Source organism: Phocoena phocoena, chromosome 18 (genome assembly GCF_963924675.1).
Source record: "Phocoena phocoena chromosome 18, mPhoPho1.1, whole genome shotgun sequence".
Classification (NCBI taxonomy): Eukaryota; Metazoa; Chordata; class Mammalia; order Artiodactyla; family Phocoenidae; genus Phocoena; species Phocoena phocoena.
In genome coordinates this window covers 80,479,278-80,551,366 of record NC_089236.1, presented here as the reverse complement: position 1 = coordinate 80,551,366, position 72,089 = coordinate 80,479,278, and the positions used below count along the sequence as shown (strand labels likewise).

General features: G+C 43.5%; 1 protein-coding gene across 1 annotated transcript; it reads right to left on the bottom strand.

The window, feature by feature from the left end:
• Positions 1-40,190: 40,190 nt before the first annotated feature.
• UPF3A (UPF3A regulator of nonsense mediated mRNA decay) lies at positions 40,191-65,660 on the bottom strand. The gene is made up of 12 exons (XM_065895954.1): positions 65,454-65,660; positions 64,649-64,755; positions 62,914-63,020; positions 61,644-61,742; positions 61,399-61,509; positions 58,063-58,118; positions 57,816-57,974; positions 52,718-52,878; positions 50,676-50,965; positions 42,790-42,945; positions 42,274-42,425; positions 40,191-40,343 (listed from the first exon to the last, which is right to left on the bottom strand). The coding sequence occupies exons 1-12, from the start codon at positions 65,658-65,660 to the stop codon at positions 40,191-40,193; spliced, it is 1,758 nt and encodes a 585-aa protein (XP_065752026.1).
• Between the last annotated feature and the right edge of the window lie 6,429 nt (positions 65,661-72,089).

The window sequence follows — 72,089 nt, the reverse complement described above, 5'->3', positions numbered from 1 at the left end:
CAGTTCCAGGACCCCCTGCAGATTGCATATAACCTACGCATGTCCTCCCATATGCTTTAAATCATCTCCAGATTACTCATAGCGCCTGATACAATGTAAATGCTATATAAATAGTCGCCAGCAAGTTCAAGTTTTGCTTTTTGGAACTTTCTGGAAATTGTTTTCTAATATTTCTGATCTGTGATTGGTTGAATCCACGAATGTGGAAACCAAGGATACAGAGGCCTGGCTACATTAGGCTCTCTATGAAAATTCTCATTAATCCACATTAGCCCATTAAAGGTCATTTAATCTCAGTGGTGGTCAGTCCTGAGTGCTTCATTTAAACAATGGGAAGCATTTAGTGCCATAAGGACTCTGATACATAGCCGGGGTTGAGATACTGGCTTTTATCAAGGTGTTCCCAGACACTTGAACAAGGGGCGCTTTATTCATGGCATCCAAATGCATATGCCAATTGGGAAGACAATGTTTAGATAATACTGGGAAGATCTTACAAGCTTCAGACCTGTTAACTTGTTTGGAGAGCACAGTCTGGCAGGCAAGGTACTGGTTGATGGGATTGTTGGTTTATACTGGGCACCTTGACAACAAGCTTCCAGTTCTGGAGTTTGCTTCTAGGCATGATGCCAGCAAGTAGGAGAGGTAAGATATCCTGGCTATATCCGTCTTGTATACTGACTTGATTAAAATTATGGGTAGAACAACGGGCCTCCAGTGCCCAGACCCCTTTTGAAGCCTGCAGTCAAATCAACCATGCTTGAGCATATGTAACAACATGCAACAGATTCTTAGGACTTCACACTTTTTGGTGCAGACTTCTCAGAGTCCTTCCTATATCTTTGCTCAAGGGGGAGCTAACTAGATCCTATGACTTGCCATCTCACGGTGGTTTTTTTTTTTTTTTTTTTTTTTTTTTTGCAGTACGTGGGCCTCTCACTGCTGTGGCCTCTCCCACTGCGGAGCACGGGCTCCGGGCACGCAGGCTCAGCAGCCATGGCTCGCTCCGTGGCATGTGAGATCTTCCCGGACCGGGGAACGAACCCGTGTCCCCTGCATCGGCAGGCGGACTCTCAACCACTGTGCCACCAGGGAAGCCCTCATGGTGGTTTTTTTAATAATATTTTTATAAGATAGAGGGTATTAACGCTAGGGTAAGCAGCAGTGATGCACGTGTAGTCTGGGCATTAAGGCCTTAATTTTAGACCAAAGCACGATGTTCTCGGCTCACCTCAGTTGTGGCTTCCCACTTTTTTCTCCTTTTACCTCTAAGGTCAAGGGTTAGTTAGCTGTGCCCTTACTTTAGAACCTGTTTACGTTCTTTTTAATCGTTGGTAACTTTGCCTTCTATACAATAGCATCCCTCACTAATCAATATGACCCACTCTGTATCTTTTCATTTTCTTATTTACCTATGAAATTACAACTTTCTAATGACTCCCCAGTGATTTTACATAACATGAAAGGGAATAAAAATTACCGTACCATTTTTACACAACGTTCATGGCCTTGATGCCATTATGTTCTAGGGAGCCAATGTCGTTTTCATTAATTTGACTCTGAGTACGTGAATTGTAATGTGTCTGTGTAGCAGGTGCTGCTTTTGTTTTTAATATTGGTGTAGATTCCATAGCTTTGTCTTGGATGAAGACAGACTGATGCTTAATCAAATCTATCTGCAAGCATCACAAAATGAAGGGTGCCTCTTTAAGATGAATTACACCCTTAGATTAAAAAAAAAAAACCAGAAATTGTCTCCTTTCTCAATCTAGCTCTTTCTGTTCACATGTAATTTTGATCAGTCACTTCCTGTTGCTGCTATACATTGCAGGAAATTTTGTGGCTGGAAACAATGCAGATCTGTTAAAGTTACGAAGTTCACTGGGCTGAAGTCAAGGTGAGAGCAGGGCTGCATTCTTTCCTGGAGGCTCTAAAAGGAAACTCATCCCCTTCACTTTTCCAGCTTCTAGAGGCCACCTGCACTGTCCGCATGATCCCCTTCCTGCATCTGTGAGCACTTAGCATCTCTGAGCCTGCTTCTGTTATCACATGTTCCTCTGACTCTCCCTCGTACACTTAAGGACCATGTTATTACATTGGGCCCCTAGATAATCTAGGATGGTCTGTATTTTAAAGTCAGCTAATTAGCAACCTTAAATCTCTGACATAAAGACTACCACACTCACAGATTCTGGCAATCTTGTACTTTGGGGGTCATTCTGCCTTCCACACCTGGGCTTGAAAATTGGGGTTTTGATTCCTCTGCTTAGCCTATAGCAAGCCAGGTTGGGTTTCTTTGGCAACATGTCTGTTGCTACCGCCTCACTGGTCTAGGCCCTCATCGTTGGTGCAGTAGACTGCTCCATAGTCTGGGGCCTCCAGTATCAACCCCAGCCCACCCTTTACACACCAAAATAAGGTCTCCACAATACTGATTGTGTGTTGCATTCTTTATACGAAATTACCCCTTAAGGTACAGTTACTTAAGGCCTTCCATTGGCAAACCACACCTTACTCAATAACCTTCTCAGCCCACCGCATAATACTTGGTCAGTTCTTCCTATTAAAGTCCTACCCCTAGTAAGCCTGGCACGGTTCTCTCCACCTTCATTGCAAGTCTACTATTGCAAGACTACTTTTTTCATTTTATGAATTGAGAAAAAAAAACCTATAGGACTGATTTGGACCTAATTTAGCGTTAATGCAACACGGGAATGCTATTTGTTGTTACAAATACCCCACACCGGATGCTACATTCAACCCTAAAACTGAAAATGCTGTTGGAATAAAATATGACATTTCAACCCCTTTGATCCTGATCAACTACCAGCTTAGCTGGATTGAGCATACTTTGAATTAACTTTGCTTCTAACACCCACTGATCTCTTGTAAATGTTTGCCATGGGCCACACGGAGGATTAGATGAAGTGGATGGGAAGCCTACTAAATTCTTACTAGATTTGTATAAACGGAAGAGTTCTAGGTCAAGTGAACAAAATTCCAACTTGAATCATAAAAACAGTCATGGCCCCTCAGTCATTTCCCAGACTTGAGCCAGTTTACAGACCTTGAATGAAGGGGAGGCTGGGTCCCCTTGAGCAAGGATCCCAGTACACTGCCAAAAATGTATACCGTTAACCTTTTTCCCAGCCTTCCCCAAAGGTACAGATGGCCATTTACCAGGGTGGCTGCACTGGGCAAAAGGAACTAATCAGACCCTTCAGGAATGCCTGGACACTGGTTCTGAACTGACACTGATTCCAGGAGACACCAAGCATAACTGTGGCCCTCCAGTCAGAGTAGGGGCTTATGGAGGTCAGATAATCAATGGAGTTTCAGCTCAGGTTCATCTCACAGTGGGTCCAGTATCCTCAAACCATCCTGTGGTCATTTCTCCAGTCCTAGGATGCATAATTAACAGTAGACATACTCAGGAACTGGCGGTATCCCCACGTTGGTTCCCTGACCTGTGAGGTGAGGGCTATTATTGTTGGAAAGGCCAGTAGGAAGCCTCTAAAATTGCCTCAACCTAGGAAGCATGTAAATCCAAAGCAATCGGGCAGAAAGGATTCTGGGAAGATGGTGGAGTAGGAAGCCCAAGGAATCTGTCTCCCCACCTAGACAGCAACTGTACTGGCGGAATTCATCTGATATAACTATTTTGGAACTCTGGAGTCTGTTGAAGGCTTGCAACTTCCAGGGGAAGAACTGGACAGTAAATTGTGGTTAATTTTGGTCAATTTTGGCTTTTCACAGAGTAGCAGCTACTTGTTCCCTACCCACAGCCATGCAAGCATCTTGCACACAACTTGCAGGAGCTAGTGTGGGTGAGAAGGTCCCCGTCTTGCAAATACCGAGCATCTGTGCTTTGATTTCTAGTTGCTGCTTTTGCTCACAGAGGTGCAGACAAAGAGGCAGGCAGCCATTCCTTCTGTAAATACTTCCACCTCTAGCTGAAGTGACTTTCAGGTGATTTAAAGGGCCAGCACCCACCCCCACCCGCTGCCCCTGACACACTTCATTTTTTGCTTTTCTCCTTTTGGGAGCCAGACGTTAAATACTACTGCATATACAGGGAAAATTAGAAAGTGACTGCACCTGCCCAAGGGAAGGCTCAGAAGAGACATAAAAAAAGACATTTGCACTTCAGGCTGATCCTTGGCACAGAGACAGCCTACAACAGTAAAACAAATAAGTACATAAATAATAAACATGGCAAACCCTGGGGAAGGGGAAGAATCTGATTTCCAGAGTTACACATTATTATATTCAAACGTCCAGTGTTCAAGAACAACAACAAAATCACAAGGCATACAAAGAAAAAGGAAAGTATGGCCTGTTCAAAGGGAAAAAACTCAACAGACTCTGTACCTAAAAAAGATGTAATGGCAGACATACTAGACAAAGACTTTAAAACCACAGTCTTAAAGATGCTCAAAGAACTAAGGAAGATGGGGAGAAAGTCAAGAAACTGGTGTGTGAACAAAATGTGAATATCCATAAAGAGATAGAAAACCTAAAAAGGTACCAAAAAGAAATTATGGAGCTGAAAAGTACAACTGAAATAAAATTTCACTAGAGGGATTCAAGGCAGACTAGAGCAGGAGGAAGAAGGAATCAGTGAATTGAAGACAGATCAATGGAAGTCATTGAGGCTGAGGAACAGAATGAAAAATGATCAGAGAGAAGTGAGCAGAGCCTAAGGGACTTGTGGGACATGATCAAGTTGACCAACACAAGCATTGAGGGGGAAGAGAGAAAGGGCAGCAAGAATATCTGAAGAGATAATGGCTGAAAACTCCCCAAATCTGATGAAATACATGACCATAAACCTCCAAGAAGCTCAACAAACTCCAAGTGAGATGAACTCAAAGAGAACCACACTGAGACATTATAATCAAACTTTGAAAAGATAAAGAGCAAATCTTGGAAGCAGTAAAAGAGGAGAGATTCATCACCTGCAAGGGATCCTCCATAAGATTATCTGAAGATTTATTATCAGAAGTTTTGAAGGCCAGAAGACACTGGGTTGATATATTCTCTGTGCTAAAAGAAAACTACTGTCAACCAAGAATCCTGTATTCAGCAGAACTGTCCTTCAATCGTGAAGGAGAAATGAAGACATTCCCAGTTAAGCAAAAGCTGAGGGAGTTTGTGGCCACTACACCTGCCCTGCAAGAAATGCGCAGGGAGTGTTGCGGGTGAAATGAAAGGACACTAGACAGCACCTTGAAGCCGTGTAGAGAAATAAAAATCTTAGTAAAGGTCAAATAGGGCAATTATGAAGCTAGTATTTTTATGACATTGGTTTGTAACTGTACTTTTTGTTTTCTGCATAATTTAAGAGACTAATACACTTAAAGAAAAAAGTATTAGTGTAAAACTAGTATTAATGTATATTACTATAACTTTGTAACTCCAAATTTTGTTTCCTGCATAATTTAGGAGACTAGTGCATTTAAAAGAATTATTAGTTTATGTTTGGGGCACACGATGTATAAAGATGTAATCTTGTGACATCAATAGCCTAAAGGGCTGGGGATAGAGCTGTAAAGGAGAAGAGTTTTTGTGTTATTGAAGTTAAGCTGCTGTAAATTCAAATTAGAGGAATAATTTCAGGATGTAAATCCTCATGGTACCACAAAGAAAATTGCTATAGAATATAAACAAAAGCAAATTAAGAAGGAATTTAAACATTTCATTACAGAAAAAGTCAACTAAATTCAAAAGAAGACAGAAATGCAGGAAATGAGGGACAAAAATATAGACAAACATTGTATATGCTCTACGTGCTATAGGGCATAGAGAAAACAAATAGCGCAATGTCTCACCTAGTGAATGCGGCAGATGCTTTCCACGTCAGCAAGAAAGAACTGGATGGCCAATCACGAGTCCCCTCATAGGAGGGACCAGCAGGGCGAACCTGGCCCCCAGAATCCTTTGCTCTTTCTCTGCTGCCAGGCAGAACTGGCTCTGCTGAATGACCACCTAAGGGTCACACAGCCAACCAGGGCGAGGCAGGTGCAACTGACAGGATCAACTGATTCCCCGGCGCCTGGCACATGGTAGGCGCTTAACAAATACTAATTGAATAAATGAACGAATAGGTTTTTCACACACCTGCAGATGAAAGGTTACCAGGAGCCTGACACTGGTCTGCTGAGTTCTTTTATGCATGGCCAACGAATCGTCACAGTGCAAAGCCAACCTCTTCCAAACGGTCTTCTTTGCACCAATGAAGGGAGTGGCAGAGGGTACTTTTTGATTCAAGCAGGCTACCCCAAGTGGGAAGGTCACCTCCTCTTGCTGGTGAAAAAAAAATAAATAAGGAGCAGCATAGAAACCGACCTGGCCTCGGACACTGTGCTTGTGGAGCTGCAGAAGGAGCCCATGACTTCTCTCCTGCCCAGCGTTCTGTATGAGGCTGGAAGCCGAGCTCCCACTCCAAGCAAGGACTTCCACCACCCGGCCACCACCAAAACTGAGGTAAGGCACCAGTAAAGCTAAGGAGCTGCCTTCCTGGATGTTACAGCTTCAATGCTTGCCAAGCACACGCTTCCTCTCATGCTGGGAATAAAGGGCACACTCTCTGAGACCTTGAGCTATGAAGTCAGACAAACCTATGTTTGAACCTGCCTCCACCACTCTGTGTGTGTGTGTGTGTGTGTGTGTGTGTGTGTGTGTGTGTGTGTGTGTGAACTTGGGCGACCTAGCATCTTCACACGCACAATGGGGCAGTCTTGTAAGACCTACCTCAAGGTGGTTTTGGCACAAGACAGAATGAAATGCGCAGGGCACTTGATAAATGTTAGATGCCATTGTTACTTAATGCTCTGACTGAATTATACTAACAAGAACTTGACCACTGGTAGGGAAACTGAGTTAGTATTGAAAGTTTAGGATTTTATGGCTTGCCTCTTCCTGGCACTGAGTTAGGTCCTTTGGGGATTTCATTCTATCGAACATCTGAGTTATGCGTAGCCAACTTGTCACCACCCTGAAAATGTCTACAGTGGACCCCCATCTGGTCTGGGGCTCCAGTGATCAAGAAGTTGTTTCTGACTCCCTGTGCACCCTTCCTGCTGTCACCAGAGAAGTGAGGCCTCAGGTCCTGATGAAAACAGCCCAGGCACCACTTCCTCAGCTAAGAAGGCTTTCCTGCCACCCGGGCTGGGCAAGTCACGCCTTCTCTGACTCGCAGACGCCTAGTCCTCTATTGTCACTGGCTTTTATTGGACTTTCTCCCCCACCCCGAGGGCCTTATTCCTGGAATATAGTACTTTCTCAAATAATTGTTGAAAGAGCAGAGGAGGGGGCATTCTTTGCTACCCAGCGTTTTCCCATAGATACAATATTACCTTCCCATAGATACAACATTACCTTCCCATAGATACAATATTACCTTCCCATAGATACCACATTACCTTCCCGTAGATACAATATTACCTACCAGCTGTTTTCAAATCTGGCTGCACATTTGAATCACCTGCAGAGCTTTAAGAACGACTGGTTCCTGAGTCACACCCAGACTAGTGACGTCTTTTGGGTGTGGAGCAGAGGACTGGGTGTTTTGTAGAGTCTCACATGCTTCTAAATGCAGCCAAGGTTGAGAACCACGGTTATGAGCCATGACTGTTAGGCCCACAGTCTTGCCCACACTCTGAGAAACTACTTGTGTGGGAAGAAGAAGACCAGCCTCCAAGTAAGGGGGCAACTTACATCTTTCCGCCTCGGGTTCTTTTGTCTTTAAAATGGTGATATGACATCTACCGCATGGAGCAGTTAGGAAGACAGTGATTGAGAGGAAGTGTCTGCTCGCATTGCGAGGCACGTTTGTGATGAAGCAGGAACGTCCTAGCTCACACTGTGGTTTTAGTTATAAAATACAGTATCTAAACAAGCAGAGAAGATGCCAAAGGAGTTCAGCTCTTTAACTGTGGTCTACCTTCAGGGACGGAAGGGGGTTGAAACAAAGCCAGACTGAGCCACGTGGGTGCGCAATGTGGTTAATAGGTTGGTTCCCCTTCGAGCTGATTGTTTTAAAATATCTGCTCAACATTCGTTCAGAGGAGGCTGCAGGCCAGGTGGGGAGAACACAGGTGCTCCCTGAGCAATTCAGCTCTAGCCTCAGAAGAGACCCTCAGAAGGCAGTTGAGGGCCCAATCACTGCTCCTTCAGGAAACCCATCCACAACGATCATTTCTCCTAAGTATTTCTTTCTGCCATATGGAGTTCTCTCCCTGAGAGGAGTTCTGGGGAACAGAATTTTCACCATCTGGGTGCATCTCAAGTCCAGACTGTCCTTGTCTTCATCCAGCTCTGAAAAGGGGAGGCCTGGTCTCCCTGGGGGTTACGTGGAGATTGCACGTTAAAAGATCACATGACTGTTCCCAGCAGGGAAACTCGACTGCCCACATTTCACCTGTGGAGCTTCCTATCCTCTGTGAATCCATGTTCCTTCACCGGAAGAGAAGCACCAAGGTGGGAGCAGGCCTGCCCAGGGCTCCCGGCTCGGTGGGAAGACAGCAGCGTCGCTCTCCTTCACCAGCTTCTTCCACTCCAGTGGTGGGATTCGCTCTGGACAGAGTTAAGGCAAGCAAAAAGGATCGGGAGACTACATATCTGTCCAAATGATTAATCGGAGCTTTCCTGTTATGAAGTCTAAATTTTCCTGTATTATTCCTTTAAGTAGTAGGCTGGAGGAGGGATGGCATTTAAGGCTCTGGGGTAAGTGAACAAATGGCAAAAAGAATCAGTGATTTGGTACAACAAGACCTGGGCTAAGACCTCGTTCACCCACAGGTCTGCCGATCTTTGGCACATTAAATGGCTTGTCTTTTAACACACCTGAGATGATAACGCCTGCTTCGCAAGATGAGTTCCGGGACATGATGGGATAAAAGAGTTGAAAATTTAGAAAAACAGTTAAGGGTGTGTGGGCTCGAGGTCCAAGTATGATTTCCAGAAAGTGACACCAGAATGAATACCTTTCAGGGTTTAATCAGCTTGTGAGCTTGTGAGTGTGGAATGAGCGAATGAGCTAGTTCAGAGGAGAATTTAGGGAACAGCAGTTTAAATAGTAAAGGCAGGCTAAAATAAGCTTGCTAAGTTAGAGAAAACTGGTTAACGGGACTATGTCCAAAATACATTCCATAAAGTCTATGGGTAAAATTTTATGTGATTTCTTCCTGATAAGATGTGTAGTAATCATTAAGATAGTTTAAAAAAACTCTTTTGATCAAGTATATTTACCAATTACGTTCTTCATCCAATTAAATATTTCATTATTCATGCCTCCCATTGATTAAAAAGTGAATTTATATGCTAGTTGCCAGGCAGGGTAGCTTCTAGCAGTATATTTTACTGTTTTTTAAAATGGTAAATATAAGAGGTTTGGTAGTGGTATAAAACAAAATCAAAGGATTTATATGTGAGTTTTTAAATAAATCTTATTTAAGTTTTCCCAAAAGCCCAATGCTAGAGTTTGATATATTCATGTACACATATTTACTGAAGAAATATAACTTCCATTATCACATTCTTTGCTTCATCAATAACCCATTGGTTTAGCTACACATTATTTTAAGTTAGCTAATAAGAAAGACTATTAACTCCATTTAATTTTAATCTTGACATTACTGCGTTTACTTACAAGATGTTTCTAATTTTTGTATAAATAGGTCCTCATTTTGAGACATCAATTTCATGTTTATTTGAATTGAAAAATGAAGTTTTTCTGAATAAATAAGGCTGATTTGGCTGATTGGCTTGATAGTAAGAACTAATTGGCAAAGGTTATTACATGGTGACTATTTTCCGTAAATTGGATTCATTAAATTTGCAACCCAAGGCTCTAGAAAACTCTCTATGAAAATATACTGGCAAAGATGTTCTGAAATGACTGCCTTGATTATTTTTCCCCAAGCCTTTTTGAGTAGATCAGATTAAACTGTTCACTTCCAAGAATGAAAGACTAGCAGGTACAATTAATAATTTTTTGAGATGTTGGAAAAGACTTTTGTATACTTCCCAGGAACCGAGAAACTGAACGACTCCCATCATTGAATTGCAAAGCCTTTAAAAAGTCAGATGATTTCTAATTCTTTGCTTTCAATTAAATTAGAAGAATTATCAAATGGTAGACATTAGAAGTAATTTTTGATTATAGATAACTATGAACAGTTGGTATATAACTTGAAAGAATTTTAAAGGATTAAGTGGTATTCTATAACAAAACTCCTCTGCTCCATTCAGTGTCACCAAGTTTTCTCAGCAGTTAGATCAATAAAAATGGAAACCTGGAATAGAATTGTCCAACACTGTCTTATTCTACTAGCAAAAGGTATTCATTAAATTCATCTGTCAATATATGAACCCATTGGGGAAAATATCCCCGTCTTTCTTTTTAACACTTTATTGTTGACTATTTTAAACACCCACATAAGTAGAGAGTGTAGAGAGAAAAACTGGGCCCTCACCAGTTTCGAGAATTATAAACATCCTGCTGTTTTTAATTCAAGGAAGGGTATTTCTAACCGTCAGACTTTTATGTTCATGTCTTAGTTGGTTTGGACTGCTATAGGAAACCGCCTTCGACTGGGTGGCTTATAAGCAGCAGAAGTTTATTCCTCACGGTACTTGACACGGGAAGTCCAAGATCAAGGGGCTGGCAGACTCAGTGTTCGGGGAGAGCCTGCTTCCTTGTCCAGATGTGGCCATCTTCCCACTGTGTCCTCACATGGCAGAATGCGTGGGGGACGCTCTGGGGTCTCTTCTGTAAGACCCTAATCCCATTCCTGAGGGCTCCACCCTCACGATTTAATGACCTCCCAAAGGTCCCACATTCAGATGCCGTCACCCTGGGGATTAGATTTCAACACGTGAGTTTGGGGGGAGGGGCGCAAACATTCAGGCTATAGCAGTTTATACCTCTACTTTTGTTTTGATTAGCTATGTACTACTGTAATAGAGATATTTCTTAGTACTTAAGACCTTGCGATAGGAAGTCCAGAATTTTAATTAACACGCACATTTTTATTGCAGGGAATTTTGTCCTCATTAAGATAAAAGTATGTGAAATTAAATTATGAAAATTCTTTTGGGAGGTACAGGAGCGAAAGTTTTGCGGACCACTTGTTAAGGAAATAATAGTGGGCTAAGTGTAAAGCTTTACTAGTTTCAAACTGGGCCACGTCTTCCCCAGTTCCTCAGCACGTTTTGTGATTTTCTGGTGCACGCAAAACCCTACACATTGTTTATCAGCCAGTCCTGTAGAGACTGGAGAAGGTGAAAAAGTCTGACATAGCTTATAAGTACCGCTTGGGTGTTTAATAAATGCAGACTGTGATCCAGTGGGCCTGGAGAAGGGCCCGGCAGCTTTCCTTCATGGTAAATCTCAATGAAAAGGTTTCAGTGTAGATGACACATGCACATGCATGAGCCCTTCCCACACTGGAGCTTCAGGAGCATGTCACGTCAACACTCACAGACCAGCCAAAGGAGTTGGCTAGGGGCTTCCCTGGTGGCGCAGTGGTTGACAGTCCACCTGCTGATGCAGGGGACACGGGTTCGTGCCCCGGTCCAGGAGGATCCCACAAGCCGCGGAGTGGCTGGGCCCGTGAGCCATGGTCGCTGAGCCTGCTCGTCAAAAAAACAAAACAAAAAAAAACAAAGGAGTTGGCTAGATCCTGTCTTTATTAAAAACGTTTAGGGGGATTGGTGGTGGTGGGCTGAATTGGGAGATTGGGATTGACATATATACAGTAATATGCATAAAATAGATAACTAATAAGAACCTGCTGTATAAATAAATAAAAATAAATAAATAAATAAAATTTAGGAAGTAAAAAAAGAAATTACCCAGCCCATAAAAACTAACCACCCTGTACCCTGGGGCCTCTTGACCTCTGAGATGGCCCATACTCTGTCTGTGGAGTGTGTTTCTCTGTAAATAAATCCACTTCTTACTTTAAAAAAAAAACAAAAGTTTATATTTTGTTATTCATAGATTCCTTAGCATTAATTTAGATTTTTAAAAATACCGCGTGGAAATAGTATTTACATCAACGACTGAGTTTTTGTGCCAGTGCCTCACTCACCTTGCCCATATCCAGAATGTTTTGGGAGCTCTGCTCTCTGGCCTCCGTCGTGGGCAGGGCAACTTCTGGGCCAGACTGTGTGTGTTTGCTTTTGGGGGCAGGTTATCTGGAAGTCGTGGATGGTTTCTCTCCACCTAGAAGAAGAAACAACCCTCCCTAGAGCAGCGAGGGCGCCCCCTGCAGGCTTCCTGCTGAACAAGCAGCCGCACCGCAAGTACTGGGCTTTGGCGGGTGTGGCAGTTTCAAAGTGTCCCAGGCACCCGTGGCTGTCCCTTCCTCCCTCTTTAAAGAAAGCCTTTTGTTGCTGGCCCTAGAAGCCTGTCTGGGAGCCGTGAGGGAGCCCAGGGGCAGCCCCGCTCGGCTGAACTCCCACAGGGCATCCACGGTGTGTAGCAGCCCAGGGCAGAGCTGCAGTGCCGCCCGTGTCTAGTGGCTGCCAGGACTCCTGCACGGGCCACATGGTCAGCTGCTCTTCTTATGTTCCATCCGAGGAGTGGGGACATGCGTCAGACCAGCGAAGGGTGCATTGATTTATTCACTTGGTGGGCGTTTTTGGGTGCCTACTATGTCAGATGCGAAAAGGCTGAAGCAGCCTGCTCCGAGACGGAGGGGAGGGGCCGCAGGTAACCAGCGCTGTGAGGGGCAAGCGGACACTGTAGAGTCTAGAGTGGAGAGTGAGCTTCCCGGCAAGGCCCAGGCATGCGGGAGCCGTGATTGGTCAGGAGGTCTGGGTGGGGCCTGAGATTCTGCACCTCAAGCAAGTTCCTGTGTGAGGAGGTGAGAGAGAGGCCTCCCAGCAGCTGTGGGGACGGCCAGATGAGGACGACACAAAGCCACAAAGTCGTGGAGGTCGAGGCAGCATGGTATGTTGGACACAGAGGGATGCGCGGGGGCACAAAGGAAGTGCCAGCCGTCCCTGAGGCTCACCACGTCAGGGCACCCAGGTTTGCAGCGGTGCTGTCCCCAGGCTGGCCCCATCGGGTGCACCCATGCTTGTCTCCTGCGTCCCCTACTTGAGACAGTCGACTCCACAGTTGCTCACAAGATGCCAGGAGCTGAGGTCCTGCTGGCATCCTTGCCCTGCATCTTTCCGGCAGAGGCCCTGCGAACAGAATACAGTGTGAAGCTTGTGGATTTTGGTCAATCTAAGGTAAATGCCTATAGGAAGAAGAGTCACGTAAGTTCTTGCAAGGCTCTTCAAACGTAGCCGTCTTTCCGAATAGTCGAAGGTCTCTGGGTCTGTGAACTGACTCTTATCTAGAAATTGGTTGAAGGGCCATGTCTCACTTTCATGGTGAATCAAGTCACACCTGCGCTCACAAGACCCAAAATGGGCTTTAGCTCTGCAGACCAAGCAGGAATCTAGTGGGGGGGTTCGTCCATTTCAGCCCCAGAGCGACTGGGGGCGGGGCTATTCTGATTACCGTACAGGCCCTTCTGACTGTTAGGGTCACCTTCCTGACCTTGACTCTAAAACGCCTGTACTTTCCCTTTAAGTCAGGGAGCCTGTGAGTTTCCTACTGCTGCTGTAACAATTACCAGGAGTTTCGTGGCTTCAAAGGACAGAATGTATCCTCTTACAGTTCCGGAGATCAGAGGTCTGAAATCAGTGTCAGCGGCGCCCCTCCCTCTGGAGGCTCTGGGGGAGAGTCTGTTCCCTGCCTCCTCCGGCTCCTGCCGGCATCCCTAGGCTTGCGACAGCAGCTCCCCGGTCCCCAAGGCCACATCTTCCCGTGTCTCTCCTGCTCAGCCTTCATGCCACCTTCTCTTCTGCATGTCTGCGAGGAAAATCTTTTCCTGATTCTCTCTTAAAAGGACACGATTGAATTAGGGCTCACACGGACAATCCAGGAGAATCTCCCCATCTCAAGACCCTTACCTTAGTTGCATCTGCAAAGATCCCCCCCCTTTCTCCCACATACGGCAATAGTCACAGGTTCCAGAGATGAGAATGTAGCTATCAGTCTACTACAGGGCCCACTTTAACTGCAGTCACTAAAGCCTTTTCAAAGATTCTGGCGTTTCCTCATCAGTGCATTCTCAAAGTTTTGTAGAAGAGTATTACTGGACCCTTGGGGGCCATAGTTCAGAGGAGAGGGTGGGTTGCCCATAAGCAGTTCATTCCAGCCTTACTCTCCTGGGAAATCCCTGAATTCTGACGGGAGTTTTTGGCATCTCGACTTTACTCGGCTGCCACTGAGTTTAGGCTGCTTTAATCAGCCGAGTAAACAGCTAGAGCTGGTGCGTGAACCACCACGCCATCCATAAATTCAGTCCAACCTAGTATTCTTCTCTTTCTTGTTTAGAACGCTACACTCGGAATCCGTTCCTGCATCTGTTCCCCTCACGTTTGCTGACGTGAATTAATAAAGTGTTGTTCTTTTGGTCGGAAGCTGCCTCCTCCAGACATTGACTTTGTTATTGTCTACTTCAGATCCGGAAGAGGCTGTGGCGTGGGGGGAGCTTAAGGAAGTCAGCTTCCTTGGTGGGGGGATGGCGTGGAGAATCAGCTGGGTATTTGCGGGTCTGACGTATTCTGCATCTGCTGAGGCCTGCTGCATACCTTCATTCTGAGATGTAGAGTCTCATTCTTTCCAGATTGTTGAACCAACTTTCACACAGACACTTCGTGGCTGTTTCAACCCTCTGACTGTAAGGCTTCAATTATTCTAGCATGTGCACAGCGAGTCCCAATTCTCACGTTTGACGACTTCAGACATTTTGTTTGCCATTTGACAACGTTCAGTGCTGTTAGGAATTGCTTCTCTTCCCTACAATCTTGAATCCCTCTTACCTTTCACACTGTTCTGTGGCAGCACCAATGCAGTTTCCCCAAACCTGACCCATAATGAACAGTTTATTTCAGGGGACCACAGGTAACTGGCCATCTTCCACCACAGGACATAGGCTGCCAGATTCTCATTCCTCAATATTAGTGGGATTTTTTACTCAGGGCAGTGTAACTTATTTCCCCAAATTTCCTTTCTCCAAATGTCTTTACTGTTGCCTCTAACCATCTCCCTGTTTATCAGTTTTCCTTTGAAATTCTTGGTTTTAAGCAACAGAAACCAATCCTAGCTGACTTAAGCAGAAAGAGAACTTATTGGAAGCATCTCAAACAGCTCAGAGAATCAGCTGGAAGACTGGAGAACGGGATGGGGCTCAGAAGCCAGAGGCAGGGCAGCATATGCACGAGCGCACGCCAGGCCCCTGTGGAGTCACTGCTGTCACCTGTTGGGCACCGCTAGCAACACCCCACACGCTGCTGTGAATGGCCCCAAGCCATCACCTCACCTCTGCATCACTCGTGAGGCAGGGTCATAGGCAGGAGCTCCTCACTGGTTGAGCTCTGGCGTCCTGTTGCCAGGGCAAGGGACCCCAAATTTTATTCCTCCCCAATAGATCAGTGTACCCGGGGAGAAGACGATTGATAAAATAAGAAGTATCCATATTTCCTGTCCACACCTTACTTCAGCGCATATCCCAGTGAATTATGATCATCCACTCACTTGTGTGGGTTTCCCTGCCAGCTGGAAAGACTGTTGTCAGCAAAGTCTTGTGCTTTGTGTCTTGAGGGTGTAGCAACAGTCCCTAGCACAAAGTTCACACTCAGACGAGCGTAGTTGAACTGAACGAATGATGAGTAGACCTTGGTGTAGGGCTGTCCTTGGCAAGTGGGAGCTTGTGTCTGTGGTGTGCAGAGGTGAAGAAGCAGCTGTGCCCCTTATTCCTTAGAGGGTAGAACCTGTAATTTACCTCTTAGAAGCAGCACAAGAGGTTTATTGAAATGTGTATTAAGTGGAAACGCTAGGCTCCAGGACACCTGGAAGACTTAGAATTTCTCTGAATGTTTCTTGTTTAATTAGTCAAAGTTGCAAGATGAACCACAGCTTTATTGCGATCTATCAGTCAGTTCTAGATTAGAACCTTGAGCCTTTGGGGTGTTTCTCTGTGGTTATTTTGTAAGTGGAGGTTATGGCTGAAAGCTGGTGTGGCCTCCTGGTCTTACAAGGCAGCATGGTGGAGGGAAGGGGGTCCCTAGACTATCAGTAGTTCTGAGGCAGGGCCTGAGAAGAGCTGAGCTCTGAGCACCACGGCAGCAGGGTTTTCCGCCAAGTCAAAGCTTTCTCCTACGTTCGACCCAAAGCAAAGCTGTCAGTTAAGATCAGATTTCACTGAAGTAATAGACACAGTCACTCACACTGCTTTAGTAACAAGACACGCCCCCGTCCCCCAACAAGCCCACAGGAAGGTGGGCTCCAGGGTGAGCTGGTCCAGCAGCTCCAGCACTGCGGACAGGAGCCCACCATCTTCTCACCTCTGCTCTGAGTGCACATTTCAGCTCCACGGGAAGGTTGACTCCCCTTGGGCCTCCTTGGTCACATACAGAACGACAGGGTGAGTTTGCCCTGCCGTCCCGTTGGACTCGCACGTCACTTGGCCAGCGCAGCCCCCAGGCACACGCTAGGAGAAGACCGGCGCATGTCTGGGGGCTGCCCTGATCAGACTGGCCTGAGCCACGTGGGCCTGGGGAGGGGCGGGAGGGGTGGAGAGCTGCAGTGGGGGGAGGGGCAGGTTCTGTTCAGTATAAAGAAGGTGACAGTGATGACCCCCCAACTCTTCGGTGGAGAGAACACACTTATTAAGTGTCTGTTACTTTAGATGACAGTTTCTGCCTATAATATCAAATTGCTCCATTTATGTTTGTGGCAAGAAGATTGTGAAAACAATTCAATGCTGGATTACTGACAGCCTACTGTATAAAAATTTTTACCTTTGAGGATCTGATGAAAGCTTATATAGAGCATTCTATAGAAAAATGTATGATATGCTTATTCATAATATGATACTAATTTAGGGAACCTATGGATGGCCACAAGAGTGACAATGTTACAAGAGCACCAACACGGATTTCCAGTTAAGAATTCCAGGGGCTTCCCTGGTGGCGCAGTGGTTGAGAATCTGCCTGCCAATGCAGGGGACACGGGTTCGAGCCCTGGTCTGGGAGGATCCCACACGCCGCGGAGCAACTAGGCCCGTGAGCCACAGCTACTGAGCCTGCGCGTCTGGAGCCTGTGCTCCGCAACAAGAGAGGCCGCGACAGTGAGAGGCCCGCGCACCGCGATGAAGAGGGGCCCCCGCTCGCCGCAACTGGAGAAAGCCCTCGCACAGAAACGAAGACCCAACACAACAAAAATAAATTAATTAATCAATAAACTCCTACCCCCAACATCTTCTTTAAAAAAAAAAAAAGAATTCCTGATTCAGGGGAACTGGTGAGCTTTTAGGGGTTTCCACTCCTTTTAAGTGAAAGGAAGGGTTTTGAGGCCTGTGAAGTCAGGAACTGGTCTGCTTTGCTCACCACTGAATGCCCGATGCCTAGACAAGTGCCTGCCACACAGAGGCACGCAGTCACCATTTGATGAATGAATGTGACAATAACTGTGTCTCCAAAGAGCTGTTGTCTGGATGTAAAGAACTTCATAAATGGGAGTATCTACTCCACTTAAGCTAGGACTGCGCAACGGTGACTGTCTCTTCAGCGGGACAGAACTTCATTCTAAAGACAGGTTCATCTGTGTTAACAAGCACAGGTGCTTTTAAACTCAAGTGACTTTTTTGTGAGTGGGTGGGATTCAGCTGGCCTGTCAGAATTTAGTCTGTCTCTCAGTTTCTCTTTCTCACTGATGTTTAGGGCAGATGGAGAAAGTGCCTGAGAAAGAAGTACTGGATTATCCTTTGAATGTGTGTCAGGGGCAGTTTGACTTGCTAGTTCGCAGGCCTGACAACATAATCCTTCAGATCTTCTCCTTTCCTGATTTGGATGACATTGGGCAGCTGTCAAAAACCTGCAAACAATTCCAAAAGGTAAGACCTTAAGATAATTTTTACTGGTAAATATTACACAGAATTTCAAAGAGAAAGGGAATGATTTAGAAAATTTTAACTTCATATAATGACAAACATTGGGTTTGTGCAATAATAAAACTTTTTTTTTAAACCTATAACCTAAAAAACTGGCTAAGCGACTCCGCTCAAGAGGAAACAGTAGCACAGGAAGAGAGAATGATAAAGTGGTCACGTCTGTAAAATGTAAGACAGTGAGGGTCACAAACAAAGCAATTCTAGCAAGAAGAAATATATCATGCTGCATTCCAAGGTAAGTGACATTTTTAAAAAGACAGACATTAGAGAGAATGTTGAAAATAGTACTAATATAGTTCCTACTCATGCATAAACTTAAGCAAATACCAAAAACAGGAAAAGAAATTGCATAGGAATTCCAAAGTGCAGACTTTGCCATTGTTCTTCCCCGGGAAACTCAGTAGCAGATTGGTAGAGATCCTTGGGGAAAGAATTAGTTTTCAAATTCCTCATTTCAAATTCAAATGCCTCATTTCAGGCATTTATATACGTTTGGTAAGTATAAGCTTTGAATCCATTTGGAAAGAGAAGTAAAGAAAATCTATTTTTTGTACATAATCATTGTTCAAAAATTAGAAAGAAAAGAACTAAAAATCATCTTAATCCTCCTTTCAGTTGCTATTAAATTTTGGCAGATTTCTTATCAGTATTTGTCCTAACAGCTTGAGTACTTTTAAAGCTATTTCACTGTGAGGTTAGGTGGTGTTAGACCCAAGCGGTCTGCGAGAGATTCCAACTCGCCCAAGAACCGCCAAGAGTCGAGAGCCGCTGCAACACGCAAGAGGTTTATTAGGAGCCGATGCACCGGGGTTCCCTGAACCTCACGCAGGAGGCCGATGGGGAACCCCTAAAAGCGGAATCACATACTTTTTATAGGTTTATTTACTCATAGGGCGGGTATATTCTCACAATGATTGGGTAAATGTGGTGACTTTTAAATTCATTGGCTTAGGAACTTTTGTCCCACCTTCTGGCCGTTATAGTTGTCTGTTCATTGTGGCGGTTAGGGCGTATACCTGTTACGGGCAACTGGAAAATTACCCGCTGTCTGGCAAGTCCCCGTCAACTGAAAAACTCCAAGAATTGGTTTCGATAGGGAGAAGGAGTGGCGCACGATAGGGAGAAGAATTGGTTTCGATAGGGAGAAGGAGTGGCGCACGATAGGGAGAAGAATTGGTTTACGGGAACAAGTGAGGGGGTGGAAAGTCCCTAAAGGCCCCACATTCCCCCCTTTTTTTTTTTTGTAACTAATTTCAATCATGGAATTTCAGTTTCTTTTTGCGAGTTTTGGTATTGTTGCCTTAGCATTAAAACTTGTACCGTACTAATGCGTTCTCTAATAAAGGCTATCAGGCGATTCAGAATGCATGGTCCAAAAGTTAAAAGCAACAATAAAATAATGAGGGGCCCTAACAAGGTGGAAACTAAAGTAGTAAGCCAGGGAGATTTATCAAACCACGATTGAAACCATCCTTTTTGATTTTCCCTTTCCTGTTGTCTTTTGTCCAGGCGCTCCCTAAGTTTGTCCATAGTTTTGGTAATAGCCCCAGAATGATCAATATAAAAACAGCATTCTTCTTTTAGTGCAGCACATAGTCCGCCCTCCTTAAGGAACAGCAGATCTAATCCCCTCCTGTTTTGCATTACTACTTCTGAAAGCGAGGTGAGAGATTCTTTTAACTGAGTTATGGAACTTTATAAATGAGTCTGGGGACCAGCTGAACTAACACACAAAAATCGGTTGAAGCTTTAAGGACCTCTAAAGAAATGCAGGGGGTCAATCCTGTGTTACATGCCCACCATCCATCCGGAGGAGGGAGGAGATACCCTGAGCCCTGTGGGAGGCTTAAATTGGCACAAAGATGTCGGTGGGACGAGGGGGGCGTTCCTACACATGTACCGTTTCCTAATACTGAGGCCAGGGTCAATTTACTATTTTTTTCTTGTTTCCATCGACATTGATCTGGAGTGTTAACATTATTATAATTAGAATTATATCCTATAGCATCATAATAAGGGGGAGGAGCAGCATAGTAAAGCCAACAGGATTTGGTAGCCTCCGGGTTTGTGGCATTTAAAACCTCAAAAGCCGCCTGGACCAATGAGAGCATTCGGTCCCAGGGGGGTCTTGGGCTTGATTGTCATTCTTTTTGGCTCAGAAGTTTGGTTTTTTATCTCTGGTAACGCTGTGGGAGGGGCCAAAGGTAGCGAAGAGTGCCCTATCTCAGGGTTGGGGCTTATAGGAACTGGAGTAGGGGTTTTAATTTTTAGTTTGATGGTCATTAGTAATCCATCATTATATCTTTTTTTATAAAACCTGATTCCCCATGAATGGCCATTTATCCAGTTTTTTATCTTTTTTTCCTGGTTCACTAAAAGAGATCTTAAGGGAATGGCACCATTTAGTACATTCAGGCCTATAAGTTAAGGGGTTGGTTGGGTGTGTACAATTGGCTGTCACCTTAATAAAGTCCCAGCCAGAGGTGGGCTTCCAATAGGTGTCTCCTGTGGTTTCATATCCCCAGCTTTTGCAATAAAAGTTTTCAGTTCCTCCACATTTATAATTAAGGGACCTGTGGCGATGGAACCCGGGGCATATGTAGAAAGCAGGAGCTCTGAGCCCAGTCCTCCGAATCCCGTTTTTGCAACCCTTTCCGGAGGAATCAGCTCTAGTTGATAAAAATTTTGGAACATTATGTTGATCATAATAGTCTTCTAAATCCCAACCGGGAGCCCCTATGGCCAGTTTACAAACATCAGGAAAAAGGTTTGGCCACCAGGTCCATGGGGGAGCGATATTGTTAACAGACCATATTACATCTCCAGTCTGGGAAATTACCTGCCAGGTTAAACGCTGGGGCAGGTGAGGACTAAAATTACTCACAGTCAGTAGGGGTAACAAAGTTAAAGTTATAAGTCTGATGATCGCAGAAGCTTGAGCTTGAGCGGGTTGCTGGTCTTTTGGGCTCGCCATTCCGATGTTGCAGATGCTGGTGCGGCCTTCACGTGTGAAGCGTGGATCCACGCAGCGATGCCGTCTACCTTTATAGCCGTGGGGGTGGTGAGCAGGACGATGTATGGTCCTTTCCACCGAGGCTCTAGAGTCTGGGTTCGGTGCCGACGGACGTACACGGAATCTCCGACTTGGAAGGGATGAGCCTCTGCTGGTGTTCCTGGTCGGTAAGCCTCTGCCAGCTGGGACCACACCTCCTTTTGGACCAACTGGAGTCCCAACAGCCTAGCATATAAGTCAGTGTTATTCTGGCAGTCAGGACTTAATTTTTCCCTTAGCGTAAAAAGAGGAGGTGGGGCCCCGTATAGTATTTCAAATGGAGTAAGATAATAGCGGGAGGGGGTATTTCTAGCCCGGAACAGGGCTAAGGGAAGGAGCACCGTCCAATCTGTACCGCCAGTCTCTATGGACAATTTAGTTAGGGTCTCTTTTAGAGTTCTATTCATTCTCTCTACCTGTCCTGAACTCTGGGGTCTATAGGCACAATGTAATTTCCAATCAGTCCCCAGGTATTTGGCCACACCCTGACTTACCTGGGCGACGAAGGCGGGACCATTATCTGATCCCATTACCTTTGGTGCCCCGAACCGGGGGAAAATTTCTTTTAAGATCTTTTTGGCCACCACAGTAGCTGTCTCCTTCTTCGTCGGGAAAGCTTCTACCCATCCTGAGAAGGTATCTATAAAAACTAGAAGATACCTGTTACCGTACCTTCCAGGGCGTATTTCAGTGAAGTCGACCTCCCAATAGGCTCCTGGGCGGTCTCCTCTGAGCCTTTTTCCGACCTCAAGTTTTTCTTTATGGGAGTTTACCTGTTGGCATGGAATGCACTCTCGTGCAATCTGCTCAGCTAATTTAGTTAGTCCAGGGGTATCATAACCTGTCTTGTGTAGTAGGGACACCATCTTTTTGCTTCCCAAGTGTGTCCATCTGTGAATCTGTTGTAGCATGGATTTTGCTTGTTGAGGAGATAATGTTCCTTTAGTTATGGCTGGGGTACTTGTTCCCCTATCATTTGGTTTCCCAGGACTCTCATCTGATAGTTCTAGTATGATTTCCCATAGAGCCACTTCTCGTGCCACCCTATCTGCCATGTTGTTGCCTCTTGTCACCGGGGTATTGTCCTTCTGGTGTCCGGGGCAATGAATGATGCTGACTTTAGTGGGGAGCATGAGGGCAGCTAGCAGTGCCACTATTTCTTCTTTGTTTTTAATTTCTTTGCCCGCCGAGGTGAGCAACCCTCTTTGTTGGTAAATGGCCCCATGGACATGGGCGGTAGCAAATGCGTACCTACTGTCCGTATAGATGTTTACCTTTTTGTTTTCTGCTAGTTCCAATGCTCTAGTCATGGCGATTAGTTCAGCCCGTTGGGCCGATGTCCCTTGCGGTAATGCGGCTGCCCAGATGACTTCTTTCCCGTCTACCACGGCAGCTCCCGCCCGACGCTTACCTTCCTCTAGGAAACTGCTTCCGTCAGTAAACCAGGTAACGTCGGCGTTGGGGAGGGGCTGATCCATCAAGTCTGGTCTGCTACCGTGTGCTGCAGCCAGTACTTCCTGACAATCATGGATGACGGTAGTGCTTTCCAGGTCAGGGTCGGGTAGCAAGGTGGCCGGGTTGAGTCCTGTGGCTGAGGTAAACTTAATACGATCTGAGTTTAACAGCAGGGCTTGGTAATGAGTCATCCTGGCATTTGTTAGCCATCTGTCGGGTGGCTGGCGAATTACACTTTCTAATGCATGGGGGGCTGTTATCGTTAGGTTCTGCCCCAAAGTCAGTTTGTCAGCATCTTTGACCAAAGCGGCCACCGCGGCGATTATTTTTAAACAGGCGGGCCATCCTGCTGCCACAGGATCCAATTTTTTTGATAGGTACGCAACCGGGCGATTCCAGGGGCCCAGTTTCTGAGTTAGTACTCCCTTTGCAATACCTTTATTCTCGGCCACGTACAGATGAAAAGGCTTAGTGATCCTTCCCCCGTTCCTTTTTTTAGGGCATTCTCTTGCCCAATGACCTTTTTCTTTACAGTAGGCACATTGGTCCTTGTCTAATGGCCGCCTTCTATCCGTTGTTCGCCCTTCCTGTCTATTTCTGTCTCTACTGTTTCCTCCTCTGACTACAGTGGCCAGTATCTTACTCAAATGTCTTTCTTGCCTCTTATCTCGTCTTACCTCACGAGCCTCTTGTTCCTTCTGTTTTTTTTCTTCCCTTTCTTTCTCTGTCTCCCTCTTATTATATACCTTATCTGCCTCTTTTACTAAGTCCTGAAGGGAGAAACCTTGTAGGCCATCCAGCCTTTGTAACTTCTTTCTAATATCAGGGGCCGCCTGGTCAATAAAGGCCATTGCTATGGTGGCCTTATGTTCCTCAGAGGTTGGATCATAAGGAGTGAATCGTCTAAAAGCCTCCATTAAGCGTTCTAGGAACACGGTTGGCGATTCCTGGGGCCCCTGAGTTACCTTTCTTACCTTAGCCAAATTCGTGGGGCGCCTGGCCGCTCCATGGAGACCCGCCACCAGAGCCTGGCGATACATTTTCAGGTGCTCCTTACCTTCCAGGGTATTAAAGTCCCAATTCGGCCTGACGAGTGGAAAACCGGCATCAATCTCATTAGGCAACTGGGTAGGTTGTCCATTGGCGCCTAACACATTTTTTAGCCTCCAGGAGAACCTGTTGCCTCTCCTCAGTTGTGAGGAGAGTCTGGAGGAGCTGTTGACAATCATCCCAGGTGGGTTGGTGGGAGAAGACAAGAGACTCTATTAGAGCAGTAAGAGCCTGTGGGTTTTCAGAGAAAGTAGGGTTATGCATCTTCCAATTATAAAGATCTGCAGAGGAAAAGGGCCAGTATTGAAGGGGCCTATTCCCGTGGTTATCGGGGGGGCCATATTCTCTAAGGGGTAAAGCAGTAGAATCCAGGGAAACAGCCCTCCGGCTTCTGGTGCCCGCCGAGGGACCCCCCCTTTCCGCCATAACAGGTGGCCCTACTGGTGCGGAGGGTTGTGAAGCTGGGGGTCCTAGGGGCGACATGGGATTTAGGGCCGGAGGATAAGGAGGTGGGGAATCTAGAAGAAGCAAATCAGACTGCAGGTCAGGATATATCGCCTTTGGCGGGTCCGGGGCAGCAGATGACTTTTCCGTGTCTGGGGTTTTCTTCAGGGCCAATATCTCCGATTGTGCTGGAGCGCATGCAGACGTGCCTGTTGAGGAAACAAAGGGCCGGACCCACGGAGGCGGGGAGAGAACTAGATCTTCCCAGACCAAGATATATGGTATCTGGTCTGGGTGTCCGTGGGGTCCTGTGTTAAAGACCCTAGACTTGACTAGCCCAACCTTATCTAACAAAAAAGATCCTTCGGGTGGCCACCCTGTCTGAAATGTAGGCCACTCAGAGGTACACAGCGTTTGCCATTTTCCTTTCCTTACTTCTACCGAAAGGTTGTGGGCCCTAGCCCTAACTTCAGTCCAGTGGCTTAGGGTAAGAGAAAGAGGAGTCGTCATAGTTCGTCCCATTGTCGTCCGTCAAAAGAAAGATAATAGTACAGAAAAACAATAAAATTTCAAAAGACACACATTGATATTGCCGCCGCGAACTTAAACCCGAAACCAACTCAAATTCAGATGGCAGCTTATATAACCTGCCAGAACCAGCCGCCGCGAACTTAAACCCGAAACCAACTCAAATTCAGATGGCAGCTTATATAACCTGCCAGAACCAGCCGCCGCGAACTTAAACCCGAAACCAACTCAAATTCAGATGGCAGCTTATATAACCTGCCAGAACCAGATGAAGGGGAGACAAAATTTGTTTCTCCTTCCAGATGGACCACCAGGGCGTCCCCCGGGGCCCGTGGACACCAGCTTTCGGCACGTCTGCCTAGCCAGGAGTCCAATACAGATTCCACAGCAAGCCGGTTCGCACGGCTTTTTCCTAATGGCGGCTAGCAACAAACAAACGACAAACAAACAGACAATTGGGCTCGAGCCTACCTGATACCTCCGACTCCCGATGTTCTTGTGACCCGGGGGCGAGTGGGGATCCCGGACGAGCCCCCAAATGTTAGACCCAAGCGGTCTGCGAGAGATTCCAACTCGCCCAAGAACCGCCAAGAGTCGAGAGCCGCTGCAACACGCAAGAGGTTTATTAGGAGCCGATGCACCGGGGTTCCCTGAACCTCACGCAGGAGGCCGATGGGGAACCCCTAAAAGCGGAATCACATACTTTTTATAGGTTTATTTACTCATAGGGCGGGTATATTCTCACAATGATTGGGTAAATGTGGTGACTTTTGAATTCATTGGCTTAGGAACTTTTGTCCCACCTTCTGGCCGTTATAGTTGTCTGTTCATTGTGGCGGTTAGGGCGTATACCTGTTACGGGCAACTGGAAAATTACCCGCTGTCTGGCAAGTCCCCGTCAACTGAAAAACTCCAAGAATTGGTTTCGATAGGGAGAAGGAGTGGCGCACGATAGGGAGAAGAATTGGTTTCGATAGGGAGAAGGAGTGGCGCACGATAGGGAGAAGAATTGGTTTACGGGAACAAGTGAGGGGGTGGAAAGTCCCTAAAGGCCCCACAGTGGCTTCTAGACCAAAATACATACATAAAAATATTCAGGTAGTCAGAAATTCTAGTCATAAAACAACTTGTTATTTGTAAGATAAATATTGGCTTGAAGATAAATTTTCTCATTTAAGAACGAGCAAGGTGCAGTAGAAGGTATTTTGTCTTTTTACTCATTTGAGCATTTATTCAATAAATACTGGGTTCCACCAATTTGGCATAAACAGTAGTAAACATCTCAGTCTCTGCCTTCATGGGCTTGTCATCCAGTGGGTGGGCCGTGGAGGAGTGACGGGGCCATGGGGTGGGGGGTGACGGAGTCTGCGGAGGTTTTACAAAGCAGGATTTAAAATGTGTATCAAAACATAAAAGCTCTACTTCCACAATGTAGTCTCAATTATTAGCCACTGTAAAAATGTTAGTAATTGGCACACATCTTTCCAAACATTTTCTATGCAAATGCAAACATCCCGTGAGTCTATAAAGGGTTTGAAGCACCTTCTGCACTCTGGACTTTACCCCACCCTGTGCAGAAGTTGGTGTAGTGCTTCGCATTGTGGAGCTGTCACTTAGCCACGTCCCAGGAGGAACACCTGGCTGTTCCAAAACGAAGGGCATCTAACGGCTGGTGTGTCTATGCTCTGTAGCAGCAGTTCAATCTGTAGGGTGCAGTGTTAGGAGTTCCAATGCTGGGTGTAAGGATACTTCTATTTTATGTTTTGATAGATAAGGCAATTTAGCTTGAGGAATTTTTTAATAACATGAGAACCAACAAATCTCATTTGAAAGCTGACAGAAATGATCCAAAAGAGGAAGACTTGGGGGTCCAGGAGAGAGGAGCCATTGCTGCAGGCCACCACCACTGGGTTCCTTCCCTTGCAGTCCTTGGGTCTCCTGGGACAGGCCTGTCTCAGCCTGCTCAGGCTGCCGTAACAAAATACCACAGGCTGGGCAGCATAAACTAAGACATTTATTTCTCACAGTTCTGGAGGCTGGAAGTCTAAGATCGAGGTGCTAGCTTACTGGTGCTGGTGGGGGCCTTCCCAGATGGCAGACAGCGGCCTTCTGGCTGTGTGCCCATGTGGCAGAGAGAGCTAGTGAGCTCTGGTGTCTTCTTTTATAAGGATACTACTCCTATCGGATCAGGGCCCCATCCTCATGACCTCATTTAGTTGCTTCTTTACTTCAATACGGCCACACTGGGGGCTAAGGGTTCAACGAGTGAATACTGGGGTGGAGGGGGACACAATTCAGCCCATAGCAAGGCCTGAATCCAAACGTCATGGGTTCTACCACCTATTAAGATATCCTAGAAATACCAGCAGTTTGGTGTCCAAATCGCATGTCCTACATTGGCCCTCACACCCCAAACTGGCATAAGAATCCTCTGTCCAATCAACTGCTCCATTTTTTGATTCAGAAAAGTAAGATCCTAGTGACGTAGGAAATGGCTACTCCGTGAGCATGGGACGGAGTAATTGTACGTAACCCGTAGGCACACTGCTTGCAACTTGGCACACTGATTTTTCTACCATAATAATTTAAATTATTTTACTGAAGAATACCATTCTTTCTATGGGATAGGCTGCTTATGTTTAAATTGACTAAGACTTTTTTTAAAAATCTCTTTTGTGATATAAGGCTACTTCTGTATTTATTTTTCTTTTAGATGTGTAGCAATGAAGAATTCTGGGAGAGATTTAGAACTTCACAGGATAAACATGCTTTCGATACAAAGAAGACAGGGATAACCATTTACAAGAAACCGCTAGCTTTCCACCAAAATGCAGCCTGGCAGAAATTCACACAAAGAAGACAGACAGCATTTTTCTAAACCTAGCTGAAGTGACAAAATTAAAAAATAATGATTAAAACTGAATTTTCATGTAAAAATAACTATGAGTAGACCTTGCCTATAGCTAAGATTGGGTTGATGCAATTATCTGGTAGATTTAAGTGGGAAAGTCTGTTCTTTAAAAAACCTCTTGACTCTGAATAGTGTTCTGAAAATAAACTTCTCATTTTTCTTTTTCTTTACTGCTATTAACCTATGAACAGATCAAGAGGATCAAATACCTACTTAATTCTCCACTTTAACCTAATACATGTCCTTAATTTTAAAGATAGGAAGAACAGAACAGAGAGCAAATCTGCTTATAGATGATTATATGTCCTTCCATCAGAGTTAAGACAGACACCAAAATGAGAATTCAGTGAAAGAGATGAAAGTAAATGATCCTTTCTCACAGTGTGATGTGAAAAAATCCACGCCCTTGTCCGCGTGGATCTTCCACGTGTGCAGAATTCACTCACCCCACGAGGAATGCGGTTAGGGAAGAAACAGTGGGCTGCTGGGAAGTGGCTGGAGCAGCCACTCTCCTTCCTTGGATTTGCTGGATTTGCTGCAGAAACATTCCAGGTGTTTCACTGCCTTGGGATTTATGAAATGGGAGACGATTACTCAGTAAGTACTACTATTATTTAGCAAGTAAAAACTTGTTTCCAAAGATGGTAAATGAGATCCTTCAAAGGGCCTATATTTCATGTCAGAGTTGAGGAATTACTTCAGTTGGTGTCTATGATTTCCTAGCAAGGCTGAGAGCAATGAAAATCCCAATCGGCAGCTCCTCTCCTTTGTTATGTTCATGTTTAGAATATAATTATTAAAATCACTAAGTAGTTGAATAAAACCAAGGACTGAAATCTAAAATGAGAAACAACAGAAAACATTAAAAGAAAGTTTTGCAGAGGAATTACGAAGAAGTGAAACAGGAGGCCAACCCTCACTCGGGCCCTCAGTCACACGGAGAACTCGGTCCCTCCCCACGACTGTCAGCTGTAATTCCACGCGATGTGTCCACATGAACGGTAATTCTTTCCTTAACATTTTTGCCATTTCTTGGACATATGATAAACTCAAAGTTTTTCTGTAATTGGTAATAAAATCTTCACACATATGTGAACAGCTTTTGATCTTACCAGCCACAGGTTGCTAGACATCCCCAAACCTCAGACACTGTGCGTGCCCTGCCCAGCCAATCTGAAAGCCTACGTTGGGAAGTGTGTACCAATATAAAGAGGTATTACTGTTTTAAAACAGTGGTCTCAAAATGAGTTCTGATAATCCCTGAAGAGGTATCTTAGGCACCTTTCAGAGGGTGTAACTATTCAATACTTTTGTATTTATATATTTTTCAGCTTTATTGATATATGATTGACAGATAAAAAATTGTGATATATTTAAAGTGTACAATGAGATGATTTGATATATGTACAGTATGAAAGGATTCCCACTAAGTTAATCAATATATGCTCATTGCCTCACATATTTACTTTTTTTTTTGATTAGAATACAAGTTCTACTCAGCAAATTTCAATTATAGAATACAGTATTATCAACTACAGTCACCATATTATACATTAGATCCTCAGACCTTATTCATCTGATAACTCAACGTTTGTACCCTTTTACCAACCTCTCCTTACTTTCCCCATGCCCCAGTCCCTGGTAGCCACCATTCTACTCTGTTTCTATGAGTTCAACTTTTTTTTTAGGTTCCAAATATAAGTGATACCCTGTAGTCTTTGTCTTTCTCTGTCTGGCTTATTTCACTTAGCATAATGCCCTCCAGGTTCATCCATATGGTTGAAAATGGCAGGATTTTCTTCTTCTTTAAGGCTGGATAATATTTGTTGCATATAGATAGATAGAGATATATCTATAGATATCTATATCTACGTAGATATCTCACATTTTCTTTATTCAGTCATCCATCGATGGACACTTAGGTTGTTTCCATACCTTGGCTATTGTGAATGATACTGCAGCGAACATGGGGATACAGATGTCTCTTCAATATCGGGATTGTTTCCTTTGGATACACACCCAGAAGTGGGGCTGCAGGATCATACGGCAGTTCTATTTTTAATTTCTTGAGGAACCTCTGTACTGTTTTCCATAGTATGTATCCATTTACATTCCTCCAACAGTGCACCAGGGTTCCCTTTTCTCCATACCCTCGCCAACACCCTCGCCAACACTTATCTCTTGTCTTTTTGACAAGAGCCATTCTGGCAGGCATGAGGTGATATCTCATGGTGGTTTTGATTTGTATTTCCCTGGTAACTAGTGATATTGAGCACCTTTTCACGTACCTGTTGGCCATCTGTATTTCTTCTTTGGCAGTATGTCTGTTCAGGTCCTTTGCCCATTTTTAAACTGGGTATAGCTCTTCCTTGACTTATGGTGGGGTTATATCCCAATTAAGCCATCATAAGTTGAAAATATCATTAAGTCAAAAATGCATTTAATACACCTAATCTACCAAACATCGCAGTTAGCCTAGCCTATCTTAAACATGCTCAGAACACTTACATTAACCTACGGTTGGGCAAAATCATCTAATAAAAAGCTATTTTTAATATGGTATTGAGTATCTCGTGTAATTTACTGAATACTGTACTAAAAGTCAAAGCCAGAATGGTCGTATGGGTACAGAATGGTTGTAAGTGTATAAATGGGCTGTTCAGCCTTATGACTGCCTGGCTGACTGGGAGCTGCAGCTCACTGCCACTGCCCAGCGTCATGAGAGAGTATTGTACTGCGTATTGATAGCTGGGAAAAGATCAAAATTCAAAGTTCCTACTGAATGTATATTGCTTTCACACCACTGTAAACTTAAAAAATCGCAAGTCAAACCATTTTAAGCTGGGGACAGTCTGTAAGTGGTTTGGTTTTTCTTTGCTGTTGTGTTGTATGGGTTACTTGTATATTTAGGGCACTAACCCCTTACCAGACATGTGGTTTGCAAACATTTTCTCCCATTCCATAGGTTCCTTTTTTTTAACCTCTTCTATTGTAATTTATTTTTTATTATTTACTTATTTTTCTTAATTTTTTTTGCTGCGTCGGGTCTTATTTGCGGCACACGGGGTCCTCGTTGTCGTGTGCAGGCTTCTCTCTAGTTGTGGTGCGTGGGGTCCAGAGCGCGTGGGCTCTGTAGTTTGCCATATGCAGACTCTCTCATTGAGGCACGCGGGCTCAGTAGTTGTGGCACGCAGGCTTAGTTGCCCCACGGCATGTGGGAATCTCACTTCCCCAACCAGGGATCGACCCCACGTCCCCTGCATTGGAAGGCAGATTCTTTAACACTGGACAACAAGGGAAGTCCCTGTAATTTATTTTTAAACATCACTTCCTTCACAATTATTTGAAAAGGTGTTTAGTTCAGATATTTTTTTTCAAATTAATTTTTATTGGAGTATAGTTGCTTTACATTGTTGTGTTAGTTTCTGCAGTACAACAAAGTGAATCAGCTATATGTATATATGTATCCCCTCTTTTTTGGATTTCCTTCCCATTTAGGTCACCACAGAGCATTTAGTAGAGTTCCCTGTTCTATACAGCAGGTTCTCATTAGTTATCTATTTTATACATATTAGTGTATGTATGTCAATCCCAATCTCCCAATTCCTATTTTGTTGATGGTTTCCTTTGCTGTGAAGAAGCTTTTTAGTTCCTTGTAGTAGCATTTGTTTATTTTTGCTTTTGTTGTCAAATGCAAAAAATCTTGCCAAGACCAATGTCAAGGAGCTTGCCCCCATGTTTTTTTCTAGGAGTTTTGTGGTTTCAGGTCTCATAGTCAAGTCTTTAACACATTTTCAGTTGCTTTTGTGTATGGTGTAAAAAATTGCTCCGTTTTCATTTGCATGTGGCTGTGCAGTTTTCCCAACACCACTTATTGAAGAGACTATCCTTTCCCAATTGTATTCTTGGCTCCTTTCTTGAACATTAATTGATCATATATGTATGGGTATATTTCAGAGCTCTCTATGCTGTTCCATTGCTCCATGTGTCTGTTTTTCTGCCAATACCATACTGTTTTGATTACTATAGCTTTGTAATATAATTTGAAATCAGGGAACATGATGCCTCCAGCTTTGTTCTACTTTCTCAAGATGGCTTTGGTTATTTGAAGTCCTTTTTGGTCTTCTTTTGGACTTTTTTTGCTTTTTTTTTGGATACACGGGCCTCTCACTGTTGTGGCCTCTCCCGTTGTGGAGCACAGGCTCTGGACGCACAGGCTCAGTGGCCATGGCTCACGGGCCCAGCCGCTCCGCGGCATGTGGGATCTTCCTGGACCGGGGCACGAACCTGTGTCCCCTGCATCGGCAGGCAGACTCTCAACCACTGTGCCACCAGGGAAGCCCTTCTGGACATTTTAACAATATTAATTCTTCCAACCTATGAACATGGAATGCCTTTCCACTTATTTGTGTTTAATTCTTTTATGAATTTTATAGTTTTCAGTGTATAATCTTTTACCTTCTTGGTTAAATTTATTCCTAAGTATTTAATTCTCTTTGATGCTACTTAAATGGGATTGTTTTCTTAATTTCTCTTTCTGATAGGTGCATTTCTATATACTAACAACAAACTGATTTCTGTATACAGATTTTGTATCCTGCAATTCTACTGTTTCCATTTATTATTTCTAACAGATTTTTTGTGGCATGTTTAGTGTTTTCTGTACATAGTATGTCATCTGCAAACAGAATATTTGACTTATTTTTAACTTGGATGCCTTTTATTTCTTTTTCTTGCCTATTTGCTCTGGCTAGGACTTCCAGTACTATGTTGAAAAAAAGTTATGACAGTGGGCATCCTTGCCTTGTTCCTGATCTTATGGAAAAAACTTGCAGCTTTTCACTGTTGAGTATGATGTTAGCTGTGTGTTTGCATATATGACCTTTAATATGTTTAGGGACCTTCCCTCTACACCCAGTTTCTCAAGAGTTTTTACCATGAAAGGATATTGAATTTTGTCAAATGCTTTTTCTGTATCTATTGAGATGATCATATGAGTTTTATTCCTCATTATGTTAATGTGGTGTATCACACATTTACTGATTTGTGTATATTGAGCCATCCTGATATCCCTGGATAAACCACACTTGACATAGTGTATGATCCTCTTAATGTACTGGTCAAATCAGCTTGCTAATATTTTGTTGAGGATTTTTGCATCAATGTTCATCAGGGATATTGGCTTGTGATTTTCTTTTCTTGTAGTGTCTTTGCCTGGCTTTGGTAGCAGAGTAATGCTGGTCTCATAAAATGAGTTTGGAAGCATCCTGATCTGTTCTACTTTTTAGAAGAATTTGAGAAGGACTGGTATTAATTCTTCATTAAATGTTTAGTAGATTTCACCAGTGAAGCCATCTGGTCCTGGACTTTTGTTTGTTGGGAAGTTTTTGACTACTGATTCAATCTCCTCACTAGTAATTGTTTAGATTTTCTACTTCTTCATGATTCAATCTTGGCAGGTTATAGTTTCTAGGAATTTATCCATTTCTTCTAGATTATATAATTTGTCGGTGTATAATTGTCCATAGTTGTTTCTCATGAGCCTCAGTATCTATGTTATCAGTTGTAATGTCTCCTATTTTCATTTCTAATTTTATTTGTCCTGTTTTTCCCCCCTTAGTCTAGCTAAAAGTTTATCAATTTTCTTTATTAAAAAAACCACAAAAACCCAGTTCTCAGTTTTATTTATCTTTAAAAAAATGATTTTTCTTTTTTAGTCTCTACTTCCTTTTTTTCTGGTCTGATCTTTGTGATTTCCTTCTTTCTACTAACTCTGGGCTTAGTTTGTTGTTCTTTCTCTGGTTCCTTGAAGTGTAAAGTTAGGTTGTTTATTTGAGGTCTTTCTTTTTTCTTGATGTAGGCATTTATCACTATAAACTTCCTTCGTAGAACTGCTTTTGCTGCATCTCATAAGTTTTGATGTGTCATGTTCCCATTTTCAATTGTCTCAGATATTTTTTGATTTATCTGACCCATTGGTTTTTCAGAAGCATGTTGTTTAATCTCCACACATTTTTGAATTTTCCAATCTTCTTCTTCTAATTGTTTCTAGTTTCATACCATTGTGGTTGGAAGAGATGCTTGATATGATTTCAATCTTCTTAAATTTATTAAGACTTGTCTTGTGATCTAATATTTGATCTGTTTTGGAGAATGTTCCATGTGCACTTGAGAATGTGAATTCTGCTGTTGGTTGACATGTTCTGTTAGATCCATATGGTCTAATGTGTAGTTTAAGTCCAATGTTTCCTTATTGATTTTCTGTCTGGATGATTATCCATTGTTGAAAGTGGATCTTGAAGTCCCCACTATTATCTCATTGCTGTCTATTTCTCCCATCATATCTGTTAATATTTGCTTTATATATCTTGGGTGCTCCAATGTTGGGTACATATTTATAATTGTTAAATCCTCTTGATGAATTAGCCCCTTTATCATTGTATAATGACCTTCTTTGTCTCATTACAATTTTTGACTTAAAGTCTATTTTGTCTGATATAAGCATAGCTAAATCTACTTTCTTTTGGTTTGCATTTGCATGGAATATCTTATTCCATCCCTTCACTTTCAGTCTGTGTGTGCTCTTAAAGCTGAAATGAGTCTCTCTGAAGCAGCATAGAGTTGGATGTTTTTTTTTCCATCCATTCAGCCACTCCTTTTTTCTTTTTCTTTTTTTTAAAATTGATGTATAGTTGATGTACAATATTACATAAGTTACAGGTGTGCAACATAGTGATTCACAATTTTTAAAGGTTAATATATTCCATTTATAGTTACTATAAAATACTGGTTATATTCCCTGTGTTGTACAATAATACATCCTTGTACGTAAATATTTTGTACATAATAGCTTGTACCTCTTAATCCCCTATCCCTATCTCGCCCTTCCTTCCTGCTCCTCCCCACTGGTAACCACTAATTTGTTCTCTATATCTGTCAGTCTTTCTTTTTTGTTTTATTCACTAGTTTTCTTTTTTAGATTCTACACATAAGTGATATCATACAGTATTTGTCTTTCTCTGTCTGACTTATTCCACTTAGCCTAATGCCCTCGAAGTCCATCTGTGTTGCTGCAAACGGCAAAATTTCATTCTTTTTTATGGCTCAGCAGTATTCCACTGTGTGTATATATGTGTGTGTGTGTATGTATATCCCTTCTTCTTTATCCATTCTTCTGTTGATGGACACAGGTTGCTTCTGTACATTGGCAATTGTAAATAGCGCTGCTATGAACACTGCGGTGCACGCATCTTTTTGAATTAGTGTTTTCTTTTTTTTCAGATATATACCCAGGAGTAGAATTGCTGGGTCAAACAGTAGTTCTATTTTTAGTTTTTTGAGGACCTCCATACTGTTTTTCACAGTGCCTGCACCAATTTACATTCCCACCAACAATGTATGAATAGGGTTCCCTTTTCTCCACATCCTCACCAACATTTGTTATTTGTGTTCTTTTTGGTGATAGTCATTCTGACAGGTGTGAGGTGGTATCTCATTGTGGTTTTGATTTGCATTTCCCTGATGATTAGCGATGTTGAGCATCTTTTCATGTTCCTGTTGGCCATCTGCCTTTCCTCTTTGGAAAGATGTCTATTCAGTTCTTCTGCCCATTTTTTAATTGGGTTGTTTGTTTTCTTGATGTTGAGTTGTATGAGATGTTTATATATGTTAGATATTAACCCCTCATTGGTCATATCATTTGCAAATATTCTCTCCCATTCAGTAGATTGTCTTTTCATTTTGTTGATGGTTTCCTTTGCTGTGCAAAACCTTTTAAGTGTAATTAGGTCCTATTCGTTTATATTTGCTTTTATTGCTCCTTGCTTTAGGAGACAGAGCCACAAAAAGATTGCTACAATTTATGTCAAAGAGTGTTCTGCCTATGTTTTCTTCTAGGAGTTTTATGGTTTCTGGGCTTACATTTAAGTCTTTAATCCATTTTGAGTTTATTTTTATATATGGTGTTAGAGAATGTTCTAATTTTACTGCTTTACATGTATCTTTCTGGTTTTGCCAGCACCACTTATTGAAGAGACTGTCTTTATGCCATTGTATAATCTTGCCTCCTTTTTCGTAGATTAATTGACCATAAGTGCATGGGTTTATTTCTGGGCTCTCTATTCTGTTCCACGGATCTGTGTGTCTGGTTGTTGTGCTGGTACCATACTGTTTTAATTACTGTAGCTTTGTAGTATAGTCTGAAGTCAGGGAGCATGATACATCCAGCTCTGTTCTTAAGATTCTTTTGGTTATTTGGGGTCTTTGGTGTTTCCACACAAATTTTGAAATTGTTTTAGTTCTGTGAAAAATGCTGTTGGTATTTTGATAGGGATTGTACTGAACCTGTAGATTGCCTTGGGTTGTATAATCATTTTAACAATATTAATTCTTCCAATCCATGAACACAGTATATCTTTCCATCTGTTTGTGTCATCTTCAATTTCTTTTATGTGTCTTATAGTTTTCCAAGTACAAGTCTTTTACCTCCTTATACAGGTTTATTCCTAGGTGTTTTATTGTTTTTGATGTCATGGTAAGTGGGATTGTTTCCTTAATTTCTCTTTCTGATAACTTGTTGTTAGTGTTTAGAAATGCACAGATTTCTGTGTATTAACTTGTGTCCTGCAACTTTACTGAATTCATTCATGAACTCTAGTAGTTTTCTGGTGTCATCTTTAGGGTTTTCTATATATAGTATCATGTCATCTGCAAACAGTGACAGTTTTACTTCTTCCTTTCCAATTTGGGTTCCTTTTATTTCTTTTTCTTGTCTGATTGCTGTGGCTAGGACCTCCAATACTACATTGACTAAAAGAACCACTCTGTCTTTAGATTAGAGAATTTAGTTCATTTACATTTAAAATAATTATTGATATGAACTTACAATTGCCATTTTGTTAATTGTTTTCTGGCTGTTTTGAAGTTCCTCTTTTGCTCTCATGCTTTCTGACTTGATGATTTTCTTTAAAGGTATGTTTTGATTCCTTTCTCTTTATGCCTTGTGTATCTACATCAGGTTTTTGCTTAGTGGTTACCATGAGGCTTACATAAAACATATTAAAACAGTTCACTTTTAGCTGATAACTTAACTTCGAAGGCATACAAAAGCTCTATATTTTTACTTCCCCATCCCACATTTTTTTCTTGGTGTCACAATTTGCATCTATTTTTATTGTGTAGCCATTACCAAATTATTGTAGTTATAGTTATTTTAAAACTTTTGCCTTTTAACCTTTATACTAGTTATAAGTGATTTACCCACTACCATGACAATATTAGAACATTTTGAATTTAACTATGTATTTACCTTTGCACCACTGAGTTGTATACTCTCATATGTTTTCCTGTTGGTAATCAGTGGCCTTTTGTTTCAGCTTGAAGAACTCCTATTAACATTTCTTGTAAGGCTAGTCTAGTGGTGATGAATTCCTTCAGCTTTGTCTGGAAAACTCCTTATTCTCCTTCAATTCTGAAGGACAACTTTGCCGGGTATTCTTGGTTGGTGTTTTCCCACCCTCCCCTCCAGTATGTTGAATATAACATCCCACACCCTTCTGACTTGCAAAGTTCCTGCTGAAAACTCCACTGACAGTCTTGTGACGGTTCCCTTGTGCATAACAAGTTGCTTTTCTCTTGCTGCTTTTAAGATTCTGTCTTCTTTAACTTTTGACAATATAATAATATGTCTCAGTGTGGGTCACTTTGAATCCATCTTATTTGGTATTCTTTAGGCTTCCTGTATCTGGGTGTTTCTTTCCACAGGTTATGGAAGTTTTCAGCCATTATTATTATTTTTTAAATAACGTTTCTACCCCTTTCGCTCCCTATTCTCCTTCTGGGACCGCCTATAATGCACATATTGGTCTTCTTGTGGTATCCTATAAGTCCCTTAAGCTATCTTTACTCTTTTTTTTTTTTCTTTTTGCCCCTCTGACTGGATGAATTCTACTGCCCTACCTTTGAGTTTACTGATCCTTCCCTCCACACGATTTAGTCTGCTGTTGAACTCCTCTATTGAAATGTTCAGTTTAGTTATTGTAAGATTCAGCTCTATGATTTCTGTTTGGTACTTTTTAATATTTTCTATATCTTTGTTGAAATTCATACAGTGTTCCTGCATTGCTCTCCTGACCTCAGTGAGTACCTTTGTGACCATTATTTTGAACTCTACTGGGTAAATCACATATCTCCATTAAGATCAGTTTCGAGATATTTACCTTGTTCTTTTGTTTCAAACATATTCCCCTATTTCTTATTTGCCTTGAGTCTCTGTGTTGGTTTCTGTGCATTAGATAAAACAGCCACCTCTCCCAGTCTTGACAGACTAGTCTCATGTAGGAGATAAACCTTGTCAATCCGCTTGGCCTGAGTATGTGGTTGCCTCTCAAACCTTTACGATTGTCCATGCTACTGTCTTTGTTCTTAGTGGCTTCCAGTAGTGGAAGGTGTGCCAAGGCCCATCAATGTCTCAGTCCACTTCCACGCACATGCAGGCTGATTAGAATCTGGGCTCTCAACTAGCAACCAGAAGAGTACGCAGTCAAACCCTTCCAGGGAGAATCTGGTAGATGAGTGTTTTTGCCTGCTCCTGTGCGGAGACCTGGGGGGATAGCTGCAGAGAGGGCTCTCATGCACACCTGTCTTGTGGGTCTCATGGACAGAAGCCCCATTAGCTTTCAGAACCAGGTGATTTAAAGGTCCATCCCTCAGATGGGGAGCCTTAAAAGTTGGGGTGCTAGATGTGGCAGCCCTAGCTTTTCTTCAGGAAAAAGCTGGGAACTGGGGGTTCCCTTGCAATTGTATGGTGCTGTGCTGGGGTTTGGGCTTATGGTGAGAGGTTGTCTCCGACTTTCCCACCTGTTTCGATGTGGGTATTGAGTCATTTGTCTGTGTGTAGGAGTCACTTGGCTAGTTTCTGGATGTTTCTCTGAGGGAACTTCTGTGTGTGTAGCTGTACATTTGGTGTGTCTATGGGAGGAGGGACGTTCAGGAGCCTCCGATGTCACCATCTTGGTCCCTCCCTTGGGTATAATTACTCATTAAGAGACTAAAAGACATTACTCGCCTTTTTACTGTGATCTTCTCACGGGTGTATAGTGGAGTTTTCCAGAGGCTAGAATGATGTGTGTTGATGTTATTACTCTGACAGCTATAAAAAGAACATGTGTTTATGTATTCTTGTGCTTAAACATTTTTGCTTTAATTTTGAATACATTAAACATCAATAGATATAATCTAGCTAATAAACAAAAGTCCTTTGGGGTTGTTAATAATTCTTAAGAACGTAAAGTGTTCCTGAGACCAAAAAGTATAACAACCATTGTTTTGAACCATGAATCTTGAACACTAACCAACTATGGCCCACAGGCCAAATATGGTGTGCTGCCTGTTTTTATATATTAAGTTTTATAGGAACACAGCCCATTCATTTTCTATTGTAAATGTATTTTAAGGCTCACTATGATGGCAGAGTTTAATCGTTGTGACAGAGACCGTATAGCCTATAAAGTCTAAAGTGTTTGCTATCTAGCCCTTTTCAGCCAGAGTTGATGCTGCTGGATCACCTGGAACTCACTGAATCCACAGCAAGTTTTTCTCTCCCCTCCCCCACCTTCTGGAGCTCATAAGTCAAGAACACGAGCACAGCAATGCTTGAAACTGACTGTATGTCCAACAGTCATAGAGGTTTGTTTAATAATAAATCTCAGTTTTTTATAAACATTTTATATTTTATAAGGAATAGATATAATAAGCAAAATATTCAGATGATTAAAGCTATGTTTTAAAAAGCAGTATTTTGTTATATATAATTCTATATAGGAAAAGTACCATAACTGGAGTTCAAATTCATAGCAACTAAAATTTTTATTTAATAAATGGTTCAAAGCACAGTGCCAAAGGCATTAACATTTAAAAATTTCACTAAAAGGAAAAAATACTGTAGAATGCACAGCTGCAGAAAACTATACTAAGTTATCAAAAAACTGCCTCAGATGGCAAAAAGAAAGACTCCAGATGCCACACCTAATTATTCCTCTCTAAAATAATGCCATTTATGTTATAAAACATGAGCACTCAAAAGACTGGAACTCTTTTTTTTAATTCAGTGGCCGTATTGTTAAAAGGGCAACAATTAAAGCTGTTGGGCTTTATACGGTGTTAAAGTTCCTATCAGAGGGAATACAGCACAACAGACTTCAGCTAATCCTTATGACTGAAGGTGCATGAATGACTGAATTACAGTGGTTATAAGAAATGAGAGCTGCTCACTTTCCAGAAACTACAGCTCACAGAAAACCAACAAAAAGCACAATGAGATACAGATCATTGACTTACAAATGTGTAAAACTGAAAGTCCAAGTTATTCCTACATCATGTTTAAAATGCTTCAGAATTCACACTGATACAATACTAGCTTTCTTCTGGTTTTGGTCATACTTTTCTGCTTTCTGAAGGAGATTATTTTTCTTCTGCTTTGGCTAAATTACATATACTAGTTTATATCAGAAATGGCCAGATCTATAACTCTGTTCAAAGTTTTAAAAGATCGCTTGAGAATGGTTTCTAGGTATTTCTATGCCACCTTTATAGTTCTAGTTTCTCTATAAGGAGTAGTTTCACCTTGTCGGTTTTATTCCAGGCTAATTTACGTGCTTCCGGAAGGAATGACCTCTCTAATCCAGAGTGTGGGTGGGAGACCACCCACGTCACCAACATGCACATTGACTCACTCTGCCTCTTCGCTCTTCTCAGCTCCAGCCCCTGGTGAATCTTCCACCTCACCCCTCCTCCTGTCACGGCCCTCCTCAGGGGGTCTTCCATCACATTCACGGGCTCGGTTGCCACCTCTGGGCTGGTACAGCTGCAAGCCTGGTCGGTCCTGCCAGGACAGAGGGCGTGTTACTCTTCCAAGGGCCAGCAATACAGGAGGGGGCAACAGCTCTATTTCTAGGGCCTGATAATCCTAATTATCCAAAGAAAATCAGTCTTGAAGCTAAAAATCAGACTTTTTCACAGCACTATCTCAGAAATCAGGCATTGAGATTAAAAAAAAAAAGAGCCACGAAAAAGAAAGACAGTTAATAATAACTTGGAAGTAAAGTTAGTGTCTGGGAAACTGTTACTGCTCAAAGCCAGAACACTCTGTGGAATTAATACAATCACGGCATTCCCTCCTATTTTGAGAGGTGAAAACTCAAACACACTCATCTCAGCCCCTCAAACTCGCCACACAGGGTGGATGCAAAGTCTGGAACATAATGAGGCATGGTCTCTAGAGATACGGCTTTTTAGAGCTATGAACTGAACAGTCACACACATTTGTAATTAGCAATTTCTGTGTAGCTTATTCCTCAACTGTCCCCTTTATGGAAAATGCTAACCAGCCATCATACTAATCTCTTAGAGGTGGTGGGATAAAAACATTCCTGGATAAAGTACATAAAATGAAATGAAACTGCTTCAGGGAATGAGGAAAGCAAAGCCAGGGAAGGACAAGGCGATTCTGCAGGCCAGGACCAGCCTTGGGGAGGCCAGCCAGCTCTGCCGTGGACCCACCCCTGAGGGAGCCGTCTGCTCATGTGGGTGGAGCAGCAGCCTTAGCCTTCCACGGCCACCTAGGGGCCAGGGCAGTGTGACTCGGGTGGGCACGTCCTATGCTGTTTCTCCAGGGCTCACCACTCACATTTGCCCACTCCTGGGCTGTGTGTGGAGGCCCCACAGTTACCACCATGGGGTTTACCAGAATGTTCTTTTCCTTAATATCAGCCTGGCCAATGAGAAGGGTGGGAAAGGGCTTGGCAGGCCATACAGACCCGAATCCCGTGTAGACAGAGGCAGGCTTCACACACCACCTCTGCCCGGGGCCAAAAGCATGGCTCTGCTTTCGCAGGGTAATGTCTGTGTGTACAGACGGATTCTAGAAGGGCATCACAACCCACCTCGTGAGAAAGGAGCTATGACACATAGTACCTTATTACCACTACAGCACCACAGCTTTAACTGAGCGGAAGAGTCACCTCGGGTTCCCACTCCCAAAGCTGTGCCCATACCCGTCACTCACTGCTGCTAAATGAAGAGGCAGGTGAAAAACCAGTGCTCGTGTGAACGAACCCAGCAGAAAGCCCTGAGGTTACAGTAACTGCAGAAACCTCTGAGTATACGGACGGGGCTGGTCAAGGGTGAAGATGAGTAGACTCCCTCTGGCTGGGGCTGGCCTTGCCTTCACTGCAGACACTTTAAAAATCAACATAGCGGGACTTCCCTGGTGGCGCAGTGGTCAAGAATCCGCCTGCCAATGCAGGGGACACTGGTTCGAGCCCTGGTCTGGGAAGATCCCACATGCCGTGGAGCAACTAAGCCCGTGAGCCACAACCACTGAGCCTGCGCTCTAGAGCCCGCGAGCCACTACTGAGCCCGCGCGCCTAGAGCCCACATTCCGCAACAAGAGAAGCCACAGCAAGGAGAAGCCCGCGCACCGCAACAGAGTAGCCCCCGCTCACCGCAACTACAGAAAGCCCGCGCGCAGCGACAAAGACCCAACGCAACCAAAAATAAATAAATAGATTTATAAAAAATATAAATAAATAAATAAAAATCAACATCGCTGATACCCACCACCCCCTGGATGGATCTGCGGGGATTATGCTGAGTGAAAAAGCCAGCCTCAAAAGGTTCCATGCCGTGCTCCCATTTCTACAGCTTCCTGAAATGACAGAATCAGACACAGGACAGAGGGAGGCTGCCAGGGTCGGGGGCGGTGGGGCACGTGGATACGGCCTGCAGCCCAGGCCTCCGTGCCCTCGGCTCACCTGGACGCCAGGCTGTGAGGGCTGGCCAGCACCACGGGGCCGGGCCTGGCAGGGAGATGACCCGTTACAGTGCTCCTCTGTGACGATGCGACCCCAATGCCATGCCGGTTGTGCAGAGCTGGCCCGGGTGTTTACGGCCACCTCATTATCCACTAATAATCAGAATGCTCTTGGAGGGGGATCACCTCCCCCCACAAACACATCAGAAACACATCTACCTGTGGAATGGTTCTCACAGAAACTGGCAGAAGACCCTCTACACAGCCAAAGCTGCAAGAGCTCCATGTAACTGGTCTGGACAGAAGGAAAGGCACCGGGTCAGGACCTGTGCCCCGGGGAGATCTGTAAGGAGGAGAAAGTCCTCGTGGGTGGACCCTCGCCCCGGGGAGCAGGCAGGCTGAGCAACACCCTGGGCATCCCAGTCCTAGGGTCCCGCACGGAGGAGACGGCCCTGCTGCCTGCTGGGAAATCCGCTGAGACAGACAGAGGTGCTGGAGAAGCTGGGACTCTACTCACAAGGAGTGCCTGTGTGCAGCGTGCTGACAATCAGGGCGGAGAGAGCTTTGCAGTCGCAGCTGCCACCTCTCTGCACTCCAGATCTGAAGGGGTGAACACCCTGGCATGGCTTCCTGCACACCACAGCCTGGCGTGAGATCTGGGCAGAGACTCGGCCTAGCAGTGAAGAGACAGACCTGTGTCTCGGGTGGGGTCCAGGTGGGGCGGCAACAGCCATTGTCAGTGTGAGCCCCTGGCTCCGCCCAGTCCACAAGGCAGCTTAGTGCTGGATCTGGGGCAGACAGGCCTCACACAGCAGTGCAGCCACCTCAATTCCTGTACCCACAACGTCCCAACCCCCAGCCCCAGCCTACTCCACACCACAGCCTTGCGTGAGATCTGGGATGAACACAACAGAGAAAGGGATGCGACCCCGGGCTGCTTCTGAGCAGAACTGTGGACACCTACACAGGTGACGCCTAGGTCCTCTGTGGCCTCAGCTGCTTCAGCACTCACCTCCTTTGGGGCAGACACTCAAGAGCAACGGAGCCTGACTGAACTCGACCCTCAGGGCTTCTACTCCAACAACTGGGGAGCAGAGCCCCCACCCCTGACAGGGCAGTGACAGCCACGGAGCAGAGAGGAGGCCCCACCTCACAGCCAGCCCAGGCTCTGGATAGTACAACACTGACCACACCCCCATCAAGGGGCTTACGGACAGCACACCCTGAGGAATGACGTGGCTGGTGGGCATACCAAAACCAGCCCTGGCACCAAAAACACTGAATACACACCGTCTGCACAGGGACAGTCCCACATAAAAACACACTTTCGGGCTTCCCTGGTGGCGCAGTGGTTGAGAGTCCGCCTGCCGATGCAGGGGACACGGGTTCGTGCCCTGGTCTGGGAAGATCCCACATGCCGCGGAGCGGCTGGGCCCGTGAGCCATGGCCGCTGAGCCTGCGCGTCCGGAGCCTGTGCTCCACAACGGGAGAGGCCACAACAGTGAGAGGCCCGCGTACCGCAAAAAAAAAAAAAAAAAAAAAAAAAAAAAAACACACTTTCAAGACCTCAGTAGATAACTCTTTCTCCTAAATTCTTAGAGACAGAGAAAATTAAGTAGAGTGGAAAGGCAGAGGAACTCCCAATTAAAAGAACAAGAGAAATCCCCTGAAAGAACAAATAATGAAACAGAGCTCATCAGTCTACTGGACCCCAAGTTCAAAAAGGAGGTAATAAAAGTGCTACCTGAATTAAGAAAGATTCTTGATAGAAATGTAGATCACTGTAACAAGGAACTAGAAACTATAAAGATGAACCAACCAAAAACAGACAATTTCTGAGAGAAAAAACAATCAAGCAATGAACAGCAGACTAAGTGACACAGAAGAATGTGTAAGTGATCTGGAAGATGGAATAATGGAAATCACCCAATCAGAGAAGAAGACAGAAAGACAAATTTTTAAAAAATGAAAACAAAATATGAGATGTATGGGATAATATAAAATGTGCCAACCTACACATAATAGGGATTCCAGAAGGAGAAGAGAGAAAGAAGGGGATTGAAAATGTATTTGAAGAAATTATGGCTGAAAACTTCCCAAACCTAAAGAAGGACACACATATCCAGGTATAGGAAGCACAGAGGGTCCCAAACAAGATGAAACCAAACAGACCCACACCAAGACACAGAATTAAGATGACAAAAGTGAAAGATAAAGAGAGAATTCTAAAGGTAGCAAGAGAAAAACAAAGAGTTAGTTACAAGGGAACCCCCAGAAGGCTATTAGCTGATTTCTCTGCAGAAACTTTCAGGCCAGAAGGGAGTGGCATGATATACTCAAAGTCCTGAAAGGGAAAAACCTGCAACTAGGATACTCTACACAGCAAGATTATCATTTAGAATAGAAGAAGAGATAAAGAATTTCTCAGACAAGCAAAAACTAAAAGAATTCAGCAATACTAAACCTACCCTTAAAGAAATATTGAAGGGTCTTCTCTAAATAGAAAGGAAGCAAGGATCTATAGGAAAGGCAAGTATACAAAATGATTGGAGATCACTTAAATAAGCCAGTACCTAGGTTAAAAAACAATTTAAAAAAATTGTAAAAGCAATTATAACTACAATTAACAGTAAAAGGATAAGCATGAACATGTAAAACAGGACATTACAAGTCACAAAATGTGGGGGAGGGGAGTTTTAAAATGTAAGTATTTTGGAATGTTTTTGAACTTGAATTACTATCAGTGTAAAGAAAATAGATATAGTGATGGGTTAACATACTCAAACTCCATGGTAACCACAAATAAAAAATATACAATAGATTCACAAAAACCAAAAAGAAAGAAACTCAAGCATACCACAAAAGAAAATCATCAAGCCACAAAAAGAAAAACAAAAAGAAGAAATGAACAAAGAACTACAAAAAACAACTGGAAAACAAGGATTAAAATGTCAGTAAGTACATATTTATTGATAATTACTTTAAATGTCAATGGTCTAAATGCTCCAATCAAGAGTGGTAGATTGGATAAAGAAACAAGAACCTACAATATACTGCCTACAAGAGACTCACTTCAGGGTGAAAGACACACACAGACAAAGTGAGGGGATGGGAAAAGATATTTCATGCAAATGGAAATGACAAGAAAGCGGGAGTAGCAATACTCATATCAGACAAATTAGACTTTAAAACAAAGGCCATAAAGAAAGACAACGAAGGGTATTATATAATGATAAAGGGATCAATACAAGAAGAGGATATTATACTTGTTATCATACATGTACCCAATAGAGGAACACCTAAATATGTAAAACAAATACTAACAGACATAAAGTGTGAAATTGACAATAATATAATAATAGCAGGAGACTTTAACACCCCACTGACATCAGATCCCTGAACCAATCATCCAGACAGAAAATCAAGCAACAGAAATCCTAAATGACACAATAGACCAGTTGGACTTAACTGATATCTACAGGACACTGCATCCAAAAAAACCCAGAATACACATCTTTTCAAGTGCGCATGTTATGTTCTCTAGGACAAACCATGTATTAGGTGACAAAACAAGCCTACCAAATTTAAGAGGACAGAAATTACTTCAAGCATCTTTTGTGACCACAATGGTATGAAACTAGAAGTCAACCACAGAAAGGACAATGGGAAAAGAATGAACCCATGGAGACTAAACAACATGCTACTAAAAAACCAATGGGTCAACGATAAAATCAAAGAAGATATCAGAAAATATCTTGAGTCAAAAAAAGTGAAGACACAACCTTACAAAAATCTATGGGATGCAGCAAAAGCAGTTCTAAGAGGCAAGTCCATAGCAATACAGGCCTTCTTCAAGAAACACGAAAAATTTCAAATAAACAACCTAACCTACAACCTAAAAGAATTAGAAAACCAAGAACAAACAAAACCCAAAGCTAGCAGAAGGAAGGAAATACTAAAGATCAGAGAGGAAATAAATGAAATAGAGATTAAAAAAACAACAGAAAAGATCAATAAAACCAAGAGCTGTTTTTTTTTTTTTTTTTTTCAGTACACGGGCCTCTCACTGTTGTGGCCTCTCCCGTTGCAGAGCACAGGCTCCAGACGCACAGGCTCAGCAGCCATGGCTCACGGGCCTAGCCACTCCGTGGCATGTGGGATCTTCTCGGACCAGGGCATGAACCCGTGTCCCCTGCATCAGCAGGCGGACTCTCAACCACTTGCGCCACCAGGGAAGCCCAAGAGCTGTTTTTTTTAAAAGATCAATAAAATTGACAAGCCTCTAGCCAGGCTCACCAAGAAAAGAGCGAGGACCCAAATAAATAAAATAAGAAATGAAAGACATGAAAATAAAAACTAATACCACAGAAATACAAGTCATAAAAGAACACTATGAACAATTATATGCCAACAAATTGGACAACCTAGAAGAAATGGACAAATTTCCAGAAATATACAGCCTAACAAAACTGAGTCAAGAAGAAACATATAATTTTAACAGACGAATCACTGGATGTGAAATAGAATCTGTAATAAAAAATAACTCCCTACAAACAGAAGTCCAGGGCCAGACAGCTTCAGTGGGGAATTCTACCACACATACAAGAAGAACTTATACCTATCCTTTTAAAACTATTCCAAAAAATTGAAGAGGAGGGAACACTCCCAAATTCATTCTATGCAGCCACCCTCACCTTGATACCAAAACCATACAAAGACACTACAAAAAAAGAAAATTACATGCCAATATCTTTGATGAATAGAGATGTTAAAATCATCAACAAAATATTAGCAAATCAAATCCAATAACACATAAAAAGAATCATTACACCATGATCAAGCTGGATTCATTCCAGCCTTGCAGGGATGGTTCAACATATACATATCCATCAATGTGATATACCACATTAACAAAAACAAAGAGATAAACCACATGATTATCTCAGTAGATGCACAAAAAGCATCTGACAAAATTCAACATCCATTCATGATAAAAACTCTCACCAAAGTGGGTATAGAGGGAACATATCTCAACATAATAAAAGCAATTTATGGCAAACCCACAGCCAACATAATACTCAATGGTGAAAACCTAAAAGCCTTCTTGCTAAATTCAGGAACAAGACAAGGATGCCCACTCTCACCACTTCTATTCAACATAGTATTGGAAGTCCTAGCCACAGCAATCAGACAAGAAAAAGAAATAAAATGTATCCAAATTGGAAGGGAAGAAGTATACTGTCATTATTTGCAGATGGCATGGTACTTTCTATAGAGAAACCTAAAGTCTCCACACATAACTATTAGAACTAATAAATGAATTCAGCAAGGTAGCAGGATACAAAATTAATACACAGAAATCTGTTGTTTCTTTACACCAGCAATGAAATATCAGAAAGAGAAAGTAAAGAAACAATCCCATTTAAAATCATGTCAAAAAATAAAATACCCAGGAATAAATTTAACCAAGGAGGTGAAAGATCTATATGCTGAAAACGATAAAATGCTGATAAAAGAAATTGAAGATGATACAAAGATATAGAGGGCTTCCCTGGTGGCACAGTGGTTGAGAGTCCACCTGCTGATGCAGGGGACACGGGTTCGTGCCCCGGTCCGGGAAGCCCCCACACGCCGCGGAGCGGCTAGGCCCGTGAGCCATGGCCGCTGAGCCTGCGCGTCTGGAGCCTGTGCTCTGCAACGGGAGAGGCCACAACAGTGAGAGGCCCGCGTACCTCAAAAAAAAAAAAAAAAGAAAAAGAAATAGAAAGATTTCCCATGCTCTTGGATCAGAATAACTCATACTGTTAAAATGGCCATACTACCCAAAGCAATCTACAGATTTTATGCAATCCCTATCAAAATACCCATGACATTTGTCACAGAACTATAACAAATAATCCTAAAATATATATAGAACCACAAAAGGCCCAGAAGTGCCAAAGCAATCCTGAGGTAAAAGAACAAAGCTGAAGGCACAACACTTTCAGATGTCAGATTATACTACAAAGCCACAGTGATCAAAGCATCATGGTACAAAAAACTGACATACATATCAATGGAACAGAACAGAGAGCCCAGAAATAAACCCACACACCTATGGTTAATTAATCTATGACAAAGGAAGCAAGGATATACAATGGAGAAAAGACAGTCTCTGTAGCAAGGGGTGTTGGGAGAGCTGGACAGCTACATGTAATCAATGAAATTAGAACACTCCCTCACACCATATACAAAAATAAACTCAAAATTGTTTAAAGACCTAAATATAAGACATGACACCATAAAATTCCTAGAAGAGTACATAGGCAAAACATTCTCCAACAGAAATTGTAGCAACATTTTCTTAGGTCAGTCTCCCAAGGCAAAAGAAATAAAAGCAAAAATAAACAAATGAGACCTAATTAAACTTAAAAGCTTTTGCACAGCAAAGGAAACCATCAACAAAATGAAAAGACAACCTACAGAAGGGGAGACAATATTTGTAAATGATGTGACAAACAAGGGGTTAATATCCAAAATACATAAACAACTCATAAAACTCAGTATCAAAAAAACAAACAACCCAATCCAAAAAAATTGGCAGAAGACCTAAATAGACACTTTTCCAAAGAAGACATACAGATGGCCAACAGGCACATGAAAAGATGCTCAACCTCACTAATTATCAGAGAAATGCAAATCAAAACCACAATGAGGTATCGCCTCACACTGGGCAAAATGGCCATCATTATAAAGTATACAAACAGTAAATGCTGGAGAGGGTGTGGAGAAAAGGGAACCTTTGTTCACTGTTGGTGGGAATGTAAATTGGTGCAGCCACTATGGAAAACAGTATGGAAGTTCCTTAAACAAACTAAAAATAGAGATACCATATTATTCAGCAATACCACTCCTGGGTATATATCTGGAAAACACAAAAACTCTAATTCGAAAAGACACATGCACCCAATGTACACAGCAGCACTATTTACAATACATAAGTCCCCTACATGTGAACCTTCAAGTTGCGAACTTTCAAAGATGCAAACGTGTGTTCCATCAACGTCAGGTGTGAGTGAAACTGCAGCTTGCCCTCCATCTCCTATTGCTGACGACCCTTCAGCCCTACCATCTCCCACCTCCTCTCCCTCCTCCAGTCAGTAACTCTTCTTGCCTGTTCACTTGATGCCAACCCCTGTATGCCAGCTGTTGTACTGGACTACTGTACTTTTCAAGGTACTGTATTGTAAGATTAAAAATGTTTTGTTTTTTGTGTTTATATATTATTTGTGTGAAAAGTATTATACACCTATTACAGTACAGCACTATATAGCCGATTGTGTTAGTTGGGTGCCTAGGCTAACTCTGTGGGACTTACAAACAAATTGGACTTATGAACGTGCTCTAAGAATGGAACTCATTCATATGTAGGGGACTCGCTGTAGTCAAGATATGGAAGCAACCTAAATGCTCATCAACAGATGAATGGATAAAGAAGATGTGGTATATATACAATGGAATATTACTCAGTCATAAAAAAGAATGAAATTCTGCCATTTGCAGCAACATGGATCGACCTACAGATTGTCATACTAGGTGAAGTTAAGTCAGACAGAGAAAGACAAATATCATATGATATCACATATATGGAATCTAAAAATAATACAAATGAATATATATACAAAACAGAAACAGGCTCACAGACACATAAAACAAACTTATAATTACCAAAGGAGAGAGGGAAGGAGGGAGGGACAAATTAGGAGTATGGAATTAACAGATACAAACTACTATACATAAAAATAGATAAGCAACAAGGATTTACTGTATAGCACAGGGAATTATATTCAATATCTTGTAATAACCTATATTGGGATATAATCTGGAAAAAATGTCTGAATCAGTTTGCTGTACACCTGAAACTAACACAATATTGTAAATCAACTAAACTTCAATTTAAAAAAATCGTAACTCTGTTAATGATGTAAAAGAAAGCACCATGACATGTCATTAATATTTTCCTTACTGTCTTAGGGGTAAAATGTATAATCTTTCCATTACTTATTCTCAAGCAAATAGTGTGAATGTGCCAGTTTTATACTAAATAAAAGGTTCTTTTTCTTTCCTGGTTAAGAAAAAAAAATTGATTCTCTGAGAAAAGATGCTGCTGGTTTCATTTCAGGACTTGGTGCCCTCTCACTGGACAAGAATAACTGCTCTGCAAATACAGACTCTCAGGGCAGTGAGCTCCCCTAGGATGCTGTCAGAAGCTACGATCCTGTGCCTCAAGACGCCTCAAGACTCTCGGTTAGAAAAAACATTTCTGTTTGGAAAAGCAGCTGTAAGCCTGCAGGATTACAGTTGATACTCTGAGCAGACGAAAATGAAGTGAAAGGTTATCCCCAGTGAATAAAAGAACCTTGCTTCCCGTGTCCTCCTTCTTGGCTGCCAGCTCATCTTCGCTCTTCTCCCTTCCTGGTGTCTCTGCTGCCCCCACAGGGCCGCCCCCATCCTGGCTCCCCTTCTTCCCTCGGTCTGGGGTGAATCCTTTCCCCCTTTTCAGCTCTTCTTTGCTTCTTCTTGAAAACTTATCCAACTCATAGTGAGCTCTATGTTTTCTGCTGTCACCCAAGTGGTATCTTTGTGCTTCAAGCTCTTTTTCTCGGAATCTTCTCTCCACGTCCCTTTGCTCTTTATCACTGTCATTTTGTGACCTGTGATTCAACACAAATTATCAATAACCTTACATAAACTGCTTGTCAATTACCCGTCTTCCCTTCCAGACTTCAAGTTCAAAAGCAGGCAGGGGATATATCAGTCTGCTCATCACCGCAGTGCCAAGTTTGCACGTGATGGGCACACGACAGGCATTCAATAAGAAACTTTTGAAAACATGAATAAACAATAGTAATAACAATATTTACTGTTACACTTGAGTCACACATATGTAACAGGCACTCTGCTAAGGTACCATATACACATATTTTTATAATTCTTAGTAAATATAATCCTCCCTTTTTTTACAGATAAAGTAAATGAGACTAAAAGTACTCAAGGGACTTTCCTAGCAGCCCAGGTGCACATCCGTCGTGACACAGAGCTGGTATTTACAGCTGAGTTTCTGTTCCAAGCAGAGCTAAAATCAACTAAAAAAGTTAATGCATGCATATACGTACGTCTGTGGCTCCCTGCACGCAATGGCAGCAGGGCTGATGGGAACAAAAAGAGCTACAAGCACAAATCTGTACCAGAAACATGACAAAGGCACTGCTGTGTCACAAGCAATAACAAGAGATACACCCGAAACATAAACCAGAAACATGACAAAGGCACTGCTGTGTCACAAGCAATGACAAGAGATACGCCCGTAACATAAACCAGAAACATGACAAAGGCACTGCTGTGTCATAAGCAATGACAAGAGATACGCCCGAAACATAAACCAGAGTGATCATGGATTTGATAGTCATGTACAAATTAATCTTATCAACAAACCAATTAACCAGAATCCCTATAAAGAAGAAAGAAAACCTTTATCACAAATGTGCAAGAAAGGTAGTAAGAAGTCATTCCAAGTACTGTGATTCTGGGCAAAAAGCAGCCTCATCCCATGACCTTGCCATTTCCCCTCCAAATTCAGCCCTAGCCACCCCCCTGAGCAGAGTGGTCCTGGGCTCCAGGAAGCTCTGCAGGCACCCACGTGCAGGACATGGGGAGGAGCCCTGGGTCAGGGGAACAAGAATCCCAGCTGCACACGGCCCCCTGACTGTGGACCCAGGAGGGAGGGGCTCCCTGCTCAGAGGTTGCCGTGCATCCCGTCCCCAGAGCACTGCTCAAACTCCTCTCATGAGCCGCTGTGCGTGAGCAGGCGGGGGACACCCCCGCCGCGTAGAGGCGGGGCCAGTGGACACCAGCATCCACGGCTGCTGGGCAGATCCTGGCGGGACCAGAGGACTGACCACTCCAACAGAGAAAGGGCAGCACTTGGGACTCTATTTCTGTATCACAGAAGATCTCCAGCGCCTAAAAGGCTGGGCTCTCCAATTTACAATTCTGCAGCTACACTGAAGGAGGTCTGGAAGATCAAAAGGGCAAGATATCTCAAAAGACAGAGGAAAATTACAAACTGATAAAAATCACCAAGTAAAGAGAGTGGGAAGATCTTGAAGATGGAAGCGCAGAGGCAGGAATCCAAGAGAATAACCGGGAGAGGAGATATGGAGGAAACAATACCAGGACAATTCCCTGTTTGAAGACAGCCTCGAGGATGCAGACTGAGCAGTCCACCATCAGCGTGACTGCTGGTCAAGGAGAGACAGAGCTGTGGGTAAGAGCAGCCCAGCAAACGCCTGAGTTCCAGGTAGATCATGAAATACAAGCACTCACACTGACAAAGGATATACAACCACAACTCGATGACAACCTCGGGGGCTTAACACGGTCAGAGAAACGAAAGCACGGCTCACTTTCCCCTGAGCTCCTGCAACGAGCTCTCCAAGGGCTTGGGCTTCATGACTGCACAGCTGGGACCGAGTTCCTGTTTCCCATCTCTGGTGTCAATTTCCTCTCCTCTTTCTTTTGGCTTCTCAGTGCTTGACTCCTCTCCCTTTTCTGATTTCTTGAGAAGCTGAGAAATTATAATGATAGTAAAATATCCCTTTAGGAGTATATTATAAAAGAAGGTATTTAATAAATCATTTAAAATATACACCAATATTGAGCCCAAAGGTTTGAATAGCAAAAAAACATAAGCTAAAGGTCCAACGAACAGGTTTTTGGTTAAATACACAGGGGAACATTCTTTCAATGCAATACTTTCTAGTTATGAAAAACAATTTAGGATAATGTGATAAAAAAGATATTATATTAACGAAGAAAAGAATGTTACAAAGTGGAATGATCCAATTTCTATCTGCATGTTCATTCACACACATAGAAAAACCTCTAAAAGGCTTGCAACACTGTGTTAAGAGTTATTATTTTTAGTTGGCAGAAATGAAATTATTTTCTTTCCTTTCATCTACAGGTTCCAGTTTTTCTAAAATGAACAAGTATTACTTCGGTAATAAGGAAAAAAATTTTTTTAAAGGATGGCTTTATATTAATGACTGAGAATAGTTTTAAAAACACCTATTACTCTCTTTCTTGAAACAGATTTAGAAGGTTCCTATGATACATTCGTTTAGGTATGAAATTAGGCCTCTTCCTCCCTGTTCCTGCTCTTTGAACTTTAAGTACCACAGGTACAGTCAGTTTGTAGAACATGAACCGAAGTCTACTTGTGAGAATTTTGTTCTCACTTATAAAAGTGAACTTATGTAAGTTGCAGCAGACAAAAACTACACACAGGTACACCTAGACTAAATGAGTCCATTTAAGGATGAAACACAGACCGTCAGGCAAACACTGCAAGCTGCTTGTCATCAGTGGACTATGTTCCCTGCCTATGGGGGATCCTTTCAGACAACAGTGTATCTTTTTTTAATTAAAAAATTAATATATGCAAACGACAGGGCAGTGCAACAGTATAAGTCTCCATCCATCCAACAAATAATTTTGTGCACCTATGAACTGTTTTTACAATATTTCTGAAACCAAAGCTTTTTCCAACACCACCTCCCCAGCTGTCCAGCACAGGCTGGGTGTCCCATGACTCAACCCAGTTCTGACACTATCCACCTGGAATTAATGTCAGATCCCACAGGACTGTCCCCATTTCAGAGGCCAGTTGCAAGTCCCAGGTTGTCACCAGTACTTCTGACTGGCCGGCTATAAATTCAGGGGGTTCTTGAATGATACTGACTCATGGAACTTAGGGAAGTGCTTTACTTACTATTGCTGGTTTATTATAAAGGATACAAATCAGGCACAGCCCGATGGGAGAGATGCACAGGGCTCTCTCGGCTCCACCCCCTTGGCAGCGGGATACGTGTGTTCACCAGCTGGGATGCTCTTCAAACCCCACGCTTCAGGGACTTTTATGGAGATGCCGTTACACAGGCATCATTGATTAAACCTCTGGCCATGGATGACTGAACTCAATCTCCAACCCTTTCCCTCTTTAGGGGTGGGGATGGGGCTGGAGGTTCCAATGCTATAATCACGCCTGGTCTTTCTGATGAGCAGCTCCCATCCTGAAGCTATCCAGGTTCCCAGCCACCTGTCAGCTCATTAGCATACAGAGGACACTCTTGTCACTCCAGAGATTACAAGGGTTTTAGCAGCTGTGTGCCATGAACTGGGGCAAAGTCCCTGGGCTCAGGGCTAGGAACGCAGTTGTGGGTAAGAGACAAGTGCCCACAATTAAGGACTCACACTTGATAGTCTTGCCAAGGCGGTGGTGGCCATGGGGGTGGGAGGACGGTATACACAGTGACAAAAATAGAAAACCGTGAACCAGATAATCTCAGGTGGTATGAAACGCTACAAACACATGATAAACAGACTAAAAGGACAATGAGGTGTGGGGCAGGGGAGGAGGGGGAATGGTTTCTCAAGGGGGTCAGGGAAGGCAGGGACCAGACAGTGGGGGGGGGGCGCCACTCGTGAGAGGGCGTGAGTCTGGTGGGGGGGAAGCTCCCTGCGAGGGGAGCCGGTGGTGGGGGGCGGTCAGGCCAAGTGTCCCCGTGCTGCCCACATCTATGCTTGTTCTACATGCGTGTAACCTATCTCACACACACATCTGTTTCTAAAGAGCTTCGTGGAAAAGATCGCACAACTCTTTCAGATAACAACAGTATTTATAGTGTACAATTTACATACAGTATTCGGGAATTTTACTTGTGACTCTGGTAACCTGACTTCCTACTTCAACTTGAGCTCACTGCTTGGTTTTCAAGTCTCAGAGGAAAACAAACCACTGGGTGGCTCTCCCTGAATCATATTCTCCTCTACTGTTAAAAACAGAACAGCCACGAGGACCTCTCTCTGCCTCTTTACTTTTAGGGTATTAATACAAATTCTTTTGGGCTTTTTTTACAGGTTTTATTTTTTAGGTTTTCCTTTTTTTTTTTTTTAATTTGAATTCTCTAGATGAATCTTAGGTCAGAGATCCCCAAATTGGGCACAGACGCTCACTAAAGGCCACCCTGGGAGTCAAATATGTACTGTCAGGTCAGAACACCAGACACTCGAAGGACAGAGCTGTGGGCGGCCCACGTCACTGGGGTCTAACCTGCCACCAGGATTCTGTTTTACCAGATTCAGTAAGACTAAGCCTTTCTCTTGCTGTGCCTGTGTTGGTTTCTTTGTTTCTGTATGAAGAGCCCCACAGTTACTTGGTTTCTTTGTTTCTGTATGAAGAGCCCCACAGTTTGTGTTGGTTTCTTTGTTTCTGTACGAAGAGGCCCACAGTTACTTTTTGACATCATTTGCTTTTATGTCTTTGGTTTATTCTGGATTCTAATTCCATATTCAAACATGTAAAAATAAAATGCTATATTCCAAATACTGTAAGTCTTACTTAGAATTATAAGCAAAATTGTAGGCTACACGTTTTAATGATTCTTCTTGAAAAACTCAAAGCTGTTGACAAAAATGCTTTTCAGAATATAAAGCATTAGGTGCTATTATTCTTTGCTGAGAAAGGTAAAGGAAAAGGTTAGACAATATTTGCATACCTGTAGATGGATACCTACTTGCCCCCTGGTCATGACAGAGCTGTCTTTCCAAGATGACAAAGGCCTTCCCGTAATATTAAGGTTTCATTTTATTATCTTTCAAGGACTGTTAGTTTATACTGTTGAGACTACATATGATTGTTATAGGAAGTATATCTGCTACACTTTTGTTATGAAGAGCTGTGCTCATACTTAAACCACATGGACAAACAGAGGACACTCTCAGAGTTATTTCCAGAGGGACACCCTGGCTACACCCATTATTAGGTCCATGTCCTGGCAGAGGTGGGATGGACGACCTTCATTTAATAATCTTGACTGGGCTCCTCAATTTCATCAGTGTTATTAACAGATTATGAGATTTTAAAACGACATAGATCTGTAACAATTGTCATCAAAGCCAAAATGAAGGAAACCACTCTGGTCGATTTCTCGCGAGTCAACCGGCTACCTACTCATCCTGCCCAATGAGGTTTTCTATCTTTGCAGTAAATGTGCTGCAGCTTCCATCAGGTTGAGTTTTTCAGCAAATCCTTGAACTTAAAAAGAGCCATTTCAAGCCACAGTCTTCAGAGGTTATGTTATTCATTAGTGCTGTTCATCAGATGTTCCAGGTTTTCCTCCTAGCACTTGCAATGTCCCTCAGCTTGAGAGTAGGTGGGGACGTGCACCGCGTTTTGGCCAGTGGAATGTGGGCACGTGGGACCTGCCACTTCTGTGTGGAAGGTTTAAGAACCAGTGTGCAACCTGCTGTGTTACACACCTCCTTCCACTTCGTAACGACTGTGGAAGCAAATGCAAGGTGGAGCCTCGTCCGCTTGGCTCACTGAATGGCTATGACGAGCAACGCACAATGGACACGTAATGTGAACAAGAGAACCTTAGCTGCACGAAACCAATGAGATCTTGAGACTATTGTTACTGCAGCACAGCCCAGTCAGTTCTGATCGATACAGATGGCTGTGTGTGTCACAGGAATATGGTTAAGAAACCCCCTCCATTGCTAGTGAACCCCATAGGACCACCTACGGGAGACATTGTTTTAGAAGCAAAGGCCTAGAAAAAGCTTTGCTTTCCTTGAAGAAATGGCATGTTGTCTCCTCATGGATAGCGAAAACTACGTTTCTGATCAACTTTTCTGTTTTTGACTGCCGAGCACATCAGAAACGAATCTACGGCTCAACTACGGCAACTGTGGTCTCTTCCCTCTCCTTTCCTTTCTGCCTCCGTTCCCTCAAGTCCTGACCTTCCATTTCTTTCCTTTATATTATACAATGTTAATGAATCCCTAAAAGGCACCTTAAACCCTTTGTGGAAGAGGTAAGATTCACGAGGTTGAAATCTAGGCTTAAAGTTATCTGAGCAGAATACTAAGAAGGCAGGGGCTGACCCCAATTTAGGCAATAAATTTTACATAGAGGATAATTCCCTCGTGGGAATTAAACCACCCTCATAAATGAATGCATCAGTCAAAGGAAGAACTGGGCAAGAGACGTAAAAACCATTGCTGCTACCACAAAAGAAATGCTACAACCCAGTTCTGTGAGTCAGTCAGCATAAAGAAAGGCCAGTAGACACAAAGCCAGCGGGTTTCAAATGTGTAGTGTTTTAGTGAGGAAATCTTTCTTGAAAGGCGAATATAAGCAGAAGCCCAGCCTACGACATTTAAATGTGGGCTCCTCTGGGTGAAGTGCTTCTGTCACACCCAGGAACCTGGTCCTCGCCCACTCTTCCACCTATGTGGTCCCCCAAACACAGCAAGCTCAAGAAAGCCCTGGGGCTCAGGGAACACCATCTGAGAACCACTGTCATAGAACAGAGAAAAAGAACTATAATAGCGAAAGACTACACTAATGAAAATGTTCTGCAAGTTCTGAAGAGCTAAAATACCTAAAAGGTTGAACTATTTTTGGAAAAAAGAAATGAAATGTCTCCTCAAAATTACCTTCCTCCTTACTTCTTTCTCAGCAGTTTTCTGCTGTTTTTCTGCTGCTCTCCTCTTACATCTCTCCTCTTCCCTTCTCCTTCTTATCTCTTCTTCCCGTAAGCACTTCCTTTCCAACTCCTTCCTCCTCCGTTCTTCTCGCTTTTCTTCTCGAATTCTCTAAAGATGTGGAAAGTAGTGTATAAACTGTCTGCATAGACATGATGGGAACAAGAAGGCTATTCACTGGGTAAAAGGCCAGACCTACCTGCTTTTCTAATTTTCTACTTTTAATATACTCCAAAAGAGGTGTGGTTCTTCTAGCTAAAATACAAAAATTGCAATGTAGTGTTTAACTCTAAACTAAGATTTCTTTATTTTAAATACTTGCTTTCAATTTAATCTTTAAAATAATTAAGGGAAGGCTATATCATTTTAAAACTTTCCTACTCTATCACTATAAAGTCAAGTAATTTGGAGGCACTGACAGACTTATACACACTAGGCATTTAATTCCTGAGTCTTAAGGGAGTCCCATACATTACTCACAAAAACGTATAAAGCAAAAAAGCAAAATGAAAACAATACATTAAACTTCCCAAACGTTATAACGTATTTATATACAGACGGCCCTCCTTATCCACTGGTTCCACATCCGCAGATTCAACCAATTGTGGATCAAAAATATATGGGAAAAAAAATTCCAGAAAGTTCTAAAAAGCAAAACTTTGACTTTGCAACTCAGTGGCAACTATTTCCATAGCATTCACAGTGTATCAGGTATTACAAGTAATCTGGACGTGACTTACCGTATACAGTAGGATGTGGGTAAGCTGCATGCAAATATAATGCCATTTTACAGAGGGGACTTAAGCACCCACAGATGTTGGTACCCATGGGGTCAGGGCGGGGCTGGAGAGGAGTGAGGACTCTGCCCTGTACAGCGGTGGTTCTGGGCTTGTCAACTCGGGCAGAGCTGAGACCTACCCGGGTGGGGCTGGGGAGCCGATGCTGAGGCTCCACCCGCCTTCCCTCCTTCCTTACAAACACCCGCCTTGCTCCCCCAAAGGACTGATGTGGTGGGTAAATAGGACCCTGTATAAGAAAGTGCTTTACAAGCCATAAAAGTGTATCATTTACTAAATACAAGATGCACAACCACGCAGTACAACACTGATTTAACCAACGGTAGAACCGTTCTCGCTTACTAGGCTTGGCGACAACCACGTATGAGGAAGCCGGTCCCACGGCTGCTAAGTCTCAGAGCTGGGACCTGAGCCCAGGTCTGTCCGCGATCTGAAGACCCTGATGTGCCTGCACTAATCTGCAACTTCAGAGTGAACTAACATTTGCATTTAACCCACACTGCTCAGCCTTGGCCATAAGAATCCACTAAAGGTCAAAATCTAAGAAAAGAAAAAGGCATTTGCCGTGAATTGCCTGATTAAGACTAAATTTAAATAGGCAGAAAGAGGAATCACAAAGTTCTACAGGCTCGTCCTGCGCTAGTGGATTCTAAGTCACATGTATTCATTCAGTAAATAACTACGGTGCACCTATTGTGCACCAAGCCCTGGGCGAGATGCCGGGAACGGGAGAGGACAGGCTCGCCCTCCTCTGCAGGAGGGTGGCTGGACCCTGGTGGGGGATGTGTGTGTGGTCAGCAAGTGGGTATCTAACAACTGCCCAGAAGTGAAAGATCTTGCTACTTCGCTGCAGCGGCCCTGTACAAGGGCATTTAAGAAGCAGCGGTAAAGAAACAGGACGAGGAGGGTGAGTTCTGTAATTAATTTCTAATTTGCTGCTTCGTTTAACTCTTCTGAAATTTATCACGTTCTACAGTGAAATCACGATTTGCCCTCAATACTGTTTCCTCCCCACGTCAGTCCTGGTGCCGTAACCCACTGATCTGCTCAAGTCAGGCTCCTGGAGGCTTTGATCCTTTCTGCTTTCTTACCCTCACACCCAATCCTCAGCCGGTCTGGTCAGTTCAACCTCCAGAACACATGCTGACTCTGCCGCCCTCGTTCAAGCAGCCTTCCCTGACGACAGCGAGGGCCTCCTAACCAGAGCCCAGCTTCTCCATCTTATGGAGCAACCAGAGTGACGGGGAAAATAATCAATCAGACCACACCACTCCCTCGGTCCCCAGCTGTCCCTCAAATAAAATCCAGCCCATCATGCTGTGGTCCCACCTCTCCAGCCACTCTGCTCCTTGCCCACCATGTGCCAAGCACACAGGCGTGCGCCCCGCTCCTGCAGGCCCAGAGCTCCGGCCTCCAGCCCTTGTGTTTGGAGTTCCCCCTTCTTCCATCTCTTGGCCCAGCTGGTCTCGGCTCAAATACCGTCTCAGAGGGGCCTCTCTCTCTATCCCATTATTCTATTCCATTACGTCTGTGGCGCTTATCACAAGTGGAAATACTCTGGCTCGAGCATTTCTGCATGTGTTTGCTACAGTCACCCCAGTAGGAGGGCAGAAGCCTGTGTGTCCTGTTCCAGTGCTGTCCCCGTGCCCAGGCTCAGAGTCGGTACCCAGTCAACACGTGCTAAGCACATCTCCATAAATACTTTAGTGATTAAAGATCCTTTGAGCCACACATTAAATCACCTCTTACAAAATATAAAACTTCATTATTAGACTAACGAAGAATGCTTCAATAATGTTAACCTTTTTTTATTAATTTACTCAACACATATTTACCAAATACCTAAACTTGCTCAAGCAATTACATGCTAAGACTACAAAGACAAAAATACAGTTCTCTTGGGGGGTGGAGAGACAAAGTGAGAGGAGAGTTAGTGCAGAGAGAGACAGACAAATAAGAAGATAAATTATCAACAGTGTAACCATTCTGTCCTGTAAGTCTTGGTGGGTGAGCAGGAGGTAGGCGTGGGGAAGGGAGGGCAGAACAGGTGGGAGGGGCACCAGGCTGCACGGTGAGGCCCCAGCCCCGGCAGAGGCAGGAAGGGAGACACTTACAAGCATGTTTGGGAGAGACAAGCAGGTTGCCTGATAGAGAAAGGAGTTTCACGTCTACTCTTGAGTTCTGGGGGAATGCTGCTAGGAGAGAGCCGTTTCCAAAATATTCCACTTGGGGGTAGAGGGTTGAAGGCCTGATTCAAACCAGATTCTGTGCTCTGGCTGGGCTTATCCACTCATCTGCCTCACTCGCTCAGGGGCCTTGATAGTTTTTTGAACAACAGCAAGATGACCTCATACTTAAGCAAAGCATCTCCTTTCTATGACTGCTCTTTGCAAAGATGACTGACTTCAACTTTGAGACATAAGTTTACCTGATGCAGCCCGGCACAAAGCACTCCAATGTCTTCTCTACTGCTCATTCAGAAGCGTCATAACTTTGAAACAAAGTGACTGTAGCTGAAAACTCAGGTGTTCTCCCTCCATCAACAGATGCTCAGAAATACTTTCCCAAGTTGCCATCCTGCTACCCTTTTCCTTTTGTCAAAACTGGGAAATACTCTGTATTTCTGCCAAGCCTGTCACATGTGTCAATTTTCTATAATAATCATGAAAAAGGAAAAACAAATATATACTCTATAAATACATATCTCAATAAAGAGGAAAAAAATGAGCAAAACAGACCAATAAGTTCTCTTGTCTTTGCCTCTATGTCTCCCAGAAGAGTTTCAGGATTGGCACTAGTTTTCTCCTCCTCCACACAGTAAGTTTCTAAAAACTTCTTATATTCTGGATCTGTAAATTAAGATAGAAAGAAAATAAATATATTCTTCCCCATATAGGGAGAGAAATTATATTTGACCAATGTGTTTAACTTGACCAATGTGTTTAATGCAGTTTCACAATCCAGCATTTGAAAAAGGACTCACCATCTTCAATGCTTCCAGCTTGGGTGTCTTTTTTCTTTAGCTTCCTTTTGGCTGTCTTCTGGAATGGAGCAAATTCTACCACTGCAGGATATTCTAGGCCTTTAACAGGAAACAAATTACAAAAGTCATTCTGAAATTCTGTATTCATTTTAAAACAATAGTCTAGCTTACTTAAGCACTGAGCATAGCATTGACAATATCACTGTTTAAAATATAATTATACTTTCAAGTAACAGTAATCTTAGCACATCAAACTCCAGATTTAAACAAAGGATGAGCACTTATTTACTAAATAACACAATTCCTCATATTGTAGTTGTGGTTACATGACTGAATACATTCAAAATTCATTAAACTGTATACCTTAAAGTGGTTTTTTTTTACCATATGTAATTTCTACCTCAATAAACCTTATCGCTCTCCCACCAAAGAGTTCATTTTGGAATACCTTTCAATAGGTGTCCTAGTAACATCTTACATTTTTTAATTTTAAAAGGTTAATTCAATTATCAATCTGGTATATGAGTTCAAGGAAATGACTCTGTTTACAAGAGACACTCAGCTAAAAGAGAGGGTTTCAAAGGGTGTTCATGATATCCAGGTAAGATTTGCTTCATCTAGAATGAAAGTCACTTGAAGCTGACTCTGCTGTTATGTAGGGGTGGCGGGGAACAGACACACAGAAACGCTCGCGGACAGCATCTGCCTCACGGAGAGAGGGAACACTTCCACCCTGCTGCCAAACCCGCTGAGTGATCGCTTTCACATTTGCCAGAGGGCTATGATACTTTAACTCTCATGTATCTGGAAGACACTTTTGAGTATTTATTTTATCCTCAACTACTCAGAATAAAGTCAAGAACCAGGAGGAGAGCAGGGCTTCAGACAGACAGGGACAATGTCTGCTTCATTTTCAGTGCTGCATCCATGATGCCTAGTACATAGTACCAGGATAAAATAATTTACTTTGGGAACATAAAAGAGTAAAAAGTTCACTTATCCAGAAAACTCATTTATGTGAAAAACTTCACTCTCTGATGATGATACCTAACTAGGTTGTCACTACTACACAAAATTGCTATTAATTCTTTGGTTTATATGTAATTTTAATTTTTAACATAAACCCATAATCACAATAACATACTCAAAATTTATTAAGTTATTTTAGATTAGCATCTAAGGACTCAATTAAAATTCACAAACATCCAGCAAAACTTAATTAATGTACTTAGAAATTACAATAAAGAGTTTAAAAAGCCAATGACCCAACCTTTACTGTCAATGAAGATATATCCATCAAAACGATCTCTAAAAAGCAGGATGTCATCAGGATTTCTAAAATTAATGTATGCTCTTGAATAGAGATGAGGATAAAGACTGAAAGAAGAGATAACAATGAAAACAGTAAAAAACTTAAGACTTCTTTTAATTTTGTCTTTTTTTTTTTCTTCTTTTCTGGATACAACAAACTACTTCAGATAAAACCTTTATGCCAAAGAACCACTTGTCAGTTAATTACAGCAATCTGGATATTCTTTAGCAAATAAACCAAAAACGAACAAAATATTAACCGAGATCTTTTTAATGATTTGGGAGAGACACTTTAGGTTGGTTTCTCTACTGCACAGAGCCAGGGTTAAAATACTGGTGCTCAGAGGTAGAAAATCAAAGGCAAGGTTATTCAAAGATCATCCCTAATCACGTATCATGACTGCAATACAACCTAGTCACGATTCATTCAGAGAAGGAAATGTTGTATTGTAAATGAGCTCCTTTACTGATTTAGAGAACACATTTACCTAAATACCTTAAAAGGGTATTTATTGTAGCACATGGCATAGGATCTACAGAAGAACTAAGCCTTTCCCCTCTAGCTCACAGCTACCAATGTCCTTCATAGGTGGGAACTTTCAACCCCATTTCACAGATGAGAAAACTGAGGCTCAGAGAAATTAGGTGCTCACAGAGGGAGCAGTTAGTAAAATGGTGGGATTGGGATTGCAATCTGAGTCCCTCTGAGTCCAGTGCCTGTCCTCCTGTAACTGTACTAGTTTTCCTAAACTTTAGTCGTTTCAAAAAATCATGTTTATGTTGTGTTTTTTTTTAACCAAATCTACATTTACCTGTGATATTTTTCTTTGACTGAACTGACATTTTTTTACTTAAATGTATTTATTCAAAAGGAAAGTTTATAATGGCTACCATAAATGAGAACTCATTATATTGAAGAGAAAAAGAATAATAAAGATAATAAGAAATCACATAGTGAAAATCACCAAATTCTAGCTGAACTGTCATCTGTTGGGCTAACTTGAGGTCTGCTCTCTTTTTTAATAAAAAGGAGATTTTGAAGTGTTAAATTATTGTCAGAAACATCTTCCTACCAAGCTGTAAAAGGTAACTGAAAAAGATATAACTTAGCGGGTGTGGGTTGAGGGTGGGGATGTCAGTGATAGAAGGGAACACTAGGGGCTGCTGGGGTCTGGAATATTCTGCCTCTTTATCTGGTCTTAGTTACATGGATGTGTTCACTTGTAAAAATTCATTAGGTTATACATCTATTATCTATTCACTTTTCTTTCTTATATCTTAATACAATTTACTTTAAAAGGTTATATGAAATAAGGTTTAGTGACACCCAAAATAAAAAAATTAATACGTTGTTAGACTGCTTTCCTTTTAGGCTATGGTGGTGGGGATCTTCAAATCTATTTTAGGGAAATTTAATTATCTGCCTACTTAGAAATAACTTGCAGAAATAAAGGCCTGCACTGATTTCCGCATATATGTGGGAACGAAGATGGAAACAGAGATGGCTTCTATTATCTATATTCCTTTACCATCAACTGACAAAACCCCTCAGCCTTCTTTATTTTTTGGCCATGCCGCACAGCTGGTGGGACCTTAGTTCCCCGACCAGGGGTTGAACCCGGGCTCCGAGTCCTAACCATTAGGCCACCAGGGAACTCCCTCTCAGCCTCTTAACGTTGGTAAAATCTTCTCACCTGAGATCAGCAGTAAAGAGCCCGAGGTAATCATGTGCAGGAAGGGGGTGAAGCTGCTGTTCCAGCTCCTCCTTGGTGAGGCTGGGAGGAAGCCGCCGGATGACCACCTGGGGAGAAACGCTGGCTGGGTTTCCTTTCACTAGTACTGTATTAAGCTTACCTGAAATCTTGGTCACCTGCGTTTATGCACAGAGTAAAATCTAACCCAGGAGTCCAGCAGAAACACGCATTTTAGTAAAGATTAAGGAACATATGCATGGAGAACATGGCTGTCAAAAGAATAACAAGGGCCGAATAATGTAAAAGGGATCAGTGAGGTCAGAAAAGGCTGGGCATAGCAGCCGTTTTTCATAAAATCTTTTCATTAAAACCAGATAACTGTTGGTATGTGCCCGCCTCCACGCTCCCTACCAGGAGGTAAGGTACATGCAGGGCAACATCCACAGTAGCACCTTCCGCCTCCCGCCCGCAGGGTCCACCCGCGTCCACTCCAGCGCCACGGGCTCTGCTCTCCCGGCTGCGCCGTCTCCCCTGGACCGGACCTGACCCTCGGCAACGTGGAAGACTACTGCCCGGCACTGGTAAGCCCAGCGTCCCAGCCTCGACGGGAAACACCTACAGGCTGAAGAGACTTTTCTTCCTCCAAAGCCAGAAAAGATCGCGTCAAGGGCGCCCTAGCAGCCCAGACGCCGCGGGGTCAGCGCGGCCCCGCCGCTGTCCGCGGTGCTGAAGCGCCCGCGGCTCCGCCCCGGAGCGCAGGGATACCGCACCTTCGGCCCCGCCCCTCACACCGCCCCGCCCCCACCTTGCTGAGGACCGTCCTCTTTTCCTCGCGAGGTTCGACTGCACCGCCCCCACAGCCGGGGGACCAGGCTACTGGCGCTTCAGGCTCCCGCCGCTGAGACTCCCGGCGGAAGTGGCTTTCTGTGGGCGACGGCTTCTCCTTCCCGCTCGGACCCCGCGTAGTAACGGGCAACCCTGGGCCCCCCTCTCCCTCCTTCTCCGAGCGCATCCCAGACCCGCCGCCGAGCCGCTGCAGCCTCTCGTCAGGGCCGAAATCTCGCGAGGACTGGGCCGCCCCACCCAGTCCCCACTGTTCAGAGGCCGCACGCCCCCTCCCCCGTCCCTGGCTGCAGTTCCGCATCCCTCTCCCGTACTCCGACTTCCGTTGCCGCGCCAGTCCGGGGCCTGGGGACGCGCGTGGGGAGCGACGTTCGGCTCCTGGACGTGGGGGCGGGGGTGGGGGGCGTATGCGGGGCCAGGACCTGCAGCTGGAGCTGGGCTGCAGAGGGCGGGCCCTGGCCCTGCGGGGGCGGCCCCGAGAGCAGCGGTCAGTTCGGGGCCGATGCCCTGGTCTCCGTGCAGCCCGACTTAGAAGGGTCTGGAGGTGGATGGGGGCTTGGCGGCCTCGCCCAGGAGCGGGTCAGCGGGAAATTCGGGACCTGAGGACTTGGCTCAAGCGGGAGCCTTGAACTGGGCTGTGCAGGGCTGGATCTCTTTCCCACCGAGAAGAGCTGGCCCTCTGGCTAAACATCCCAGAGAATGACATACACATGCTTAATAAAGTGTTTATTCTTTTCCAAGGAAATCTGAACGTTTCATCAGAGAGTAGCAATTACATTCAGGAAAAAGCAAGCGATTGACAGCACAAATCAGTACATGGCTTTCCTCTACGGAGTAGAATAAATGCCCCAGAGTTGAGAGAAGAAATTGGCCGCAGAGAAAGAAGGCTCACTTCGACGGTCCTTAGGACTCAGGTGGCAAGGACTGGAGTAGCTCAGACTCACGGCACTCAAAATAGGGCCTTATCTCCACACCCTCTCCAGCATTTATGGCATGGACATATATACACTACCAAACGTAAAACAGATAGCTAGTGGGAAGCAGCCGCATAGCGCAGGGAGATCAGCTCGGTGCTTTGTGACCACCTAGAGGGGTGGGATAGGGAGGGTGGGAGGGTGACGCAAGAGGGAAGAGATATGGGAACATATGTATATGTATAACTGATTCACTTTGTTATAAGCAGAAACTAACACATCATTGTAAATCAATTATACTCCAATAAAGATGTAAAAAAAAAACCAGGGCCTTAATGTTTTCCAATATAATTTTCGCTCAACTTTTTGAGGCGCTCAATGGGACAGCAGCCATGTTATTCTTTTACAAACATTCAGGCAGAAACACTTTTGGTTAGAATAATTCATATAGAGGTTAATTTTTAAATGCCACGTTTTTTCATATTTTCAACTTATTCGTGTTGGCTATGTTTTTCATTTGCAGCACCTTTCTTCCCAGAACTTTAAGTACCAACAAACAAAGAAACTGGAGAATAGAGTAACTGAGGCATTTATTAAGAGATTAAGGGAATCGGGCAGCCGCTGGGAGTAAATCCAGGTTTAACTCAATCCAGTCCTTTATCCCTGAACCACTCACTACCTATGAACACAATTGAAATGTGTCATTTTAAATGGGCTGAAAGACTCAAAAGAGCAGTTCCAAACCTGAGTTCTCTAAAACCCCAGAAAGGAGGCCAGGAGCAGTTTTCATTATTTCAAATAAAGTCTAAAGGAATCCTATAGGAACAAACTATGCTGAAGTTGCACACACACTAGATCCAGTTTCCTTTCCTGTCTCCAATCAACTCGGTATTGAAAGCCTAGTTCTGCAGATCAAAAGCTCTTATTGTGACAAAGAAAAGGAAAATGTGGTTGTCGGAGAAGATGGTTTATTATATCCCGAGGGTGGGAGGGAGGGGCACAAGGGGCTGATGGTGAGAAATGGCAGAACTTCAGAATTCGCGGTGGATGGAATTATTCTTTAAATACAATTTTATAACACCAATTTCAAGACAGTGAATGACATACACTTGTTAAATCGCTCATGATTTTATATGAAAGAAAAGTACAGCGTAAAGAATATCTATCTTCCTACACATTACTCAGCATGTTTTGTTTAAAATACACATAGAATTACATCCAAAACAAAGCAGTATTAACTAATCTCCAAATGTCAGTGAACCTAACCCTAACTGAACACTCCACCCATAAGCGTGGTCCTGGTCATAGGAAGGGTTACATTTTGCTCCAGAGCACGGGTCTAATTGACGGATGACCATGACCTAAAGCAACTGGTGACCATTACACTCTGTTTTTCTTCAAAGATGACAGCACAGTCACTTTAAAGGTGGCAAGAAGGCTGACTTTTTAGGAAACTAGGCATTATTATGAGATACTAGAGTCATATCAGAAAAATACTTGACAGTACAATTACACACTACCCCCCCTTTTTTTGACACTTTCTGAAGACTAAACATTGATATTAAACTTGTTAATGTGAAAAACAGCTTAGTCAAATGTCTTGAAGTTCTTGTTCTTTTATGTCTTAAAGCACTGTCAACAAGGTCATGGGTTAATTATCAGGCATTCACTTTTCCAGAACATTAAAAAAATCACACCACGTGATCGATGAAAAAACTAAATGAAGCAATGTTATTGTCTGGTGGGTAAAATAAGTGTGGAAGAGTATTAATACCTTCATTTTTATTTATTTTAAAAGTGATTATTTTCAGTTCCATAATTTGATTTTCTAGCCCAGCTAAAGAGAGGAGTGGCATAAAAATAGGCACATGTGATGCTTGACAGAGAAGAGATAGAAAAGCCATTTGCCTGACAGAGAAGAGATGGAGAAGCCATTTTAAAAGAAAAATGAAAACTCAGGAACACACTATTTGAGTCTAAATAGCAGTAGGCAACTCAGGGACTCTAAGCGCCTCACTGCACACAGCCGATGTGTAGTGTGAGGGGCTGAGACAGGAAATGGGGCCTGTACGCTGCCTTGGATGCATCGCTAGCTGGGCTCAGATTCCTCATCTGTACAGGTCTTACTCCAAAGACTGACGGGAGTTATTAGCACATGGGGACCTCAAGAAATGACAGCTATTATTCTTCTACCTTATAAATTATATTTTTCTGCCTTAGCTATTATATTTCTAACCTTTAAAAAGGTACAAATATATAAGATACATTTTAGGCTAAGATAAAAAGTTTTAGTGTTTAAGAGAGAATATTAGGTGCTTGGAAAATTCATTTCTATACAATACCTTATTTGTTAATGATGCTGTAAATAAATGCCTTGGAATAAAACATTTTTCTACGAAAAAATAGGATAATGTGTCAAATATGAGGATAAGAGCTTGAAAGAAAAGATTTGAACAGATGAAGGACCTAATCCCATCTCTTTATTAGAATGACTAAGAGTTGTTCTTTTTTTTTTTTTTTTTTTTTTTTTGGTACACGGGCCTCTCACTGTTGTGGCCTCTCCCGTTGCGGAGCACAGGCTCCGGACGCGCAGGCTCAGCGGCCATGGCTCACGGGCCCAGCCACTCTGCGGCATGTGGGATCTTCCCGGATCGGGGCATGAACCCGTGTCCCCGGCATTGTCAGGTGGACTCTCAACCACTGCGCCACCAGGGAAGCCCCGAGTTGTTCTTTTTTTATTATAATTTATTTATTTTTGGCTGCATTGGGTGTTTGTTGCTGCACTAGCTTTCTCTAGTTGCCGTGAGTGGGGGCTACTCTTTGTTGTGGTGTACGGGCTTCTCATCGCGATGGCTTCTCTTGTTGCGGAGTAAGGGCTCTAGAGCGCAGGCTCAGTAGTTGTGGTGCACGGGCTTAGTTGCTCTGTGGCACACGGGATCTTCCCGGACCAGGAATCAAACCCGTGTTCCCTGTGTTGGCAGGCAGATTCTTAACCGCTGCACCACCAGGGAAGCCCTGTATAAACTTTTTAAAGACAATTTTAACATGTCTTTCATGGAATAAGTCACCTGCCAATGGGTGAAACTATAAGAAATTTTCTTTCTTGCCCCCCAAAAATGTGCTACATCATTTCAGTAAGTTCTGCCACAACTGATCCAGATGCTTGGACAAGACAATTATCTAAGCTATGACATATTAAAAATGACATATTACAGGAGAAAAGCAGCTCCAAAACTAAGACTCCCTAATTAGCTCAGGCTCCGGCCCAGAGGACTGGGCGTGGCTGTATTTAACTGTCTGGGAAATGGCTCTGGAAGGATGCTGGCTCAGCATTACAAAATTCCTGGATTGGCCAAGATGGTGGAGTAGAAAGCGACTGAGCTCACCTCCTCTTACGAGCACACCAAAATCACAACTATTGGCAGAACAACCATCCGTGAAAAAGACTGGAAACTTCCAGAAAAGATCTTCCACAATTGAAGACAAAGAAGGAACCACGAGATAGGTAGGAGGGATGGACTTGCGATATAGTCAAGTCCCATACCTCCAGGGCCCCCAAACTTGAGAATAATTACATTACAGAGGTTCTCTCAAAGGAGGGAGGGGTTTGAGCCCCATGTCAGGCTCCCCAGCCCAGGGGTCCTGAACTGGGAAGACAAGCCCCCAGAGCACTTGGCTTGGAAGGCCAAAAGGACTTACTTTTGTGGGGGGCCAGAGGGCTGAGGGAAATAGACTTCATGCTTAAAAGGCACACACAGAATCTTACACGCTCCAGGACCCAGGGCAGGGGCAGTAATTTGACAGGAGCCTGGGTCAGACTGGCCTGCTGATCTTGGAGAGGCAAGAAGCCACTGCAGCTCACCCTGGGGACACAGGCGCTGGCGGCAGCCATTCTTGGAAGCTCGCTCCTTCTACCACGTGGACACTGGTGCTGGGAAGGGCCACTGTGGAACCCTTCCTCTAGCTTATTAGCCCCAGGACACAGCCCTGCCCTGGCCCAATAGCTGGTAGGCACCACTGCTGAGACACCTCAAGCAACTAACTGAGTGGGGACACAGGCCCACCCATCAGCAGAGAGGCTGCCTTGAGACCTCCCGAGCCCACAGCCGCCCCTGGACAAGGCCCTCCCACCAGAGTGCCCAGGAACCAGCTCAGCCACCAGTCGGCAGGCACCAGCCCCAGAATCCTCTGGGCCTCAACCCTGCCCTTCAGGAAGCCGGCTCTAGCATCCAGACCAGCCTCATCCACCAGGGGGCAAACGTCAGATGCAAGAAAACCACAGCTCCACAGCCTGCAAACCCAGCCTGCCCGCAGCCAGCCAGACCCTACCCTGGGACCAGCTGGGCCCCAGCCCTGGCCAATAGAAGGCCAACACAAGCTTCAGGACACCCTGGACCCTGGACCCAACTGTGTCAGAACAATTCCCCCCAACCAGAGATCCAACACCAGCTCTGGGACCCCTGGGCCCTGCAACCAGACCCCAGGACCTGGCTCTGCCCACCAGTAGGCTGGCACTAACCCCAACACCTGGGTTCACCCACCAGTGGGCAGGCAACAGCCCCAAACTCTTCTGGACCGTGACTCCGCCCACCAGTGAGCCAGCACTAGCCCTGGAGCCCGTGGGGATTCTGCAGCCAGCTGCCTCCTGACCAGGCCCCACCAAGCAGCAGCTAGCAGCCTCCACACAAGGCAGAGCTTGGCAACCAACCAAACCAGGTGCCAACCAAGCCCACCAGACTGCCCACATAGTCAGCCTGCCACAACAGAAGGACCCACACAGTCCTCACAGAGGGAACACCTAGAGCATACAGCTTGGGAGACAAGAGGGGAGTGCACTGCTGCAGAGGACGTCTCCTACAGAGGGCCACTTTTCTAAGGTTGTGAAACATAACCAACCTACCAGATACGTAAAATTACAAACAGCAGCTTAAGTGAAATGAGGCAACAGAGGAACGTGTTCCAGACGAAGGTACAAAATAAAACCCCAGAAGAGCTAAGTGAAGTGGAGATAGGCTACCTACCCACGAAAGAGTTCAGGGTAGTGATTGTAAAGATGACCCAGGAACTCAGGAGAAGAATGGATGCACAGAGCAGGAAATTAGAAATATTTAACAAAGAACTAGAAAATATAAAGAACAACAAAACAGAGATGAAGAATACAATAACTGAAACGAAAAACACACTAGAAGGAATCAACCATGGACTAAATGATATAGAGGAACAGATCAGTGAACTGGAAAACAGAGTAGTGGAAATCACTGATGCTGAAAAAAAGAAAAAAGAATGAAAAGAAATGACCGTGTAAGAGACCGCTGAGACCACATCAAGTGCACTAATATTCACATTATAAGGGTCCCAGAAAGAGAAGAGAAAGAGAAAGGGGCTGAGAACATATTTGAAGACATAATAGCTAAAAACTTCCCTAACCTGGGAAAGTGAACAGTCACCCAAGTCCAGGAAGCACAGAGTCCCATACAGGACGAACCCAAAGAGATACACACCAAGACACACAGTAATTAAAATGGCAAAAGTTGAAGATAAAGAGAGAACATTAAAAGCCGCAAATAACATACAAGGTAACTCCCATAAGGCTATCAGCCGACATTTCGGCAGAAACCCTACAAGCCAGAAGGAAGTGACACGGTATATTTAAAGTGATGAAAGGGAAAACCTACAACCAAGAA

What these genes read in the sequence shown, in the direction of transcription:
- UPF3A (XM_065895954.1), bottom strand. Translation starts at nt 65,660, where the DNA reads ATGCGCTCGGAGAAGGAGGGAGAGGGGGGCCCAGGGTTGCCCGTTACT. An exon ending in AGAGGACGGTCCTCAGCAAG is followed by an intron (nt 64,756 to 65,453) that starts GTGGGGGCGGGG and finishes GTTTCTCCCCAG; the next exon opens with GTGGTCATCCGGCGGCTTCC. An exon ending in AGAAAGAAGTAAGGAGGAAG is followed by an intron (nt 52,879 to 57,815) that starts GTAATTTTGAGG and finishes ATAATTTCTCAG; the next exon opens with CTTCTCAAGAAATCAGAAAA.